At 39.0% G+C, this 72,089-nt stretch overlaps 1 protein-coding gene and 1 pseudogene across 8 annotated transcripts; both read left to right on the top strand.

Moving 5' to 3' along the window:
* Positions 1-16,666: 16,666 nt before the first annotated feature.
* LOC122006865 lies at positions 16,667-19,577 on the top strand (annotated as a pseudogene).
* Positions 19,578-22,891: 3,314 nt separating this feature from the next.
* LOC122006866 (nucleobase-ascorbate transporter 6-like) lies at positions 22,892-26,321 on the top strand. Of its 8 annotated transcripts, none has more exons than XM_042562535.1 (11): positions 22,892-23,465; positions 23,616-23,710; positions 24,402-24,808; positions 24,916-24,964; positions 25,055-25,130; positions 25,227-25,286; positions 25,365-25,549; positions 25,623-25,719; positions 25,779-25,865; positions 25,943-26,008; positions 26,084-26,321. In XM_042562535.1, exons 3-10 carry the CDS (start codon positions 24,802-24,804, stop codon positions 25,997-25,999), a joined length of 618 nt encoding a protein of 205 aa, XP_042418469.1. In that variant the 5' UTR covers positions 22,892-23,465; positions 23,616-23,710; positions 24,402-24,801; the 3' UTR covers positions 26,000-26,008; positions 26,084-26,321. The 8 variants fall into 8 exon arrangements, with proteins under 8 accessions (XP_042418469.1, XP_042418465.1, XP_042418462.1 ...); XM_042562531.1 differs by having other exon boundaries at positions 24,402-24,637; positions 24,714-24,808; positions 25,943-26,321; XM_042562528.1 differs by having other exon boundaries at positions 25,943-26,321.
* The last annotated feature ends 45,768 nt before the right edge of the window (positions 26,322-72,089 follow it).

The following is a 72,089-nucleotide window of genomic DNA, read 5'->3' on the forward strand; positions in this document are numbered from 1 at the left end:
TCTACATGAAGTGCATCAAGGTTCTTGTGGTAATCATGTGGAGGACGATCTCTTGCTAGAAAAATATTATTAGCTGGATATTTTTTGGGCACTTTGCAAGCGGATGCCGCTCATCTTGTAAGAACATGTTTGTCTTGTCAGAAACATCAGAATATTTCTCATCACCCCATCAAATTGTTGAAGACTTCCATTGTATTCTGTCCCTTCGATCAATGGGGGATGGATATAGTGGGACCATTTCCTATTGCACCTGCTAAGAGAAAATTTTTATTAGTGGCTATGGATTATTTTTAAAGTGGGTGGAAGCTGAGCCATTGGCCAAGATTACTGAACAGGTAGTTAGCAAGTTTCTATGACAACATATTATCTGTAAATTTGGTATTTCAGACAAATTAGTTTCTGATAATGGGAGACAATTTCAAAATAGGATAATTAAGGAGTGATGTTTAGAATATGGTATTACACAGGCTTTCACCTCTGTGGCATATCGACATAGCAATGGTCAAGCTGAAGTGACTAATAGAAAAATTTATCAGAGGGTTTAAAACTAAACTAGATCATGTTGGTGGTAGTTGGGTAGATAAGTTACCCAGTGTATTATGGGTGTACCGTACTATCCCTCGAGAATCAACAGGGATAATCCCTTTTTATTTAGTATATGGTGGTGAGGCAGTGGTCCCAATTGAAGTTGGAATTGAATCCGATCAGAGATGTCTGTATGATGAAGATAATGCTGATTGACATCTTATGGAACTAGACCTGATAGAAGAAGTGAGGGACAAGGCGGCGACTTGGCTCATATCATATCACTAGAGAATGAGACAAAATTATAACAAAATGGTCATACCAAGATTCTTCTAAGTGAACGATCTAGTATGGAAGCGCATCATGCTAGTTGGGGATGTTAACAAACTAGAACCACAATGGGAAGAACCTTACAAGGTGGTACGAAAGTTCACCTCAGGTTCTTATTATCTCCAGGATGCAAAGGGAAAGATCTCGAACGACCTTGAAGTGCTAATCATTTACAACCTTACCAAACTTAACAAATATATCTGTAACTCATTCATACATTGTGTACCACTTTTTTTTGTATAATTAATGAAAAGCGCAGGCGATATTATCTGAAAAAGTATACACATTTTCCCGATCAAGTGGATTGGTTCTCCCTCAACAGTCGATCGGCAACCTTAAGGGGTGACCAGGCAGACTCCCTTAAGGGGCGACCAATGACTTTAAACCTTCTCAGTTGATCGGTGACTTTAAGGGGTGACCAGGCAGGCTCCCTTAAGGGGTGACCAGAGACTTTAAACTTTCTAAGTCAATCGACAACATTGAGGGGTGACCAGGTAGACTCCCTTAAGGGGCGACCAAAGACTTTAAACTTTTTCAGTTGATCGAAGACCTTAAGGGGTGATCAGGCATGCTCCCTTAAGGGGTGACCAGAGACTTTAAATCTTCTCAGTCGATCGACAACCTTAAGGAGTGACCAGACTCCCTTAAGGGGCGACCGGAGACTTTAAACCTTCTTAGTCGATCGACAACCTTAGGAGGTGACCAGATAAACTCCTTTAAGGGGTGAACAGAGACTTTAAACCTTCAACAAGTTGATCAAAAGGTTTAGCATTGGCTCTACCTATATTATATTCATTCTATCTTATTTTGTTTGGGAATACATGCCCGATTGACTCATTATTCAAATCAGAGGTTCATTATGGGTTATGGATATTATATTCGGCTTGTTTATTTTGTTCAAGAGTATGGTCGATCGACTCATCATGCAATTTAGAAATTCATTATGAAAGACTTATGTATTATATTTGACTTATTTATTCTGCTCGGAAGCATATGGTCGCGCCATCTATCATACATGGCAAAAATTTCGTATAAAATAATTATATTATATCCAGCTTAATTATCTCGCCCGGGGATGTATGCTAGATCAGTTTATGGGATAAGTCGAGGGTCCATTACATAATCAAGGCGCTCAACCTATCATTAAGGTATACTGAAGAATTAAATTTATATCGATACGTGGGTGATTCTAAAGATATGTGATATCATAACACAAGACAATGAAAGACAAGTAATTAATAATTCTTATTAGTATTTGTTATGCAATAAGTAGTTCAAAGTAATGAGTAAATAATGTAAGGGTATAAATACAAGATTATAATTTTATTTAAATCTGCTTAGAAAATCTTTTGGAAGCTCCTTGTTGAGCCGCCGACAATTTATAAAGAGAGGAGACAGTTCTCTAGATAAATAACCTCCCTCCCTTAATTGTTGAACAACCCCTTCAACATAATGGGTGAGAGTTCCTATGATACGCCAGACATATTCCTCGCCAAATTCGGGGGAGTCCAAATAAGATCTGCATTTGCTTTGCCAGCGCTCATCCTTACCTGTCTTATATGTCTGAAGTTCATATTGCAGGTTGTCTCTCTCGCCCTTAAGGGTAGCATGTTCTGCCTTAAAATGTTCTAGTTCTTCTAATAGTCAGGCTATCAGTGAATCTTGGGCCTTTGTTTCCTCTTGTTGCTGTAGTAATGTAAAGTTTTTGGAGGTTAATTCCGGAATCAATTCGGGAGATCCAGAGTTGTGAGATAACTATAGTCTTTCTAAAAGAGTAGTTTTATTAGATAAATCTTTTAGAGCTTTCTCTACTTGAAGTTGGAACTCACTTTGTTATAATTGGAGTTCCAAGTTTTTCTTTTCTTCTTCTCGAGATTGCAACAATTGACGATAACCTTGTAAAGCCTTCTCTAGGATAACAATGAACTCAGCTTGTGAATTCACTTTTCATTGTAATTGAGTGAGTTCATCATTGGAAGGGTGGAGGTGGTCTGTAATTCTGCTACTTTATCTTTTAGAACTCTGTTGGCACTTTCTAGATCCGCAGCTAGTTGGCCTAAATGTAAGCTCGAGGCATAGAACTGGGCAAGATAATAATATAATTACACTTTGTAATCATAAACCAAGGAAATTTAATCAGAAACTTACTGCGGTAGCTTGACGATCGTGGTCATCGGTACGTTCAAAGATTGTATTCCTTTTCATGTGTGCTTGTAAGTGTGGCCATAACTCAGCTAAGGAACATTTTAGCTAGAGTAGCCCATATGAGGGAGGAGTAGATGTTTGTCTTAATTGGGATGGTAGCCCATGGGATTGTTTACAAAGGAGGGAGGAACTGGTAGAAGTTGGGGGCCTTGGGGAAGAAGTAAGAGGAAGTTCAGGCGTTGGCGGGAGAGCCTGAGAAGGTGGATCAGGGGGTGTATAACTGATCAACATGGGATTTTGCTCAATGGGTGTTTTGGTGGGTATAAGAATAGCTGATCTCTTGCAAGATGTTCTCTTAGCACGCAGCCTGGTTGGAGAAGAAGTCAAAGTCTGAAGAAGGGGTAGTGAAGTCATAGGGACATCTGGTGTCATCTCAAAAGTAGAAAAGATTGAAGGAACAACATGAAACATAGGGATAAGGAGGTCGGGTCTCATCATATTGAGTGCAGAACAAGAACGAACATGTGTAGAAAACGTAGGCTCCTTACCTCTAGCGTAGGAGATTTTGGAGGAAGTCATGGGAATCTGCTAAATAGTAGGTATGGTGGATATAAGTATACCCAATGTTTCAATACGAGGTTTTATACGCCGAACCACGAAGGGATTTTCTTGCTCAGGTGAGCTAGAGGGTTCTTTGGTTGATTCAGCTGGAGGGAGTAAACGAGAGAGGAGGAGGGATGGTTAAGACGATGATCTCTTAATAGGTCTTTCCCAGTTTAGTCAAAACTCTCCTTGGGGGAAAATTCTAGTGAACAGAATGGTTTTAGGGCATGATTGAAACTTATATAAACTATCCTCTATTTGATGGGAAAGGAAGAAATGGTAAAATAGGCGAGGATATAGAGGAAAGTCAAGTAAGCGAGAAATAACAACAAAGCCAACCATAATAAAGAAGGACTGGGGAATGAGTTGATGTAAGGGAAGGTTGAAATATCTACTAACATCAATGAAAAAGGGGTGAATGGGAGACCAAAAACTGGATAAGGCTTGTTCCCAGAAGATCACAACACTCTCCGAAGGAGGACGGTGAGAACGGTCCTCTAGAGTAGGGATGACGATGTACGAAGGGAAACTGTAGTTTCACTGAAATTTATAGGCCTCTTGGGCAGTAAAAGTGGAGGAGCATCGAGTGTACCACTCATTAGATGTTTACATTGTTAGAAGAAAGGATTAGTAAGGACAAAAAGAGAAGCAAGTAAAAGGCGGAGAATGATAGATAGGTAAACTAGAGGAAGAAGATGATGCGTTAACGTTTTTTCCTCTTTTTCTCTTTAAAAGTCTTAGCTAAGTACCGAAAAAGGCGTTTTAAGTGGAAACGTTAGATCAGGGTAATGGAAAAAGCGAGATCAATTGTAAGCTGTTGGATGGATAAGTAAGGTGGTGGGTATAGTGAGATAAATACCTTTAGGGGATAAGGTGCACATGTGTCACTAATAAGAAACCAGCATAAGCAATTGACGCAATGAGTTACTTCCCCAGAGTGGATGTTGTTGCCAAAATCAGGCTCAAAAGTTTTGGGATCCAAAGGAGAGAGTATTGGAACAGGGCAAGAATATTCTATAGTAAATTTGTATTATTTTTATATTGATTATTATTGAACCTGCATAGGCATATGCGAACTTAATTGGCCATCAAAGGTCGGGAGAGCAAAAATAGGCACAGGAACTAACAAACCCGATCGACCGATCAAGGTCAAGCAAGTGTTATGTACGAGTTAGAGTAAGTGTGACTATCCTCTAGAAGATGAGTAAGAAATAAACCCAAGAAGGACGAAACAAATCCAAATCCGGTTGGAAATTAAAAGCTAAATGAAAATCAATTTTGATTGAGGGTAAATAGGAGTTCGATCAGTTAATAAGAGAATCAAACTAGCTTTAGAAACAATCAACATAGCTTCACTTGATTATATAGATTTTCATTTATGAGTAGCTAAAACTAGTAATAAATTGTATAAGTACTTGAAGCATCATAGGAAAATGTTGGTACTTAGAATTATTAAAAGAATTCTTCAATACAATGATAAGTTGGAGGTTACATTAACTTAAGAAATAGATTGGAGGGCCTGCTCTTGAGCAGCCTCCTACGGTCAAGGAAGTTGGTAGGAGGGTCGAAGGTTAGATATCCTTTCTCTTTTCGTTGTTATATGGTCCCTCATCCCCATGATTAAAAGCTTTGACAATAGATGTCACAATAGGATCATTGAAAACTGGTGATTCAAGAAGTATCCTCTTTCTCTTGACAAACCGCTCATCTTCACCCGCTTGATAGTTTTTTAAGGCATCTTGATATTTTTTCAATTCAGCCTCTTTAGTGAAAGTATTTGCTTGGGCTTTGGCTAAGGACAAGCGTAAAGAGGTTATTTCGGCATCCCTAGAATTTAAATCGGAGGTTTTAGCAGCTAACTCAAGAGCATGGACATCTTTCAGCATCTGCACTTGGGAGGATAACTGAATATTCTCTGTAACGTGCTTATCCAATTTTGCTGTTAACTCAGCACGAAGGTTGATCTCTGATTGAATCTGAAATTCAAAGTTTCCTACAGTGGTCTTCCACTGGCTCAAGCTTTTTGTTGGAACCCCAAAGTTATTTTTTGTGTGATCAATAAAGTTAGATTAGGTCCTGCTATATTTTGATCTCTATATCTAAGTGTGCAGGAGATTAGGAGCACAGGAAGTCGAGCGGAAGATGCAGCTAGCAAGAATGACGACACGGGAGAGAGCGGACATGCTCGGTGTGTCTGAGGGATGAGATGTTGCGGAAGAGTACACCAGTGTACAAGAAGAACGTCTGCACCGGTCTGAGGGATGAGAAGCCGGGGAGGAAGGCTGCTCGAGGAGAACATTGAAATTGAATTTAGGTGTGCCTTATTTTGGTTGGCCGAAATCACCCAAGCGGAAGAGCGAGAGGAAGAGAAAAAGAAATTGAAGCCTTCTATTGGAAGGTGCCTTCACTGTGCATGGAAGGCACCTTCAAGCCTTCATGGAAGGTGCCTTCCTTACACATAGAAGGCGCCTTCAACTCATCATGGAAGGTATGGAAGGCGCCTTCTACCAGGCTGGTTCGACCCGTTGCAGTGGATAAAACTTTATCCACCAGCGCTTCACTAGAGGCGCCTTCGGCCTGCGGATAAATTTTTCTAGAGACTATAAAAAGACTCATAGACCTAGGAAAGATGTAACAACTTGAGTATCCATTTACTAGCAATAGTCTGAACTGTTAGTGTGTGTAAAAGGCTTCTCCGCCTTCATCGAAGGAGATTCCTAGTGAGCTTTCATCTGCCTTGGATTAACAACCACCTCAGTTATAACCAAGTAAATTCCGAGTCTCTTTCTTTTAGTTTCGTATTGTTTATTTTTGTGTTATTGCTGTTAATTTAAGTTGAAAGAGGAGAAAGGTCTTTTATTTTAGTGTTTCAGGAAACTCAACCCTCTCCAACCGGCCTACCCGGTCTAACACTTTCAAATTCAACCTTGAGTAGTCTGCGAGTCTCTTATAGCTGTGCAGATAACTCAGCTATTTGTTTAAAGGCTTGGGTGGAAGATGCTTCAGGAGCTGGTTGCTTCAGCGTCTCATTTTCTTGAGCTAAATCATATAGTTGGTGGGCCACGCTCATGTTGGTGACCCAGCGTTGTGGAATGAAAGTCGTTAGTAAGGTACCTAGAGGGGAATAATTGAATAAGAAATATCTTACCTTAGTTTCTTCAAGAGAAAATTTATCTGCTAACTCGGTAGAAGTGAGTTCTTCAATTTGTTTGGCTAGTTCCGCCGAAGCCATTGTTAAAGATGTTGGAGTGTATACTAAAAGCCTAGCTTTTGGTATAAACATTTATCTAGAAATAAGAATCACATTGGTCAAATGTCTACATTTATGATAAATGTAGTTGTTCAATTAATTTATATTGTAGATGACATGGTGTGTGGTGTCACACACAGAAGATCATGTTATCAGTACCTTATAAATTATAAACAGTAGCTCACGACCATGATGGAAAGGAACAAACCATTGGAAGGTCGTAGTGTAATTAGGTATTAGTTTATCTTGACTATATAATTACACTAGTACACTCAGAGTGTATTGAGTAGGACCATTTGAGGTCGTTTCTTTTATACTGACTTTATAAAGAAACAAAGACCTCGGTTATTATGGAAGTGTGTGCTCTTAATCCTAATGTAATAACAAGCACATATATTTGATATTTATTTCTTTAATTTATCAATGGGTGAGATTTAGTTCGTTGAATCAATAACCCGATAAGTTGGAAAATGGTATCACTTATAGTGTGTGTTGTTGATTATAGAAGGAAACTGTGTCCTAGAGATACTAGGTTGATAATGACCTCAAGAGGAGCTCATAAAGATTGTCATGTTAAGCCCTGCAGGTGGACTTAGTCCGACATGATAATAAGGTTGAGTGGTACTACTCTTGGACTTAGATATTAATTAAATGAGTTGTCAGTAACTCACTTAATTAGTGGACATTTGATATCTTAAACACAGAGAGACTAACACACTCATAATAAGAAGGAGCCAAAAAATGTAATTTGGGATTGGTGCGGTAGTTCAATGATAGTTCTTTAGTGGAATGAATTATCATTGATAAAATTAAGTTGTGTGTTCGGGGCGAACACGGGATGCTTAATTTTATCGGGAGACCAAAACCAATTCCTCCTCTCGGTCCCTATCGTAGCCTCTTATTTGTAGAAGTTTTATACCCACCTATACCCACCTTCTATACCCACTAATAAGGGGCCGGCCAAGCTAGCTTGGGAACCAAGCTAGGGCCGACCTAGGTATATTATTGGGTGGCCGGCCCTAGCTTGAACCCAAGCTAGTGGGGCCGGCCAAATTAAATTAAAAAGGGATTTTAATTTTAGTTTTTATTATGTGGAAGAAATAATTTTTAAAGAGAATTAAAATTAAAATATCTCTCTTGTAAAAGATCTATAAAGATTAAAGAAAGAGATTAGATCTCTTTCCTTATTTGTAGATTGATGAGTTATTTTATTTCTCTTTAAAATTATCCACATGTTGATAAAATTAAAATTATAGAAATTTCCTTTATCAACCATGAAGAGATTTTAAAGAGAAATTTTATTTTAAAATTTCCAGAAACAAATTAGGAAGTTTTAATTTGTTGATTAAAACTTGTCTAATTTATTTCCTCTAGAAGTGGCCGGCCATTAGAGATTAAATTGGGAAATTTTATTTAATTTTTCTCAATTAAATCATGTCAAGGAAATTAAGGAAATTTTATTGTAATTAAATTTCCTAATTTGCCTAGGCCAAGGAATATAAAAGAAGGGGTGAGGGTGCCTTCACAAGACACAACATCTATTATTCCTCTCCCTCTTTTGTTCCTTGGTGTGGCCGACCAACCTCTCCCTCTCTTTCTCTTGTGGTGGCCGAACCCTACCCTTCTATTGGAGCTCTTGTGGTGGCCGGATACTACTCGGAGAAGAAGAAGAAGAAGGAGAGAAAGCTAGCATCTCTTGGAGATTGGTTAGTATTTTGTTTTTCTTCCTTGGTGAAGCTTCCTCTTTGTTGGCCGAACCTAGCTAGGAGGAGAAGAAGGTGATTGGTGGTTTCTCGTCTCGGAAGATCGTTGCCCACACAACGTCCGAGGTTAGAAGAGGAATACGGTAGAAGATCAAGAGGTTTTTCTACAAGGTATAACTAGTAAATTTTATTTCCGCATCATGCTAGTTATTTATGGAAATAATACCAAATACAAGAGGCTTACGTTCTAGAATTTCGAATATATTTTTCAAGTTGTGTTCTTTGTTTCTTTCTTTTCCTTGTGATTTGATTGTTCTCTTTGGTTAACCTAAAGTTATTTTAGGAAATTAAATATTAGCTTTCTATTAAAGGTTTTGTCTAGTCGGTGGTGGTTGCTCCCATATCCAAGAAGGCCATGTGCCTCGCCACGTCAGTACTGGGAACCTTTTATGGAAATTAATATTTAATGGAATTAATAACTTAAGGAGACTTGGGTCGAACGTGTTAAGTTCCGCAGGAGATCCAAGTCAAAACCTAAAAGAACAAATAGATTAAGTTTTGGATCAAACGTGTTAAGTTCCGCAGGCGATCCAAAATTTAATTTAAAAGAACACATGGTAGCTAGGAAAAGGTTCAGACCTTTGTACAAAATTTTTGTACAGTGGAACCTATAGGTTTTCCGAGTAGCAACCAACAAAAGAACCTCCCAGTAGTATAGGGAGAGTGAAAGAAGGTGTGGATGAGGATGACAAAGAGGTTTGAATTGAAGGTGGAGAGAAAATAAGAAAAAGAGGATCCTGAGTTTCTTGGGGAGGTAAAGGGATCTGCTCTTGAAAAGTCATAACAAACCCAGGATATGAGCTGGTGTTTTGTGTCAGGTGGTCTTCCTGAAACTGGACAGGTGGTGAAGCAAGAATAGGATATAAGTAAGATAATATTTGTTCAGGGGAAATAGTAGGGATATCTCCTTGAACCATATCTTCAGGGGTAGAAAATGACCTATCTTTTGGGAGAGGGCGCTAGAGTCAATTTGTGCCCTGGACATTTTCCCTTAGAAGCAATCTCTTGCACACTCTCTTGCATCTCCGGGGGAGCAACTTCTGGCAATAAAGGTGAATTTACAGGTATTTCTTCTGGAATAACTTGCGAGCTAGATGCATCCACTTGATGAACGGAGGTCTCATTTGAGGGAATAGTAGGAGGCTGATTTCGCTTGGCTTGGAGTTCTTGCTCTTTGGCCAGAAGCGCCTCCTCTGCCAGAGTAATTTTCTTGTCGACCAAAGCTTCAAATATAGCGTCCACTACATCAAATAAAGAGTATTTTAGTCAGTAAAAAAGTAGTGATGAAGGTGTCATAATTTACCAAAGGAGTAGCAGAAAAGGTACAAAAGGTCACTGTATATCTATTTGTGAATGTAAAAATGATAACCAAGTAGTCTATTGGAATAAGCAGAGAAGGTTGGTTATTGGTGAAGTTCTTTTATGTCAGGTAGAGGGGGGAAAGAAGATTGCCATGAAGTAGGTCATGTGACGGGTCTAGAAAATTTTATGAAAAAGAAGCGTGACTTCCAACCCTTGATAGATGAAGGCATCTCCTCGAAGAAAACCATTTTGAGCAGGATTGGAAAAGAAACACTCCCGGTTCTGATTTTTTTGGGTAGGAGAACATGAAAAAGATTTGAGGCGTAAGAGGGATGTTAAAGAGATGAAACAACATGTATGACCCACATAGATATCAAAAAGCATTTGGGATGAATTGCTACAAAGGAATGCCAGAGTACTGGCTTATCTATATTAAGAAGGGAGGAATGGGAAAATGTAAACCCGCCACTAATTGATCCTTGAAGAAAGTAATATAGTTATCAGGAGAAAGATGAGGATAGGCATCGGAGTGGGGAACCTTAATATGATTCTCTTTAGTGATTTCATATTGAAGACGAATGGAAGTCCTATCGACGATACCAAAAGATGAATGAATCTGAGCATACTAAGGGATCAATGATTCCTTAGCTATGGCGGAACACGAAAACAACTAAGGGATAAGCGACTTACTAAGCCCTTACAGAGATGAGGTAGCAGAAGAAGGTCGAGAAAAATGAAGGGGCACCGGGTGTTGGAAAGGGTCAAGAAAAAGAATCATCGAGAAATAAGTTGAAGAAGACGAGGGGTAAAGAAATAAAAAAAGCTTAGGGTTTTAGTGTAACATAGCTAATAAGGATCGTCGTTGAATTGAAACGACTCATGCAGGGAAAGTCATTGATTTGTTGAGGAAAATATGAGGCATGTGAATGGTTGCTTCAAGCTTACCTATAAATGAGCATTTATGATGAATATGACAGATCAAATCATGTTTGGGCCAAGGCGCTATATCTTCACGTGCCTCCAACATTCTTTCTCCGTTAAAGGATCAATTACCGACAAAAGAATTTCAAAAAGTTGCTTAACTCTCTATGCTAGAAAAGAAAAATATAAAATAATAAGGTAGATGAGTAAATAAACAGAACTAAAACTGGTATCTAGTCAGTCGGCTACACCTCCTTCAACTAAATTTGAAGGGAAGGCTAGTGATATGGGTTATGATAAACCGACCCCTCGAAGTGGAAGTCAAGGATGAGAAGAAGAAGGAGATGCTCATAGCTGGTTGAGTGTATGATTAGTAGGGCACAGGTCGACCGAATAAAAGGTCGAGCAAGTACAAATGTGCTTGTATGCGCTTGGACGGGTAAAGACCGATCGAGTTTAGAGACACTCAGCCTTATAAAGCTTCTAGTATATGAGTGACCTAGCGAAGGCCAACAAGCATAAATGTGCTTGTATGTGCTCGGATGGGCAAAGCCCGACCGAGCTTATAGGTGCTCGGTCTTATAACATTTCTAGTATATGAGTCACCGAGCAAAGGCCGAACAAGCACAAATGTACTTGTATGCGCTCGGACGGGCAAAGCTCGACCGAGCTTATAGGCGCTCATCTTTATAAAGCTTCTAGTATATGAATGATCGAGTGAAGGCCGAACAAGCACAAACGTGCTTGTATGCACTCGGATAGGCAAAGCTCGACCCAGCTTAGAGGCGCTCGGCCTTATAAAGCTTCTAGTATATGAGTGACCGAGCAAAGGCCGAACAAGCACAAATGTGCTTGTATGTGCTCGGACGAGCAAAGCCCGACCGATCTTATAGGCGCTCGGCCTTATAAAGCTTCTAGTGTATGAATGACCGAGTGAAAGCCGAACAAACACAAACGTGCTTGTATGCGCTCGGACGGGTAAAAACCCGACCGAGCTTAGAGGCGCTCGACCTTATAAATAGGGCTGCAAACGAATCGAGCCGGCTCGCGAGCTTTTCGAGCCGGCTCGAAAAATATTCGATTCGTATTCGAATTTATCGAATTCGAGCCGAACTCGAACATGTTCGAACTTTTTTTCGAGCCGAACTCGAGCCCAAATTATATTGTTCGAGCTGCTCGCGAGCCGCTCACGAGCCTTAATATTTATTAATATAAGTTAAATATATATTAAATAAATAAATTTCGAGCCTTTCGAACCTATTTTCGAGTAATAATTCGAATAGTTCGCGAACATGTTCGAATATTTCGAGCCGAATTCGAACCCGAACCCTAATTCGAACCGAACTCGAACCAAACATTTTAAATTTTTCGAGCTTCGAATCGAGCTCGAACTCGAATATACCTATTTCGAGCCGAATTCGAGCCTTAAATTTTTCAGCATATTCGGCTCGATTCGATTCGTTTACACCCCTACTTATAAAGCTCTAGTATATGAATGATTGAGTGAAGGTCGAACAAGCACAAACGTGCTTGTATGCGCTCGGACAAGCAAAGTCCGACCAAACTTAGAGGCACTCGACCTTATAAAGCTTCCAGTATATGAATGACCGAGCGAAAGTTAAACAAGCACAAACATGCTTGTATGCACTTGGACAGGCAAACTCTGACCGAGCTTAAAGACACTTGGTCCTATAAAGCTTTTAGTATGTAAATGACCAGTCGAGATATGCTTCACAAAAGGTGTTCTTAATATGTCACCGGTTAAAATGACCAGTCAAAATACATGTAGTAGATTATTTTATGACAACCCAGTAAGTTTGGCGAGAAATATTTTCTCGAAGCTTCTTCAGTTGCAGGGGTACATTCTTCTACATATTTCATCAAAATGGGCTATCATAAACGACAAAGAGATACATCTGAGGTATGAAAAAGATTTCTTGAAGAATTATTGAGAGAGTTCCATGTTGTACTTTCTCCAGCTTCTAACAAACTTTAACAAACCGGGGATCATCTCATGATTCCGGAGGTTATATGAGGTAATATAAAAAGGGGAGTCCTATCCGCTGATAAGGTATGTTGACGCTCACAAACTCTGACATCTAAAACTCGACTTCTTCGTACTTTCATGACTATACTTTTGCTTCTTCCACTTTGAAGAAAGGGAACTTACTTGAGCGTTGGAGGGCCTAGCTAGAGATTCCCACCTCAGTCTTAGGTCGTTAATGCTTTAGTTGGCTCGTCTCGCTGTGTGCAGGATCATTGAGAAGTTTTTCCGGATCTCCAGAAATTCATCTTCCTTGGAGTCATCGTTCATCGGAGCCCGCATGTCTTCTTGCAAATTTTAGACAAGATCAGTACTCAATTATAGTTTGTTTATGGGAATGACTAATTTATATGGATAATAAAGTTAGGCACCTCAATTTTTTTTAATAATTTTTTTTCACTTTATGAAGAAATTTTTCTAGCCGCATTCTATGAGTTGACACCCTACTAGTTATAAGTAACTGTCCTCAGTTGGAAAAAAACAACAAATTCTCTTTTAGTATTTGAATAGCGGGAGACATCGAAGGAACGAGATAGATGGAAGTAGTGATGATGATAGGAATACACGTAGAATATATTCAAGAGAGCATACAGAGGAGAGGATTATCATCCTGATACGAGGCATGACCTTGACACACCAGCACGACCCATAGCTGACTGGCAAGGATTTTTGCGATGTGATGGGGGTGCACTCTGCTGCACTACACAGAGCCTGGACTGTGATACAGGCGTTGATCTATACGTCTTCGGTTACATGCAAACCATTTTAGCTCCAGATGGAGACAGTGACGACGATGGTAGATGGCCACTTGCAGACCAGGATAGGACATGACGACGCCTTGCTAGTTAAGATGTCATCTCATGGCTGACCTACAAGGCACATTACCTGGGACGGGGAGGCATCCGCTGCATAGTTCAGTGCATTCAAATCTATTACTGCATTGGCACCTAGAGGAGGAGAGGATGTGAAGGATAGAGGATGGGCATAGGAGTGTGGCGGCGTATATATGATGACACCTTGCTAGTCAGGCTATCATCTCATGGCTGACCAGCAAGGCACAGTATAAGAGGCATTTGTTGCGGAGGTTAGTGCATATAGATATATTACTACGTTGGTGCCTAGGTCCCTAGAGAAGGTGAGGATGGACATGGAGTGCCATCGATAGTGGACTGGATATTAGTCCGAAGGAGATAAGCTACATTGGATGCACCAATGTAGCTATGGACACAGGAGTTGATTGTATGATAAAGATGACAGAGGCCTGTTAATAGGGTTGTAAATGAATCATGCGTTCGTGAACAAATTTAGTGTTCGGCTTGATAAGAGCTTGTTTATATTCGTTCAATATACACAAGATTAATTAAATAAATAAATTTTAACAACTTGTTAGACTAAATAAACAAACTTGTACACATATGTGTTCAACTCGTTAATGTTCGTAAACAACGTTCATTAATAAAACTGTTTTCAATATGTTAAATAAATAAAATAAATAAAAAAAATTAGATTATTAAACTCAATAACTAATCAAATCATTAAAAATTTCAAACAATCAAACAAGTTTGAATTAAGAGTTTGATAACATCTAAACAAACCAAACTCAAATCAAAATTAAGCCAAACTCGAACAAAGCTCAAACCAAGCTTGAATTAAGAGCTCGATAACATCTAAACGAACTAAACTCAAACCAAGCTCAAGTCAAGCTTGAATTGAAAGCTTGATAACATCTAAACTAACCAAGCTCAAGTCAAGCTTCAAACAAACTCAAGCTCAAAAAAAAAATCAAGCAAAACTCACAAAAAAAAACCAAGCCAAGTATGAATAATCATTTCAAAAACTTGATTCAAATAAACTTAAACACCTTAAAACTCGGCTCGTTTACAGCTCTACCTATTGGCACCTGTTATACATGATCACTACAAAGGACAAGAAGGAAGTCGCAGTAGATCTGATAGTGTTTTAGTAGATAGAGCGTGTAATTAAAGGATATTGAACTCTTGGACTATCCATTGTGTAAACTTTCTAATTTATCCTGATAGTCAGTGAATAAATTTTATGGGATCAAATTAATCACCCATAACTAATTAATAAGACTAACTGAATTTATCTATTATTTTTTTTCCGTAAAAAAAACCTACTAAATCTAATACTTTCTCAAGTAGGGATACATTCCTAATTATGTTTTTCCTCCTTTTTTTTATGATATACAAATTTACCTTTTTCAGTAAAAACCATATTTCACAAATGTGGTGCACAATTTAAAATTATCCATGATAATAAAAAAATTATTGTTATTTAATATTTTAAAAGCTATAGTTATCGATTAAAGGGCACAATTAAAATTATAAAATTATAAGAAGGCACACTTAATTCTTAGATTTTTTAAATAACATATTTATTTTTTATTTTATCCTTCTATCCATTATTATAATATTAGACCATCCACATCAATTTCTTTATTACTATATTTAAAATTTAAAATAAATAACTCATTTTATTAAATTTAAATAATTATTTTTTACTACACACTATATCAACTACCATAAAATTTTTATTATTCTTAATTTTTTATTATTTTATTTTATTTTATTTATTTTTTATTATTATATTTATAAAATGAGTGAAAAGAGAAATTGAAAAAGTTTAAATAGAAGGAGAGATTAGAAAATATATTATTTTATTTTTAGGATAAAAATTTCATTCCCTAAATTTAGAGAATTACTATTCATCAAATCTAAATTTAGGGAATGGATAAGGTACTTGATGTAAAAAAAATTTAACTACTCTATCTAAAATTTAGAGTAAAATTTTTAGATAAGATAATTGATATGGATGTGCTTAAAATACTAATTTTAAAGAACGACACCACTGTAGTATTATATTTTAAAAATTAACATCATAATAATATTTATTTTAAAAATTAAAACCACTTTAATACTATATAAATTCTAAAATTAATACCATAGCACTACCATGTGTGTTATTTAACTACAGTAGCATAGTAAGTTAAGGGTGAAATAAAAAGTAAATATATTTTATAAAAAATGTGCTTTTGAGAATTTCATAATTGTAAGTTCATTTTGGTCAATTATAGAAAAAACTATCTTACCTTATTATATAAGGGTGTTAAAAATAAATCTAATCGATCTAATCAAGTCAATCTAAAAAAAATCAAATTTAGATTGTGTATTTTCGAATTCGGATCGTATTCAGATTGGAGGATTAAAAATTTTTTAATTGAGTCGGGTCGGGTTCGGATTGATCTAAATATAAGATTTAGTGGATTTTTTTAGATTAAATTGAATTTTATTTTAAAAATTAAGATATTTTTATATATAATAATGATCGAGTATTGAGATTAAAATAAAAAATTATAAAAAAAATAATTAAACAAAATAATTTTAAATCGTGTTTTCAAATTATCGGGATGATCAAATTAATTGGATTTGGATTTAGATTTTAGAATTTTGGGTTAAATTCGAATTCGAGTTGAATTTAAAAAAAAACTCAGTCCAATTTAATCCAATTCCATCTAAAATTGATATTATTATTATTATAACTCTTTTAATATAATAATCAAAACTCCATATCCTCCGAAGTCCGAACAAGTGCCAGGATTATCCGGAGTCAAATACGCCAAGAAGCCACTAGTTCTCACTAGAAACATATATTTTTTTTTATTTATTTTCCCCACAATTCGCCGAACTCTCCAGAGATACACTCCCGCTCTATTTAAGGCCCCCCACTGCCTCCTCCGGCATTGCGAACCAAAACTCTTTTGATCGTAGGATTCGATTTCTTCCTCTGCGGAGATGGATGAGGACTTCGATATTCCGGCCGGCGAGGACACGATGGACGAGGATCCCGTGGATCAGATGCCTGAGGAGGAGATCGGAGGAACAGTGATGAAGGTGGGCGAGGAGAAGGAGATCGGGAAGCAGGGACTCAAGAAGAAGCTCGTCAAGGAGGGGGAAGGGTGGGATCATCCCGAGACTGGCGACGAGGTCGTAGGTAAGTCGAGAAAAGTTTTGAGTCTGTGGTAGAATGAGAGTTCTATGGCGGCTTGATGGGTAAGGGCTGAGAGTTCGATCTATGTCGTAGTGCATTATACTGGAACGTTGCTTGACGGGACTAAGTTCGATTCTAGCCGTGATCGCGGAGATCCTTTCAAGTTCAACCTTGGCAAAGGTGTGTTCTCGATTTTACATATTATGGGATGTTGTTGGTCCCGATTTTGAAGTGCGAGTCAAGAGGAGATCAATTTGGGTATTTGTCTCACAGTTATGTGAGATTTGTTACAGGGGAAGTGATCAAGGGATGGGATCAAGGTATCAAGACAATGAAGAAGGGTGAGAATGCTATCTTCACCATCCCGTCGGAATTGGCTTATGGCACAACGGGATCCCCTCCCACCATTCCTCCCAATGCCACTCTTCAATTCGGTGTTGAATTGCTTTCCTGGACCAGCGTTAAAGATATCTGCAAAGATGGCGGACTTTTCAAGAAAATATTGGTTGGAGGGGAGAAATGGGAGAATCCCAAAGACCTAGATGAAGTTCTAGGTATAAATGCGTTTTCCTGAAGCTCCCCCATTTGTGTTGTATTTTCTCGGACGGGTCTCTGATCATAATACTCTTATTTTTGTGCAGTGAAATACGAGGCAAGGCTTGAAGATGGATCTGTAGTTTCAAAATCAGATGGTGTAGAGTTCACTGTGAAAGATGGTTAGTGTTAGTGCAAATTTGACGATAACATGATTTATCGGAACCATTATGTACTTTTTTCCTGAACTGTATTTTTTGGACCAGGATTCTTCTGTCCTGCGTTCTCAAAAGCCGTGAAGACGATGAAGAAAGGCGAAAAAAGTTCTACTAACAGTTAAACCACAATGTGAGAATCGAAACCACAAACAATTTAAATGTTTTGTTTTTTTTTTTATTGGAGATGTTAACTCTCTTCTGAATCTTACAAAACAGATGCATTCGGTGAAACGGGAAAGCAAGCATCTGGTGATGAAGCAGCTGTTCCACCAAATTCAACTCTTCACATTGACCTGGAATTTGTGTCTTGGAAAACTGTGACAGAAATTGGTGATGATAAGACGATCATTAAGAAGATTCTTAAAGAAGGGGAAAGCTATGAGCGTCCCAACGACGGTGCCGTCGTCAAAGGTATTGTTTTGATTATTATGCTATGTCTTGCTTGTATTCATATGTTTATAATTATGCTTAATATCCTATTTCGATCTGTTTCAGTAAAGCTGATTGGAAAGCTCGATGATGGAACTATTTTTGTGAAGAAGGGACATGAAGGTGAACCATTCGAGTTCAAGACTGATGAAGGTAATTTGCGTTTGCATCTAAAATATTGTCAGTCTTTGAATCGTGTTAATAGTTTTGATACTTTCCATGATATGCAGAACAAGTGATTGTAGGATTAGACGCGGCTGTGATGTCCATGAAGAAAGGAGAGGTTGCATTTGTCACAATTCCCGCCCAGCATGCATTCGATTCTGTGGAATCAAAGCAGGAACTTGCCGTAGTCCCTCCCAATTCAACTGTCTACTACGAAATTGAGTTAGTTTCCTTTGTGAAGGTCAGTTGTTGATCCTTGGCCTGTTAATCTTAACTTCAAAAAAAATTATATATATTTGGTGAATCTGGAACTTATCTACCTCCAGGAAAAAGAGTCTTGGGATCTCACAACCGCGGAGAAAATTGAAGCTGCTGCTAAGAAGAAAGAGGAGGGCAATGCATTGTTCAAGTTAGGCAAATATGCCAGGGCTTCCAAAAGATATGAAAAGGTTGCCTATTCATTACAACTGTTGATATCTTTTTAATCTCCAGAAGTTTATTGAGCATGTTGTGGCACTGTGCAGGCTGCCAAGTTCGTCGAGTACGATAGCTCATTCAGTGATGAAGAGAAAAAGCAGTCCAAGGCATTGAAACTAACTTGCAACCTGAACAACGCTGCCTGCAAGCTGAAGCTGAGGGACTACAAACAGGCAGTGAAGCTTTGCACAAAGGTAAAATAATAAAGTATTAAACTCTTGGAAACTATATCCTCCTACAAATTGTTACTTCGATCTGTAAACTGATGTCAACTGATTCGCCAAAAAATTAGGTGTTGGAGCTTGATAGCAGAAATGTAAAGGCCTTGTACAGGAGGGCGCAAGCACACATTAATCTTTGTGATCTGGATTTGGCAGAACAGGATATTAAAAAAGCCCTTGAAATTGATCCTGACAACAGGTTCTACATATATCTCTAGCTTTTCAATTACTTTGTATCAATGCACATTGGCATTATTTGTCATTGTTTGTGGCACTCAGGGATGTGAAGGTCGAGTACAAGCGTTTAAAGGAGAAGGTGAGAGAGTATAACAAGAAAGACGCAAAGTTCTATAGCAACATTTTTGCCAAGCTGAATAATGTAATGCTTCTATGCCTCTCAAACCAAATATATTCTGATGCATTGTGGCTGTAGGTGAACTGAATGCCTTTTGTAATTGCAGAAAACGAGTTCCATGGAACCTAAGCAAGAGGCACAACCAATGAGCATTGAGAGTGCTGCATGAGTGGTTCCAATAAATGTAGTGGGGGTGTGAGCCACGACCTACAGATAAAAGTCTTTCATTTATGTTGTAGTCTTTCATTGCATCCATGGAGTGAGTTGTATAAAGTGATGTATTTTCTGCTTACTCTACTATGGTTTTCCTAATTCTTCTAAGTCGACCATGTTTGGCTTTCCAAATAGAATTTTATAAAATTAACATTTGTATGTGAACAATAAAAGATACAACATATGTTTTACGTTGTGAAAATATGACTATAAAATCTGATAATTCTCATCATTATTTTTTAAAAAAAAATAAAATAACAAAATACCGATTATTTTGAAGGCTGATTTTCACACAGAAATTGTGTCATTTTAAAAAAAAAAATCAAACTGTTTTTCAGATCTTTTGAAAAGTTTTAAATAATGTTTTGTTTTAGCTTAAAATATGGCTCAATTCGAATTAAAAAGTTATAGCTTCTAAAATTTTGGTCTTTTTATTTTTTTATTCGGGGTCAAAAAGAATTCATTTTTGAATTAGAGTGGTGTCATTAGAATTCACAAAAGACGTGAAGTGTAATTGGTATGCATTATTATTTATAATCTTTCAATATATTTAGGGGTATAATTGAGTCGAGTTGAGTCGAACTTTTGAATGTTTGCTTGAGTTTTTTATTTAACGAATATATTCATGGTTTAAGAGTTTATTCGAATTTTTATCGAGCCTAAATGAGATTAATAAATATAAATCATAAATTTAAATATTTATTAAAAATTAAATTATATATTTAGGAGAAATTATAATAATATTATTAAAATTTATAATTTTATTTTTAATAAATAAATTTAATATATTTATCTATATTTTTTATAAGTAGAGTGTAAAATTTATAATTCAATATTAAAATTATTATTATTTTTATTTAAAAGTTACTTAATGAGCTTAACGAACGTGTTCACGAGCTAACGAACCTAATATTGTGAAGTTTGAGCTTGATTTATTTATTTTAACGAGTCTCATTAAATGAGCTCAAACGAATTTTTATCAAATCGAATTTCGAATAGTTCATGAACGACTTAGTTCATTTATACTCTTAGATATATTTATCAATAACAATAGAAAAATAATTACAGAGTTAATATCGTCTAAATAAAAAAAATGAGAATACTCTGAAGATATTTTATCATTTCATCTATTTTAAGAATAAATCATCTTGTACGTGGGATATAAGTCTAATAATCTGGATGTGCTTTGCCCATAGATAACTTTAAAAAAGACTTAAATCTAAAGGAAAAAATTCTCTTCCACCGTCTAGTTAATTTAACGGTCTGTTATAAACTGATATCATAATTTATCTTTCTTTATATAATTTGGAGATAAACTATAAAAATATATGGGGTGAACATAATCATCTTTTGTTATAATTAAAAAGAACTTAAACATGTGGTTAAGCAAATTCTATTTGGAGTAATGTCAAATCCAACTGTTTTAGCTTAGCTCCTACCAAACATTTCAAAAGATTGTCTAAATTCTGATTCACCGTCTCAGTCTAATCATTTGGGGACGTTGTAAAAAGTTTAATTGTATTTTTAATTTTCCCCATAAGCTCTATTTCTAATGAACTTGGTATAATGAGATCTAGGCAAACCATATAAGCGCACGATTTCAAGAGATGGGCAATTCAGATATTATCCATAGTCTTCCTGTAAGTTATAAAATGGTTCATCTTGGAAAACTTATCAACCACAACTAAGATTGTCACACCCCGAGAGTAAGGTTGTCAAACAAAAATCGGATAATACCTCCCTTGTAGGAGTGACAAATGAAATATGTATACAATGTTACAAGGCTACTTACAAGCTATCAACAGCCCGCACGGCTGGAACATATACAACCACTCAGTTATATACACAGTTCACATAGCTAAAACAAAAAGAACATAATCACGTAGTTGTATAATAAACAACCCACATCACTGTACTAAAGCCACAGTGGAAGACAAAAACAAAACATAAAAATAACACAACATAATAAACTGACTGCATGTCGGCATGACTTACACCACAATAAAACCCAAAAATGAATTAAAGTGACCACAAGACTCAAAATCATATGTTGGTGCAATATTCCCTGGGTCAAGGTTGACCAGATTGACTGAACTTGAGTTGGCTCAAGCTTGAGTCTTGATATTTAGGTTTCGATGTTTGACAATATATGGAGATTGCAAGAGCAATCGTCCGATTGGGGAGATTGTTGGAGCAATTCTCCTCTGGTCAAGGTTTGACTAGTTTGATGTGAAGAAGTGTCAAGTAAGTCAAGGTTGATTGAATACTTGATTGGACAAGTCCTGGTGAGTGAAGCCGTGCAGTGAGAAAATCCTAGTAAGTAAAGCCAGGTGAAAAACCTAGTGAGTGAAGCTAGGCAGGTGAAAGTCCTGGTGAGTGAAGCCGGTTAGTGGGAAAATCCTAGTGAGTGAAGTTAGGTGAAAGCCCTGGTGAGTGAAGCTAGGTAGATGGAAAGTCCTGGTGAGTGAAGCTAGGCAGATGAAAAGTCCTAGTGAGTGAAGTTAGGTAGATGGAAATACCTAGTGAGTGAAACCAAGCATGTGGAGATCCAGGTGGATCAAGGTTGACTAGACACCTGGTGTTGGGAAGCCCAAGTAGGTCAAAGGATTGACTGGATATTTAGCACGAGGAAATCCAGATGGGTCAAGGGTGACCGGACATCTGGTGGAAGTCCAAGTGGGTCATGGATGACCGCACACTTGGCGTGAGATGATAAGTCCAAGTGGGGCAATATTGACCAAACACTTGGCATGAGGAGAAAAGTCCAAGTGGGTCAAAGGATTTATCGGACACTTGGTGAAGAAGTCCCAGTAGGTCAAGGTTGACTGGATGTTAGGCATGAGGAGTTCTAACATGTCACGGTTGATCGAATATTGGAATTGGGGATCCTAGACTTGATTTAAACAAGTCAAAGGGAGGCCAATCGATCAACCAATCTATTGGACCTTAGTCCAATCGATCAGTCGATTGATTGGTTGTGTGTGCGAGTGAAGGCTGGCCTAATTGACACTACAAGAAAATTGGGATTCTACAACACTTAAACGACAACGCTTTTTATAAAAAGCGTTGTCTATTTTGTTTTAACAACGCTTTTAGTGAAAAGCGTTGTCTATTTCATTATTTTCTTATTAATAGACAATGCTTTTCTAAAAACCGTTGTCTATTAGTGATTTTTACGGGTCAAAGACAACGCTTTGTAAAAAGCGTTGTCTATTAGACTGATTTTTAGTGTCTACGACAACGCTTTTTAAAAAGTGTTGTCTATGTTTAAAATCTCATCTAAATTTTGATTAATACAAACCGTTGGATCTAAATCTTGAATAATACAAACCGTTAGATCTAGGTAAGGAGTAGAAAACCCAAACTCTTCTCCCAACTTCTATCTTCCGATCATTTTTTTATCGCGAACCCTTCTCCCAACTCCTCATCTCATGCGGCCTTCTCCATCCAACTCCTCTCCGGCCTCCAGATCCGGGGCGTCAACAAGGCTGTGTACTCCTGGAGAAATTGATCGTCGGGGTTTCCGCGGAAGCAATTTGGAGTCAACTAGAGTGAAATACGATTTTTTTTCTCATACCCGCACGAAGCCACTGCCTTGGGCGATCTCAGTAGCGGCCAGGGAGTTAGGTTTGGCAGCTCGAGGAGGGAGGGTAGAGATGGGAGAGGTGGCGGCGAGTGGGCGGCGGAGGATGGTCGGTGAGCTCGGGAGGGACGTGCAGTGGCTCAGGGAGGGAAGGTGGTGGGATTGAGAAGCAAGGCGAGCCTCAGGGTGGCACGGACGAGCTTCAGAGGGCAGTGTGCAGCAGAGGCCTTTTTCCTCCTTCCATTCTTTCCCTATTTTCATCCGAATACACAACTTTCTCCCTCTTTTTTCCTCTCCCTCCCTCTCCCTTCCCTCCTTTCTCTCCTCCCCTCATTTCTCTTCTTCCCCTTCTCTTCCTTTCTCCCTGAATGCACACTGTGTAAGCAACACTAAGTTCATCACGGTCCTGATATTTTGTTTGTTAAAATTAGAAAATTGAATAGACAAATTATCTCTCTGTTTTCAGCCTTTACAATTGTTTCTTTGATGAATCAATATAATTTGGCTTACTTCTTTTTCCATCTTCTAGATACTGAAAATGGAAAAGGATTCAAGTTTCTCACGAGGAAGTGAAATGTCTCTACTGGAGCAATTTGAAGGTATATTGGAAGGAGATAAACTCATGTGAGCCTGCTAAGTTCCATTTTCCTTTATGAAAATATATGCATTTTGTAGTTTCCTTTTTGTTTTTCCCATACCAAATTATGTTCCCAATTATATCAAGATTCATGAAGATTCTTCACATGGGCACATATTAAAGTTCTCTAACTGATGGAGGAGGTAGTTTGATTACATTAGAGCCAATAAGGGCTTCCTAAGACGAGAGAAAAATTCTGGAATAGCTCTCTGAATGTTTTACAGATCCAATTCTACAAGATATGCTTCATTGCCCACTGATTTAGTAAGTTGTTTAAGATACAGCAGCACCCATATGGCCATATGAAAGATTTAAAAAAAAGGCTACTAGAATGAGTAATTCTTTTATTGAAACTAGGTTCTGCAGGAGCAACTTTACCATGATAGAAAAGCTCACCTCAGCATCACCATTGAAATATTTGCTTTTCTTTGATCTTGCAGCCATCTTTTCATTTCTTTAAATATTTTTTCTTTTAATTTTAAAACAATATTTTTGTAAGAAAGGTTCATGGGATATTGGTTTGTGTATCATATAATGACTATTCAAGCTCTTTGGTTTCTCATATGCTTCTTAATTTGTGTCATTTAAAGCAATAATAAATAATTATTCTTCTATTCATTTAAGTTATGATCTGACTTTTTAAATGATCTCGCTTTTTGGATTTTCTGTTTATTGCAGTGATGAAATAGGTTTCTTGGGCCCATCTCAGTTTGCTTCACTAGATCAGGATTTAAGTGGTTCTTCTCTTGACCAGTGCACTCCTATTCAGTTGGTTGATGTTAGTCTAGAGACTAATATAGCAGAGTTGAATACAGTTCAATATGACAAAAAAAATTTCTGGAACAGAAATAATAAACTGGCAATCTCCACTGATGTGCTATCTCATTTGTACATTGCTGCTCGCATGCATATATGTACGCATCTAGAAGATATAAACCATCTATCAACTTAACACTGAACAAAGGTGCCTTTTGCAATGCATCTGCTCAGGAAAACTCTGATCACCTTCTTGAAGATGAAATTCTAAAACACACGAAGGCCTTACTGATTTTAAGCTGCAACTTCAGCAGTGCTTGGAATGACAGGTCAGTTCTAGTTTAAAGCTACCCTTTTGAATGAGGCTCTAACGATCACTATGTCTATAGCATTTTCTTCCATGAGTTTGTATTGATTTATGTCATTGCTGCCTCAGCTGCGCAGATCATACTAGGCTTTAGTGGCCTATGGCGCCTTGTAGTAAGGTTCAGTATCAACTACAACTTTCTCCTTTCTTTTTTCGCTATCTCGATATAATTAACTTTAAAGATCATATCGATGTAAATTTGATGTAGATTACTGAGTCCTCTTTCGGCTGCACCACTGGTTGCTCTGGTTGGCTTTGGCCTCTACCAACATGGATTTCCTGCAGTAAGATTTCCTCTGTTGAGAGTTCACGAACAATTGTATTTCTTTTTTTTTTTGGTTGTTGTAAAATTCTTAATGATACATGTTTCATGGTCACAGGTTGCAAAATGTATAGAAATTGGACTTCCGCAGCTAAGACTGCTCATAATACTTTCACAGGTAGTAGAAAACAAGGAAAAACAAATTTAGATCTTTGCTAACTAATGAATGATTCATTGTTCTTCAATATTTTTTCAGTATATTCCACATGCAATGCAATCAAGGAAGCATGTTGTCGAACTGTTTGCACTCATAATCTCGGTTGGAATTGTATGGCTTTTTGCCTTGATCCTCACTGTGGGAGGTGCATATAGACATGCACCTAGAAGAACTCAACTTCACTGTCGTACTGACCGGTCTGGGCTCATCGGAGCATCTCCATGGTAATGTACAATATATACATATTTAACGTCTTTATTTTCATGTAATCCACTCGATTGTTAATGATGCCGGCAGGATAAGAATCCCCTACCCTTTTCAATGGGGGACTCCAACTTTTGATGCTGGTGAAGCTTTTGCCATGATGGTTGCTTCATTTGTTGCTCTTGTAGAGGTACCTCGTCTCCATCTTCTCCTCCCTTTGTTAGATCATGATTTTATGAAACATTGCAGTCGACTGGAGGTTTTATAGCTGTTTCAAGGCTTGCAAGTGCCACACAAGTGCCACCATCAGTTTTAAGTCGAGGTGTTGGATGGCAGGTGTTAAATCTTTCTCTAATCATTTTTCTGAAAACTTTCTTTTATCTGCATCACTTGTATCTTTTGTTTACTACTAGGGAATTGGAGTTTTGCTGGATGGGATATTTGGAACAGTAAACGGATCAGTACACTAGGGAATTGGAGTTTGTATTTGTTTACTACTAGGGAATTGGAGTTTTGCTGGATGGACTTGAAACATATTATTGCTATTTTTGTAGGTGGATACAGGACAGTCGAGATCAGTACACTAAGGAGCGTCTGGATTCAGTAATTGATCAGTACACTAAGCGTCTGGATTCAGTAACTACTGTACTATTTTGAGTAAATAGATTGTTGGCTACTTTAGTATTCAGTATTCAGTAAACTGATTGTTGGCTAAACAGATTGTAGCTGTTTAAAACAAATTTGTTGTGCTCTTTTATTTTATATGTGAATATCACTATATACTTTGAAATAGAATTAGTGTTAATTTTAATATTTACTAGCTTTTCTTGTAATTAATTACTAATATTACTTCAACGTCAGATTTCTATTATTTTGATGAGTTTGAAATCATTAACTGAGTTGATTATATGTAAAATTTGAATCTAGACATGGTAAAAGAAAAATAATAGTTTCGTAAATATAAAAATAATGATTTTTAAATAATTTTTTTTCTTTAAAACGACAACGCTTTTAAAACGTTGCAAAAAGTGTTGTCTTTGTAAAAAAACAACAACGCTTTAAAAGCGTTGCAAAACATTGCCTTTGCATAAAACGACAACGCTTTTAAAGCGTTGCAAAAGCGTTGTCTTTGGTACAAACGACAACGCTTTAAAAGCGTTGTCGTTGAGCAGACTTTTAACAACAGTGCCTTTAACAACGCTTTTTCAGGCACAAAGACAACACTTTAAAAGCGTTGTCTATTAGCTTTTTTGTTGTAGTGTGATTAGCCGATCAATTGGGATCTTATATCGTGCAAACAGAATGCTTCTCAATCGATCAGTCGATCGATTGGGGAGCTAGAAATCGCACGAGTCGCGATAAAGGCTGAATCGATCAGCTGATAATTTAACCCTTCTCCAATAGAGCACAGAGGCACTCTGAATCGATCGATCGATCGATTCAAGCCTCCCCAATTGATTGGTCAATCGATTGGGATGTGACCATTACGAAGGAAGCGTCGAGTTTAAAGTCTTCTTCCTCACAGCGACTCGGTAGTTCTCCACTATTTTTCTTCTCATGATTCTCACATGTTCACGCCAGTTCTTGAAGCTTTTTTGGAGAAAAGTGTTGCTGCACTTCCAAGGTCAAGAGGCTTTCCATACAAGAAGGAGAAGCAAGTTAGGGTTTCACAGATCTTGTAAAATTTGATATTATATTAGCTTGTATTCTGTTCCTCTTGTATATCTGTGTGTGTGAGCTTGTACGAGGCTTCTCCGCCTCCGGTAGTTATCGAGAAGGAGTTATTTCATAGTGGATGAGTGAGTGAGGCCCGGATCCTTGGATTAGCCACCTCTTCTTGAGGTGGATATCAAGTAAATCCCTTATGTTAGCATTGTAAGAGTTGCTTGAGTGTATTCCGCTGCAACAACATCATCAAAGCAAGCAATCGAAGCGTGACAAGCTATTCACCCCCCTAGCATCAATCGACCCTAATAAGTGGTATCAGAGCAAGGTCACTCTTCACTAGAATCATCGCTGGAAAGGGCAACAAGCTAGAGGGATAAGAAGTTGAAGAAAATTTTAACAAGTCAAAGACTTCATCAAAAGCTCAACTTCAAGATGGAATTCTGAGATGGACTCGGATTCGACACGAGGGTGCCTCCACTATTCATATCAATGAACTTTGATTCTTGGAAATCAAGAATCGAAAACTTCTTTATGATGGAGATAGAGTGATGGTTTACTCTCATAGAAGGCTTTGAAGCTCCAAAAGATTCAAAGGGAAAAATTCTCAAGAAGAGTAAATGGAGCAAGGAGAAAATTCAAAGGTGCGAGGCGAATGACAAGGTAACCAAATTATTAGTTAGTCTATTACCAAGCACAATCATTTGTAAAATTAGAGAATACAAGGATGCAAATGAACTATGGAGCAAATTGGCTAAGCTTTATAAAGAACCCTCCACTGCACCAAACCAAGAGAAATCCAAAAAGGGTGACTCATTGGAGCAAGACCAAGAGGAAGAGGACTCCGAAGTTGAGAGATGCTCAACTTCCGAAGAAGAAGTCCAAGAAGCTTCATCCTTACTAGAGTGCAACCAAAAGGGTAAAGAGAGAGCATACTCTTTGTTCAATGTGAAAGAGGATGAAGATGAAGAAGCCTCCACCTTTACTATTAAGGGGGAGCGTCATTCGTTGACACTAGATCAAGAAGAAGAAGAAGCTTCTACCTCCGAGTCAAATGAAGAAGAAGACGGTGCCACCTCCACAAATCAAGAAAAATCAAATTGAGGATCATGTGTCACCCCTACAAGCAAAGGTATAACAATTTCAAGTTTAAATAATAAAAATCACATTATTTGCTTTGAGTGTAGGGAAAGAGAAACTATAAGAGCAAGTGTCTAAAATTGACCAAGAAAAAGGACCAAGTGGCACCAAAGGCTAAGGAGAAGCTCAAAGAGACCACCCCCGTGATAAAGAAGAGCAAAGAGCACATAGTGTGCTTCATGTGCAATCAAAAAGGGCATTATCAGAGCCAATGTCTAAAGGGGAAGAAATCGGTCAAGGTAAAGGGAGGAATCTCAAGTCAAGGGGGAGCTCTCAAAAGCAAACCCAAGGTATCATTTGTTGAGACTATCCCTTTAAGTCATGATAAAAAGCATGCTAGGTCTAGTTTATATCATTTTAATACTATTTATTATGGAAATAGAAAACATGATAGAATTAGGAAAAATTATGTGGCTTATTATGCTAAAACAACTTAACCTAGGGTTAGGAAGGTAGAAAACCAATTATGCAATAATACTAAGGGTTTTAAGTATATGCCTAAGAAAAGGAAAAATCAAGGTTTTAGTGAAAAATCTAAGGTTGAGAGTTGTGGAAAGAAAATCAAGTCTTGAGGTCAAGATTTGATAAAATGGAGAGGGCCCTTAGAAAAATCACACTTGAAAAATAAGCGTCTAAGAATAATAACCTAGGTTTAGAACAATAAGGGTCATCCAATGGTCATAGAGGTTTGAGATACAAGCTTAAAACCAAGAAGGATTTAGCCTCTTATCATAGGGTTTCATATAGTTATGGAACCAACCCTAGGTTTAGGGGTCAAGTCAAAAATATAAGGAAAGTTATCCCTAGGAGTATTTTTGGAAAGACTAATGTGACTAAGACTTCTAAGAAGTCTAAGAAAGTCACTAAGAAGGTCACAAGGAAAGCAATCCCTAGAGTTGACCTAGAGGAAGTGACCAAAGCTCCTAAGAAGCCTAAAAAGATCATTAGGAAAGTATCTAGAGAGGTTATCCCTAGTGAGTACAAAGAGCATCCAAGGAGCACCAATAGGTTTTGGGTTCCGAGGAGCATATTCTCTACACCCTAGATGGGTTTAGAGAGTGTCAACTCTAAATGGGTAGGGTGGTTAACCCAACCTTGATAAAGTTGACACTTGGAGGCATTTTCAAGGTTTTTGTTAACCTTTGAAAATGAAAAGGATTAATTGATTACTCTTTGTAAGAGTAAAACGTGCCAAAATTTGAAGAATTAGACTTAATTTTAAGTGGCACAAATGAGGAAAACTAAAAGAAATGTCAAGTTGGGTTTTGACATTTTCTTGAGAAAATGAGGACAAATCTAGAAGATTTTAATTTAGTAAGGATTAAGGATACTTAGATAGGTTATCTAGGTATATTTTATTTATGCTAAATTGCCATGATTATTTTCCCATCATATGCCATGACATCATATTTTGCATTCATGCTTATTATGAAAAATAAACAAAAATATCATGTCATGTCATACATACATCATGTAACAATAGTATTTTTTTTTTGAAAATTATTCTTTTTGATGTATGTCATAACTCATCACGCATTATTTTAATTTCCTTGTAATTAAGGACAATGTCATTTACTAACAAATGATATCCTAGGTGGATGCTCTTAATTCCTAAAATGTCTAGATAGATATGCATGGTCCCTAGTTTAGGGCAAAACCAAAGTCTACATCTCACAAAGACTGTAAAGTGACTTGTATGTGTTTTAGTGCACATTAGATACAAGTGAGATGTTAGGATGATGAACAAAACTCAAGATGTTGATTTAGTACATTTAGTTGAGTTTTAGTTTCATCAAAATACATAGTTATGTATACTCCAATCATTGGGAAAGCTAATGTACAAGCCATGTGCATTGAGCCCAAAGATCATGGTTGGAAATTGATTTTGAAAATCATTTTAAATATACTTTGGAAAACCTTGGTGAAGGCTATCTTTTGATAGCAATCATCATTGAAAAGTTAGACACAAACTTGGAAGAAACATTGAAGTTTTTACAAGTTTTCAAGTTTGTGTCAATCTTTGAAAATAAGGTATATTTCCTTAGAAAACTATTTTTTTCATGGTAGTATACACCCTAAATATTGTCTACAAGAAGTTCCATGATTTTTAAAATTTTATAGAATTTTTTGGGCATTTCTAAATTTTGCTGAAATTGAATTTAACGAAATTAGACCTCCAATCGATTAGTCGATCGATTGGAGTGTCTCAATCGATCGCCCGATCGATTGAGAAAGGTATTATCACAAGCAAAAGCTCGTTGAATTGATCAGCCGATCAATTTAACTCTGTTGGATCAATCAGTTAATCGGTTCAAGTAGGTTTTCTGTGAGTAGAAGTTTGCGGAATCGATTAGTGGATCGATTGAAATGAGTGCCAATCGATTGAGTTCCAACCCAATCGATTGAAAAGGCTGATTTTGGTTGGGAAAGTCTGATTTCAATATTTTATGTTCCTTTAGCCACTCCTAATCCCTTGGAATATATTTATATATATTTAAGGGTAGTTTTCATGATAAAAATAAGGAGAAATGATTAAGTACCACTAGATTGAAGTTAGGTTGAGGTTTGCATTCAAATATTGATACTTAAACCTCAAAACTTCAAGTTTTTGGGTTTCGTAAAGGTCTAAGGACTCCAAGTCATTGTTGATGAAATAACAGAAGTTTGGAGCATGTCTTTAGGGGGAGTTACTCTTTAAGGACGTGAAAATTAATTTTTTCAAACACCTTGGAAGGTGATTAACCTTCTTTAGAGTAAATGCTCAAGGTTGAGCATTGGAAAACAATGGAGAGTGGATATCTTCGTTGTTAAGTTGTGAATGCTCAAGGATGAGCATTATGAAGTGGATTAATTGTCACGCCCCAGAGGAGTCCCTGTCCGAGAAAATTTCGACAGCATCTCCCCTGTACGGTGGACAATCTGAAACTTTTCTACATCTCACAAATACCTCAGCCACAGGCGGCTGGAATAATAACAACAAAATAAAACATCACCACGCAGTTATATATAATCTATTCAGCCTCTGGCTGTCACAACCACGCAGTTAAGATAATTAAACAACATAGTAATACTCTGACTCGAAATCCACCCTACTCCACTACACTCGTAAAGCTCAAATCCGACGAACTCACCTCTTCTGCCGTCCAGGCAGGCATGTAGTAGAATAAAAACCAAATCCAAATCCATCGATATAATAAAATCTATACCATGTCTATAAGTAAATAAATCCAGAACATAACAAGTTCAAATAGTCTAGAACAGAAAAGGAAACCAAACGAAAAACCAATCACATCCTCGAGGTCTGTAGGGACCAGCAACTGGAACTCTCTCCTGACAGCATCAACCTGAAAATATCAACAATGGAGGCGGGGTGAGTCCAACACTCAGCAGGTACAATTGATATGCAAAGTAAAGAAACAACACCTAGCACTAATCATGCGTACAGTCTCCTGATAAGAAAGATAAAAATGCATCTGAAGTAAACAGGAGAATGTTGTACTAACCAGGTCCTGAGTATAAGGTCAAACAATCCGAGTGGTATAGGAATCCTGTATGCATGTCAAACATAGGTATCCAAACAATATGCAGCATATAAATGCAGCAACCACAAACACAAGCAATAAATGCATCATGCATATGATGCCAATGATGCGTCCTGGTCACCCCTGACGCCAGTCGATCATCTCATACAAAAGTGAGGCCGAGTGGGTAGGGCTGTGACAACCGTGCACTCTGACGTCACTACTCCTGATGAGTGACCGAGTTGACGGGATGCTGTCGGAGTACACCTATCCTCCTACCCCAAATCATAGATGGGGGAGCACAATGCTCTCAACTCCCGGTACGATGACGGGGAATCCTGCCGGATAACACGTTGTGTCACACTACCCATGAGCGGACCAACGGTGCCTAACAGAGTCCCTGCTGCAACACACTCTGCCTGAATCGACCACTAACCCATGAGTGGTGGTGTGTGCAGATCCATGTAACTGGCGATGTGCTCAGCAATAATGGAGCGGACTATCGCACAGCATGCAATCATGCAAATGATGCATGGCAATAACTATATAAACATCCTGACCTAATCCATATATATAGAAAAGTGCATCATAGGTCAACGAATCCAAAACAATCCAAAGGTATACAGAAGGTATAAAACCTAGGTCCTGAACATGGTCAAGCATGGCATATCACTACCCCCTATAAGCATGTATAGACAGGTAAAGTATACATGGGATGTAAAACAAATCAATCAATCAAACATGTACCAAGATTTGGGTAGTGATTAACCGGAATAGATAAGAAACATAATTAATGAAACATGTTAATTCCATTACTAAGCATATCAAAGACAACAAAAGTCAAAAGTACCCGCCTCCGACAAAATGGTCCAAATCCGACGTCGAGATACCGTCTCGAATAAGAGTCCTGTGTAAACAAAAATACCTTTACTTTTATTTAGCTAGAATACAAATAAACAGCTAAATAAATCCTAAATAGAAATTTAGGGATAAACCCTAAACCATTTCCTTCGACCTTCTAACGGTTAATTAGGGTTAATTACCTTAACCCCAAACAACCTTTTTGATAAAAATCCAAAAACCTAAATCCATATAACATAATTATTCTACACAACCTAATGATGAATAAATTATCAATAGGTATCAAGATTATACCTAAACATGGATTAATCCAATATTTTCCTAATCCAATACATGAATCCAACTCATTAACACGTAACAATTACTCTACTTCTTACCTTGATTCAAACCTCTGCTCTTGATCCAACCACTGGTGATGCTGGAACCAATCAATCCACAGAATAGCACCTTGCTGGAATTTGATCAGAATCGAAGGTAGAATCTTCAAGATCACCACAAATCAGTGAGGAGGAGCCAAGACTCGGTAAAGGGCAGAGATCAAACTCAGCAGGCAAGGTGGCGTGGGCACTGGGGTTCGGCAGAGAGGAAGGAAATACAGCCGTGAAAACGGCTAGAACTCGTAGTGGCCCGTGACTAATACCTAGGGCACAGCAACTGGGGCCGGCAGTGTGCAGCGGTGAAGAGGCTAAGGCAGAGGTGGTCGGCGGTGAATCTAGGGCGTGGCTGGCGCCTGCGGTAGACCGGCAGTGTCGGCAAAAGAAGGCGGCGGTGCTAGAGCTCGGCGACGGCGGCCGATGCTGAGAAACCGGTGCCGGCAGTGGCGTCGGGGCTGAGTCTAGGGCACAGGCCGGAGATGGGTGTCGCGGTGGCCGGTGCTTGGTTTCCCGTGGCCGGCGCTGCCTCGGAAAGGAGAGGGAAGGCCGACGCGAGGGCTGAAGAGCAACACCCGGCGGTGTTAAGTCACAGGCGACGGCGGTCGGCGCTCGGAAGGGTATGAGACCTTCATTGTTGGAATGATGAATGCTCTAGGATGAGTATTGTGAAGAGGTTTAATGCACAAGGGTGAACATTGGACACAGTAAAGGGTATGTGACCTTCATTGTAGTGTTGTGAACAACATGTGAGGTTATGAACAATGTTAAGTAACTCTTCACGGGGAAAGTTTTTGATGTGTGCCAATAGAGGGAGAATGTAGGGTTTAAGTTAGACCTTTGTCCCTCTAGAAAAGTTTAGAGGAGAATATAGGGTCTAAATTATGCCTTTATTATCCAACGAGGGAGATTACCCTCTTGGAAAGGAAAAGAATGAAGGAAACCCTCATTCATGCATTGGCATGAAGAAGAAGTTGAGGCTATAGGATTAACCTAACTTAAAAGTACTGTCAAACATCAAAAAGTGGGAGATTGTTGGTGCAATATCCCTGGGTCAAGGTTGACTAGGTTGACTGAGCTTGAGTTGGCTTAAGCTTGAGTCTTGATGTTTAGCTTTCAATGTTTGACAATATATGGAGATTGCAGGAGCAATCGTCTGATTGGGGAGATTGTTGGAGTAATTTTCTCTGGTCAAGGTTTAACTAGTTTGATGAGAAGAAGAGTCAAGTAGGTCAAGGTTGACTGGATACTTGACTGGACAAGTCCTGGTGAGTGAAGTCAGGTGATAGACCTAGTGAGTGAAGCTAAGCAGGTGAAAGTCCTGGTGAGTGAAGCCAGACAGTGGGAAAATCCTAGTGAGTGAAGCTAGGTGAAAGCCCTGGTGAGTGAAGCTAGGCAGATGGAAAGTCCTGGTGAGTGAAGCTAGGCAGATGAAAAGTCCTAGTGAGTGAAGCTAGACAAATGGAAAGACCTGGTGAGTGAGGCCAAGTATGTGGAGATCCAAGTAGGTCAAGGTTGATCGAACATAGGGATGTAAATGAACCAAATGGTTCGCGAGTTATTCGGAGCTCGATTCGGTAAAAAGCTCGTTCGAGTTCGTTTGTTTATCTTATCGAGCCAAGCTCGAGCTCGATTTTGAGCTCGACAGTTTTATTGAGCTGAGCTCGAGCTTAAGTGTTGGATCGAAAGCGCTAGAGGGGGAGGGGTGAATAGCGCTCGTGACTTTCACTCGTTTCGAAATTGCAAAACTCGAGTAATAAACGCAGCGGAAATAAAACAATCAACAAGTGAACACAAGTGATTTACTTGGTTCGGAGCCTGTGACGACTCCTACTCCAAGGCCCATGCTCGTTGAGCGTTTACGTTGGGCAACAACTATAATCTCGTAAAATTCAGTACAAGTATAGAATGAGTACACAAGAACTTTAAAGTAATACCGACAACTAAATTATAGAAAACGGAGCGCGGGGTTGTTGGGAACTTGTCGCAGCTTGATCAGAAGCTTTCGTTAGCAGCACGTTGGAGATGGATCGCTTTAGAATTATTGTACTTGGCTGTTGCTCAAATCCCTCTTTTATACAGTGCTGGAGGCGCCTCCAAGCCTGTCCAAGGCGCCTCTAGGCCGTCGAGTCGCACGCGTGGATCAGCACAGACCTAGTCGCACCTTATTTGGTTTAAGGTGCCTTCAAGCCTCTTCAAGGCGCCTTCAAGCCTTGGTCCAAGACACCTTCAGTCCCAATGAAGGCGTCTCTAGCTCCTCTGGACAGCTGGCTTCGGCTTGCACCCGAAGCGCCTCCAAGCTCCATGGAGGCACCTCAGACACTGTTCATCCGAGGCTTAACTTGTTCCTTTTATACCTGCAAGATATGTTAGTCCCAAAATAATACGGTACCCTGCAAGACAAAGTTAAAACTGATATAAACATGATAAATTAAGAGTTTGACAGTCACCGGACTGTTCGTGTCTGACTTTGGATTTCCGATCGGAAACTCTTGGTCGACCCGACGCCTACTGTTCCCTCTACGGGGAACGCGTCCTCACCTACTCCTCTCAGGAGATTTACCTGTTGCCAGTGCGATCCTCCAGATCGACTGGACTTTTGCTCAGCGTCCGATGCTTCCGGTCTTCATGCTGGATGTCCGGTCCTCGACTCATCCAGACTTCTACTCGGTTCACGACACCAGGATTTTAATCTAGGGTTACCACCCCCTAGGATTTTTGCCCGAAGCTCCGACCCACCAAGACTATCCGCATAGGGTTACCACCCCCTAGGGTTTTCCCCTTGCCTAACCACAGCTAGGACCTTCCTGAAACACTCAATCATACACATTAGATAACAATTAAACTTAACTTTGAACCCCTTTGCCATTATCAAAACTTGAGATCGATCGTCGGATGCTTCCCGCACCAACAATCTTCCCCTTTTTGATTATGACAACCGAAATTCAAAGTTAAGAAAAAAATACAATAAAGATAAGCATAAATTAGCACAAGCATAAATAAAACATAAGCACATTAAAGCTCCCCCTTAATAGAAGCTCCTCCTTAAAATAATTTCTTTTTATTTTAAATTTACTTTAATTTCTTTGAATTTCCTTATACTCTCCCCCTTTGTCATATATCAAAATAAATAAGAGAGTAAAATGAGTATTGACATAAACACTTAGCTCTTTTAAAATAAGTTTTCTTGTAAATGTTTAGCTAAGTTAGAAAATTTGTCATAAGTTTGGAACCACAATTTTTTCAAGGATTTTAAAATTTAAGTTTGAGAAGTAATTTTTAAAATGATTTTTAAAGATTTTAAAAATGATTTTTAAAGAATTTTAAAAAATTTTTAAAATGTTTTTTAAAGAATTTTTCAAATAATTTTTAAAATGATTTTTAAAAGATTTTTCAAATAGTTTTGAAATTAAGTTTTAAAAAAATTTTCAACTGATTTTTAAAATAATTTTTAAAGAATTTTTAAAATGATTTTAAAAAAATTTTCAAATAGTTTTGAAATTAAGTTTTAAAAGATTTTTCAACTGATTTTTAAAATATTTTTGAAATATTTTTTAAAAGAATTTTCAAATGATTTTTTAAAAAAAATTAAAATGATTTTTAAAGAATTTTTAAAATGATTTTTAAAAGATTTTTTAAATAGTTTTTTAAAGAATTTTAAAATGATTTTTAAAGAATTTTTAAAATGATTTTTAAAGAATTTTTAAAATGATTTTAAAAAGATTTTTCAAATGATTTTTAAAGATTTTTAAAATGATTTTTAAAGATTTTTCAAATGATTTTTAAAAGATTTTTCAAATGATTTTTAAAAGATTTTTCAAATGATTTTTAAAGATTTTTTAAATTGATTTTTAAAAGAATTTTCAAATGATTTTTAAAGAATTTTTAAAATTATTTTTAAAGATTTGTTGAAATGATTTTTACAAGATTTTTAAAATGATTTTTAAAGAAGTTAAGATAAAGGTTGATTGTGTTTAATTGATTTTAATTAAATTTGCTTAAATTTTGAACAATTTGAATTTATTTGAACCTAGATCCATCTCACCCGATTCTAAATTATCAATCAGGTAATCTTAAGTAGTTTTGTGAGATGATTATCTTTAATTAGGTTATTTCTAATGATTAATTTACATTTGAGTTAAACTTAGATTTTTCAATTAGTCAAGTAAATATGTCTTTCCATGATTGATTCTCAGGTCAGGGCGAGGCTCTAGGCCTTCTTGGGTATGAGATCATCTACTCCTTCCTAGACAGAATCGCTCAAAGAAATATATATTTAATTTTCTTTTTGAAACTCCTAGATTTAACTAGCAAGTGTAAATTACGCCTAGATCCTTAAGCTATCATAGTCTAAGCATGTATATTGCAAGGAAAATAAATAAACAAGAATTAATCAATCTTATCTATTTATTGAGATAGTTTTTCTATTAGCTCCCCCTGGATCATAGTCTCGATATGGTCTATCAAGGAAATGGATCTGATCCTTGGGGACCAAATAGTGACCAGGTCTAACTTGATTAACCAAGTTTGACTTGGGGACCCATGCTTGAATTATATTTATATTATTTCTATTTACTAGAGATAGATATGATTTATACGCACTTTTGGTTTTGAATCCAAGTCCGGACTTATTGTAAACGGCTCGCTGTTTTCCAAGAATCAGATCCAAATTCTTGGAACCCATGGTGAATTGTTCCAACGTGTCCTTGAGTTCTTTAATTTGAGTTTTCAAATTGTCTCAAGTTGTTGGACTTGAGTTGAACTTCCAATTTGAACTTGCTTAGTTAAAGAACTCGAGTCAGTCCCTTCCTTAAGGGTTGTTACCTCCTTTTGGAGCGACTTGACCCGGATGTTGGATTTTGTCAATTTTTTTAACAAGTAAGATACTAATTCTTGCAATTCATCTAAATCAGTTTTGGCGAGTAGGGCACTTATAGTGAGGTTCGGTCCTTCGGAAACGGATGCGTATCTGTGGCTTCGCTCGGACTCGGTGTCTGACTCACTCTCGGTTTCGTCAAGGTTTACTTGTACTAGCAACGCGAGGAAGCTTGTCGGTTCTTCTTCATCGCACCCGGATTCATCTGATGACTCGGACCAAGTTGCCTGCAACGCCTTCTTCCTTCGTTGCTTTCGATTTGGATAGTCCGGCTTGTAGTGCCCCTTCTGGTTACAGCAGTAGCATGTGACTCTAGTCTTGTCCTTTGTGTTCATTTGAGTCTCCTTTTTCGACTTGCATATCTTTCGTACGAACTTTATCAGTTCGGAAGTAACTTCGTCTTCGTCCTCTGTGTCTGATTCGTCTTTGGACTCTGGTTTGGTTTTGCACCTTGATGTCGGTTCGCGCGTTTTGCTAGTACTTGCAACAAAAGCTATACCCTTTTCGACCGGGCGTGCATTAATCTGCTCATGCAACTCGAATTCAGAAAATATTTCGTCTAATTTAATAGAAGAAAGATCCTTGGAAACCTTGTAAGCATCTACCATGGATGCCCACAAGGTATTCCTTGGAAAGATGTTTAAGGCATACCTTATGGCGTCCCTGTTCTCCACCTTTTGGCCTATCGTATGAAGCCCGTTGAGTAGGTCCTGGATGTGTGCATGGAGCTGGCTGGCCATCTCACCTTCCTGCATTTTAATATTGTATAATTTATTGAAAATTAAGTCGCGCTTACTTACTTTAGCATCGGAGGTGCCCTCGTGCAGCTCGATTAGTTTGTTCCACAACTCTTTTGCACTTGAGAATGGTCCAACTCTGTTGAGTTCTTCTTTTGAAAGGCCGCATTGTAGCATGCAGGTTGCTTTGGTATCAGCTTCCACCTTCTTATTTATGCTAGCATCCCAGTTGATGCATGAGACGAGTTCTCCGGTGCCGTCGCGTGGAAGCTCGAGACCGGTCTAGATAATGATCCACATCTCGACTTGCGTCTTGAGGTGGTATTCCATCCGGTTCTTCCAATAGGCAAAGTCCTCGTCGGAGAAGAGTGGCGGGCGGACTGTGCTAAAGCCTTCTTGGAGGGCCATTTGAAAATCCTGCAAAAAAAAAAAGAGAAAAACAACTGGTCCCAAGACTTGATCCTGGATTAGTAGTGCGAGAGAGGGATAAAGATAACAAGTCACTAATTTTGGGAAATAATAATAATAAAATATTAAATATATATATATATATATATATATATATATATATATATATATATATATATATATATATATATATATTTTAAATTTTTTTTGAAATTGTGATATTTTGCTAATATGGACCAATGATGAAAAGATGACAATGAAATTTTTGAAATTAATTTTGGAGGGAAAAAACGAAAGGCGTAAGGTTTTATTTTTACCCTATAAGAACGAGAAAGCGACGAAAAAAAATGCTCGAACGGTAGTTGTATCAATTCAGAACAACCCCGCTCTGATACCAATTGTTGGATCGAAAGCGCTAGAGGGGGAGGGTGAATAGCGCTCGTGGCTTTCACTCATTTCGGAATTGCAAAACTCGAGTAATAAACGCAGCGGAAATAAAACAATCAACAAGCGAACACAAGTGATTTACTTGGTTCGAAGCCTGTGGCGACTCCTACTCCAAGGCCCACGTTCGTTGAGCATTTACATTGGGCAACAACTATAATCTCGTAAAATTCAGTACAAGTATAGAATGAGTACACAAGAACTTTAAAATAATACCGACAACTAAATTATAGAAAACGGAGCGCCGGGTTGTCTGGAACTTGTCGCAGCTTGATCGGAAGCTTTCGTTAGCAGCACGTTGGAGATGGATTGCTTTGGAATTGTTGTACTTGGCTACTGCTCGAATCCCTCTTTTATACAATGCTAGAGGCGCCTCCAAGCCTGTCTAAGGCGCCTCCAGGCCGCCGAGTCGCACGTGTGGATTAGCACAGACCTGGTCGCACCTTATCTGGTTTAAGGCGCCTTCAAGCCTCTTCAAGACGCCTTCAAGCCTTGGTCCAAGGCACCTCCAGCTCCTCTGGACAGCTGGCTTCGGCTTGCACCCAAGGCGCCTCCAAGCTCCATGGAGGCGCCTCAGACACTGTTCATCCGAGGCTTAACTTGTTCCTTTTGTACCTGTAAGATATGTTAGTCCCAAAACAATACGGTACCCTGCAAGACAAAGTTAGAACTGATATAAATATGATAAATTAAGAGTTTGACAGTCACTGGACTGTCCGGGTCTGACTTCGGATTTCCGACCGGAAAGCCTAGGTTGACCCGACGCCTACTGTTCCCTCTGCAGAGAACGCGTCCTCATCTACTCCTCTTAGGAGATTTATCTGTTGCCAGTGCGATCCTCCAGATTGACTGGACTTTTGCTCAGCGTCCGATGCTTCCGGTCTTCATGCTGGATGTCCGGTCCTTGACTCATCCAGACTTCTACCCGGTTCGCGACACCAGGATTTTAACCTAGGGTTACCACCCCCTAGGATTTTTGCCCGAAGCTCCGACCCGCCAAGACTTTCCGCATAGGGTTACCACCCCCTATGACCTAGGGTTATCACCGCCTAGGGTTTTCCCCTTGCCTAACCACAACTAGGACTTTCCTGAAACATTCAATCATACACATTAGATAACAATTAAACTTAACTTTGAATCCCTTTGCTATTATTAAAACTTGAGTTCCATCGTCGAATGCTTCCCGCACCAACATTAAGGATATTCGGCTCATGAGCTCGCGAACATGTTCATTTATAGGCTCGCGAGCCAAAAAAATGAGCAAAAAAATGAGCTCTAAAATGAGCCAAAAAAATGAGCTCTTAAACAAGCCTTAAAATGAGCTTTAAAATGAGCCAAAAAGCGAACTCTAAACGAGCCCAAAAATGAGTCCGAGCTCGCTTAACGAGTTAGGCTCGTTAACTTTGATAATCGAGCTAATAACGAGCTGAGCTCGAACTGTTCGCGAGCTTGATAATTCTAAAATGAGCCGAGCTCGAGCCTTGTGATAAAAGCTCGATTCGAGCTCGAGCCGAGCTCGAGCCCGAATATAACTTAAATGAGTCGAGCTCGAGCCTAATATTGTTCAGCTCGGTTCGGCTCGTTTACATCCCTAACTCGACACCTGGTGTTGGAAAGCCTAAGTAGGTCAAAGGATTGATCGGATACTTGACACGAGGAAATCTAGATGGGTCAAGGGTGACCAGACATCTAGTGGAAGTCCAAGTGGGTCATGGAGGGCCGGACACTTGACACGAGATGATAAGTCCAAGTGGGTCAAAGGATTGTCCGGATACTTGGTGAAGAAGTCCCAGCAGGTCAAGGTTGACCGGATGCTAGGCATGAGGAGTTCTAACAGGTCACGGTTGACCGGATGTTGGAATTGGAGATCCTAGACTTGTTTAAGAAAGTCAAAAGGAGGCCAATCGATTAGTCGATCGATTGGTTGTGTGCGCGAGTGAAGGCTGACCCAATCGATTAACTGATCGATTGAGAGCTTATATCACGCAAACAGAATGCTTCTTAATCGATCAACCGATTGATTGGGCACTGGAAATCATGCGAGTCGTGATAAAGGCTAAATCGATTAACTGATCGATTCAGGTCTTCTCCAGTAGAGCACAGAGGCGCTCTGAATCGATCGATTCAAGCCTCCTCAATCGATTGTTTAATCTATTAGGATGTGACCATTGCAAAGGAAGCGTCGAGTTTAAAGCTTTCTTTCTCGCAGCGACTCGGTAGTTCTCCATTGTTTTTTTCTCACGATTCTCACAGGTTCACATAAGTTCTTGAAGCTTTTTTGGATCAAAGTGTTGCTGCACTTCCAAAGTCAAGAGGCATTCCATATAAGAAGGAGAAACAAGCTAGGGTTTCGTAGATCTTGTAAGATTTGATATTGTATTAGCTTGTATTTCGTTCCTCTTGTATATCTATGTGTATGAGCTTGTACGAGGCTTCTCCGCCTCCGGTAGTTATTGAGAAGGAGTTATTTCATAGTGGATGAGTGAGTGAGGGTTGAATCCTTAGATTAGTCACCTCTTCTTGAGGTGGATACCAAGTAAATCTCTTGTGTTAGCGTTGAAAGAGTTGCTTGAGTGTATTCCGCTGCAACAATATCATCAAAGCAAGCAACCGAAGTGCGACGAGCTATTCACCCCCCTAGCATCAATCGACCCTAACACCATAAACAAGACAACATCATTCGAAACCAAGTCCAAATACAATATATAAATAACGCAGAATGAAATAATAGTGGAAAGTTGATCTCAGATGTGACATGGGACTAGCAGCAGGATTCTCCAAGCAACTCCTTCATCATCTACCTGTTACATAGCGAAAGAAAAAACAGTACAAGTTATGGTGAGTGCAGATTACTCAGTAGGTAATAAGAACATGGTAGTGCATGGACAAAAGTATAAGGCGATCAAAGATCACTACAACAAAAGTAACTTTTCGCAGCGCGTCATCAACGACGTGCATTAAAAGTACGCTGCGAATACTACTTTCTACAGTGTACACCCATATATGCATTGTTAATATTGTTGCACCTGACAGAAACAATAGCGTGCATTAAAAGCACCTTGCGGATACTACTAGCTATGGCATGCACTTATAAGCGCGCGGTTAATAATTTACCACAAAATAAATATATATCATAATATTTAATAACCCAATATAAATATATACACATACTTACACCCTATTTCCTAAATGAGAAAAGAATGGAAAAAAGAGAAAGCCCTAATCCTTCTCCCATGCAGCTCATCGCCCTTCTCACCTCCCGTCGTAAACTGCCACGCCGGCTAGAATCGGAGCTTCGACAATAATAACATAGCCAAAAAGGGCATGAGTGCTCCCTTCTCTCGCTCTAATTTGAGGAATCACTGAGAACCCTTCTGCGTCGATCGCCCGTCATGTTCTCACGTCTGGTGGCCAAGTGCCTCTTGGAGATTTGTCGGGTGTTGTGTCCGTCGTTGCCGGTAGGGTTTGCCTTCTTCGATTTTATCTCACGAACTCTTTGTGGATCTCTAATGTCCACAACCCTGAACTATGTGAGTCTTTAGAAATCACGGGATCTATTACATAGATATGCGATTTTTTTTTTGCTAGGTTCTCGAATTAGGCTTGGAGCTGCTAAAGATTCGATTTTGCATTTTGTTTTCAGCACATTGATTTGCCGGATAACAAGCCAAACGCACCATGGGAATTTACTGCCGTGAATATAAAGAGGGTATGACAATTGAATCCAATTGTTGTGCGTCATGTGAAATGTTGTGAATGATGCCGAATGTGAACTCAAGTTTTGATAATGATAAAGAGATTCAAAGTTAAGTTTAATTGCTATTTAATGTGTATGATTGAGTGTTTCAGGAAAGTCCTAGCTGCGGTTAGGCAAGGGGAAAATCCTAGAGGGTGGTAACCCTATGCAGAAAGTCTTGGCGGGTCGAAGCTTCGGGCAAAAATCCTAGGGGGCGGTAACCCTAGGTTGAAATCCTGGTGTCGCGAACCGGGTAGAAGTCTGAACGGGTCATGGACCGGACGTCCAGCATGAAGACCGGAAGCATCGGACCGGACGCTGAGCAAAGGTAAAGTCTCCTGAGTGGAGTAGGTGAGGACGCATTCCACGGAAAAGGGAACAGTAGGCGTCAGTTCGACCTAGGGTTTCCGGGAGGAAATCCGAAGTTAGAACCGGACAGTCTAGAGACTGTCAAATTTGTTTCTATATATTATCGTTTGTGTTCTAACTCTGTTTTGCAGGAAACTAATAGTTTTATGCAGGGTTAGGATTGATCGAGATCGGTCGACCGAACCTTGGGATCGGTCGACCGAACCCCCAAGCCAGCAGATCAGTTTTCCAGAGATTGGACCAGCTCGATAAGGGGATTGATCGATCGAACCTTGGGATCGGTCGACCGAACCAAGGTTGGGCGTCGACTAGATCAGGGCGGCTGGACTGAGTCAGAGGAGCTGATCAGTCGGCCGAACCTGTTTATTGGTCGATCGAACATGGGATAAAATTTGACTGGATCGAGGCGGAGCGAGCGGATCATTTGAGGTGGAGGTCATCTGATTGGTCGACCGAACCGGTGATCAGTCGACCGATCCGCCTCGGGTCAAACTTGATCCCGAGCCTTGGGGATCTGGATCAATTTTTGCAGAGCTATAAAAAGGAGCCTCGGGGTGCAACTTCAAGATCTTGAACAGAACAACCTGTGCTCTTCCGTGTGCTGCCCCAAACACTTCTGCGACGCTCTGCTACTCCGACAGTCAACGACTACATCTACATCTCTTGTACTGTCGGTATATTTTCATTAGTGCACTTATTGTAATAATCAATTGTAAACTTTGCGATATTATAGTCGTTGCCCACCGAAAGTGATCTACGATCGCGGACCTTGGAGTAGGAGTCACTCAAGGCTCCGAACCAAGTAAACCTCTGGTGTCTTCTGTGTTTGCTTCTTTTCTTTTATTATTTTCGCTATGTTACGTTTGAACGATTTCCGAATGCAAAAATTGTGAAAGTCACGAGCGTTATTCACCCCACCCCCCTCTAGCGCTTTCGATCCAACAGTCGATGTCAATTCCTTAAACTATCACTTGTCAGCTGGTTTAGTAAAAAACAACACTGTATTGCTTTATCTACTACTGAAGCAGAATATATAGCAATAGGTGAATGTGTAGCATAGTTATTATGGATGATGCACACTTTAAAAGACATTAACTTGGAATACAAAAATGTAAAAAATCTTTGTTGATAACATTAGCTCAATCACCTTAACTAAAAAATCCAGTGCATCATTCAAAAATAAAACATATTGAAATCAAATACCTTTTTATAAGAGACCATGTAGCCAAAGGAGACATTGAACTTAATTATGTTGAGTTCAAATTAAATTTTATTGACATCTTGACTAAACCACTTTCAGAATTTGAATTTAGTAATTTACAAAGACGATTAGGAATGCACACCATAGACTATGACTTGTTCTATTTTTTTCTCTAAAAAACTCACATTTTTTTTTCAAAACCTAAAAATTATGTTTTACAAAACCTATTTTTGATTAACTTATGTTTTCAAACTTAAACTTTTATGGACTTAGCCTAGGTTTTCCTTCTAGAAAGTATGCACCTATAGTTTTAGGCAACTAACATCTCACAAGTATATTAGGATTACCTTACTTATTATTCAAACACTTAGAATTGTGTGAGATGCATAGGGTCTTACCTGGACTTCATATACTTATATCAATGTATCAATATAGGTCTAGGTGAAAAATAACATAGTGCATAGATCAAGTAATCCTTCTTAGTAAACAACTAGTTGAATAATTTTTTTTTTTAACTTAACTAATGAAGTGAACACTACTATCTTTTAGTAGCTAGTTAATAACTAAAGGTTGGACATGTACGTAAGAATGTTGTTTTTAGATGACTATTTTTAAACTAAGTTTTTTCTTTACTTTAAATTAAAATTTAAACTCAAACTTAACCTAAACTTCAACCAGACTAAACCTTACTCAAATTTAATTAATTAAAATTTAAAACTTATTTAAAATTTAATTTAAACTTAGTCAAAATTTAAAACTTAGTTAAAATTTAGAGACTTAATTAAAATCTAAAGACAAAATTTAAAACTTAGTTAAAATTTTAAATATTTAATTTTTAAAAAAATATCCTACCCAAGCTAAATCGAGGCGTCTCGAATCACTCGAGGCACCCCAGTTACAACCACTCGAGGCACCTCGAATAGTCCGAGGTGCCTCCCATTAAGGCGACAATTTTCCCACTGAAACACAACTGAGGCGCCTCTAAACCAAACGGAGGCGCGCTTAATAACTTATTGAAGGCACCTTTAACTAGGTTGAAGACGCTCCCAATCGAAATTTTAACACCGAATAGAGGGCTTAAATACCTGTTCTGTGTTCTTCGATGAAGGCGCCTTCCAGCCACCCTCCAACAACTATTTCCCACCATTTTCTTCTCTTTTACGAACTAATTCTTCGATATGCCTCCTAGGAAACCCCTAAATCGAATCTATCAATCAAGTTTTTCTATATTTATTATATTTCGTGATTTTTTTTGTACATATCTATTATTTTAGGAAAAAGTGGACCCTTAATCTACTCATTACTAGTGCTAGCACTACCCCCTCTACTTATGTTAGGTTCACACTGAGCAATTTAGGCTACATTTTCTAGATCATATATACATGCCTCTTAAGACTAGTTATTTGAATATGTCCTTTTTTGCATGCCATTGCCCAACTATAGTTGAAATTATTGAATATTATAACTTATATAGCCTAGTTTACTGTAACCAGACGGTTAACCTAGATCGATGTGCCCAATTTTATAATAATTTAGTTAAGATAAATGACTTGACATTCTCTACCAGAATAGCTAATATAAATTTTAGATTTTTCCCTACTCCCTTAGTTGACTGTTTAGGACTGCAACAGTTTACATGTTCATTCTTGTGTTACTCTAATAGGGAGCTATCATTTAGGGCATCATATCCCCATATTATCTTAGATACCATCCACTTATATTTTTTTTCTGACTTTAGGTTCCTCTCCCTAAGAGTGCAGGATTATGTTTTATATCGAGTCCTAACCACCTGCATCCTACTAGTTACATCTCGTGATGTTGCTATGATGTGTTCATCCCACTCCTTTCTTTACGCATTGTGTTAGCAGTTGGACATAGATATTTCCTTGCATATATTTCATAATGTTATTCATGCATCTAGCATAATCACTAGGGGGCGCATCCATATGCCCTATTGTCATGTGTTGACCTATATATTTTCGTTCATAGGACTTGATATTACTCAGGGCACACTCACTCCCCTTAGTGAATATGATGTGTTTGGTCAGTGACAATTAGCATTAGTCCATATAAAGGTTACTATTCAGGAGGGTCTGACTTGGAGAGGAGGTATCCCGCTAGCCGTACCTGCCGAGGTCGTCGAGGCGGCTATGGTTGCGAAGGAGGAGATGTCGGAGTTCACCTTTCCGGACATTTTTGCATCTCCAACCCCGTCATCCACTTCCCAGCCATTAGAGGAGCACATTTCTAGACTAGAGGAGTCTTCTTCTCATCTCGAGCAGTCTGCTGCTAGTGTTCGTGAGGAGATGACTACTCTCCGTGAGGAGATAACCATTAACTTTTGGCAGATGGATCAGCGGTTGGAGGATATTCTGAGTAGCTTACATTTGATTCACCCTCCTCCTCCATCGGCTGATAGCTGATGAGCCTTAAACATTTCTTACTTTGGTTTATATCACTTTTTTGGATGTCCTTATATTTGTTATCTGTTTGATTTATTTACTGTATATATTCCTTTGGATATCAATTGATTGCTTCCTTTTGTTTACTTATACTGCTTAGTTTATATTTTGATGAATGCCAAAGAGGGAGGATAAGAGTTTAAGATAAGAAAAATATAAAAACTCTTAAAATTATAACCCAACAATGATTAAGAGGATGAACAAAATGTTAAATTATTATTTTTCTCTTAAACATATTCGTTATGTTATTTTCTTTGCATATTTTTCAAACTTTAACTTAGGTTATCATTATATCAAAAAAAGGGAGATTGTTAGTGCAGTCAGCACTAATAAGTTAAACTCAGATTTTGATGAATGATAAATGAATTAAAGTTAGATATTATGTGTTCTAATCCTTTTACCAAGTGTACATGATTGAAAGACTTTGTAACGACCACCCTTCCTTACTACTCTCTAAGGTGACCGTTACTTAACTACTAACTCTACTTAACCGGTATAATTGAAACCACGAGGAGTCTCTACCAAATAATTTTGGCAACATCTCCCATGTACCGGTAACCATAAATTGAGATACATATATAGTATACATCAGCCACAGGTGGCTGGAACATATATCAAATACCCACGTAATTAAATAAGTGTCAAACACCAAAATATACCTACTTACTAAACAGAACTCATCTTAACATGCAATCTAAAATAAGAATAAACTCGAATGACATGGAGTATAAAATACAATCTCAAATGTTTACAATCTCAATAAATCTTATCCACTAAAACACGGAAACTCAATATCATCCCAAGTCTCTCCCATAGTCCTGACATCACATACCATCCGCACCTCCTTGTCGCCTCCCTTTATCTGTAGTAAGAGGAAATGCAAACTATAAGCAAAATTGCTTAGTAAGCGCTATCTATCTCACAAAAACTCGAATATGCATGTGAATATACTGAAATCTAAAAACTGAATGCTCAAAAGGAAAACTACTCATGCTCATCTACTAGTAAAAGAAACATACTGAAATACTAAACATGTAAAGCAAATCTATACAATCATGCTAGCATAAAGAACTAAACTTGATGATTTTAAAGCAAAGTGAAACTTATTTTATTTGTTCTAAACTTATTCTTTTATTTCACTTGTTTAAACTTATACTTTAATACTTCAAAATAATAAGTTTAACTGAACTGATACATAAGCTGAGCTAAACTAATGCTAGGCTAATACTGAATCTGAACTGTATTCACGTAACTGATTTGTGAAGTTTTGAAAACTATTTTCATAATAGATAAAAATAATAATCAAGCTGCTGATGGGCCCGGCAACTGTACTTGCTATGCGCGCATCCCTAACTAGACCCGAGGTAGCTAGTCCCGAATCTAGTAGGGTTTACTAGGTTATCTGAACCTAGCGACGACTATGGGAGCCCAACCCAAGGACAACTAAGAGTCCAGCACAGTGCCACTGATAAAAGTAAAATACTGATTCATAAGCTGATTTATCTTAATTACTTCTTCTTTAAATGCCTTGGCATTTTAACGAGCACCTTGTGTGCCAAAATCCCTAAAATTTTGACTTTGGGATCTACTTCAAGCCTTGACCTTTTTCTTTCTTATACTTTATCTTTCTTATACTTGTTAATACCTCTATTAAAAGGATGTCTCATACAAAACTGCACTAAAATGCTTATTAACATTGCACTGAAATGCTTAACAGAATTGCATGGAAATACTTAATAAAACTGTACTGAAATACTTATTAAAACTGCACTAAAACTAAATCTGCATACAAGCTTAATCAAATCTGCCTACAAACTTAATCAAAATTCTGCACTATAAGCGTAATCAAAATTCTGCACTATAAGTTTAATCAAAATTCTGCACTATAAGCTTAATCAAAATTCTGCACTGCTCTACTTAATAAAAATTTGCACTGCTCTACTTAATAAAAATCTGCACTGCACTTCTTAATAAAAATCTGCGCTGCTCTTCTTAATAAAAATATGCACTGCTCTTCTTAATAAAAATCTGCACTAACAAGGATTCTATTCATCATCTAGCAAAAGGATTCTAATTGGAATGCTTAAGGAAAAGAGAAATGTTCTGTTCGTGTACATCAGAATCTGAAGTGCAGATAGGCCAGCTGATCGTGGCCATTTCATGGCACAAAATTAATTAAAACTTCGCTGGAAATTACATTCCTCTAACGTTCACTTTATGTTCCAAACACATATAATCAACCTCATAGGGAAACCCACTAGAATATTTTCCATAGTTTTCGAAAACCTAAACATCCTTGATCAAATCCGAGAACCCCAACTCTATCATCAAAGCATGTACCATTACTAATGCAACAATTCAACTCCATTATCCGGATGTACATCAAGAATAAAAGTAGAAAACTTACATTTATACAAGAACCCAAAAAACTTCACCAAACTAGTAAACCAAAACTGAATCCATCCAACCGAAACAAAATCATTATGGGCAACTAGACATCTGGTAAGAGGAATCACAATCGGACCAATTCTATTCAACATTTTTCATGAACAACAAAAGAATGAGGCATCTTTTATCACAGCTTAAAACCCATCGTTCTGTTCAAACCTTCAAAAACAAGAGGAAGAAGCAAAACTCCGTCAAAACTAGCCGTATCTACTAAGAACTTAGGTCTAAAATCCTGAAGTTCATTAAGCAAAAGAAGAACATTACCATCAAGAAATCCCGTCCAGAAAACTTGCCACCTAAAGCCGAACAGTGCAACAATTCGATCAAACACAAATACCCAAATCTGTCACCAGTGTCCGATTCGAATCACAAGAAGACGCTATCTAGCAAAGGAATCCCGATTCATCAAGAGGAAACAAAGCAACATCGAGTTCATACACTATCCCTACCCACACTTGAACCATAAAGATGCATCCGAGCAAAGGAATTTCAAAGATTCCTCCTTACAAACAGGCTCCGAAAATCAAGAAGAAGAACTAACAAGAACCGAAACTACTCTACTGCAGGTGAGGAAGCGCTTACCGAGATGTTCTTGGACTTACAACTGAAAAGGAAGGACTTCTAATGCTTCTAGGGTTTCGGTTGGCTTGCGATTTTCGCTTCCTCTTCGTGCTCACGGCTTCCTTCTTGACGAGAGGAGCTCGGATCTGAGAAGAGCTCACGGAGTTAGCCCCTCGTCGACCACCGGAGTTGATAACCCTAGCTCGGCTTCATTTTCGCCCAAGCACAGAACGACGCACGCAGAAGGGGAGAAGGAAAGGAATTAGGTTTAGGTCATGGCCAAAATCAATCCCTAAGTTCTCTTCTTATAACTTCAATATTCTATTATCAACTATCCTTTAAATATATATCGTCCCTTATTTGATCAACATCGCCCGCTCGCACACTTGGTCAGCCGGATTCGCTTAGGGTTCTGCTTAATCCGAGGTCTCCGGTTCGAATCTCGGCTTGGATATTATTTTTGTCGAAACTTCTATCGTTTAGTAAAAATACCAAACGACCTCTAAAAATTACATAAAAATACTCTAAAAATTTCTAAAAATCTCTAGAATATTTCTAAGGCATTTTTAAATATTTTTAAATTAATTTTAGGACTCAAAATGAGGAAATTTGGGTCGTTACAGACTTGATAGAGACTAAACACCAAGTTGAAGTCTAGTCAAGTCAAGGAGAACCAGACAATTGACAGGAAGTCTAGCTGAGTCAGAGAGGACTAGATAGTTGGCAGAAAGTCTAGTCGGGTTAGGGAGGACTAGACAATTGACTGAAGTCCAGATGGACATCTGATAGGAAGACCTGGTGGGTCAAGAGATCAAGGTCAAGTGAGTCTGTAATGGTAAGTTGTTACGTTTCCGTAAGTGCACGGATACATTGCCAGTAAAAAAAGATATTGAATCATAGGGACTGGTTATAAGCACTAGCGATCACTCACGTAGAATTAGATAGACTATCGATTGTTGGAAGTCAACTATTTAGAAAGAAGGGAGAAACTTAGATGAAGGAGAAGATAACTAGAGTAAGTGTTGAATATATCGGTTTGGAGAGTGTTCTAGGAGTTCGGTTTCATTGTGGTGTTTACTAATGTATCATGGTCTACCAGTTTCCTACTTTCAATTAGGATGTACTTGTAGAAAGTTAGATCTATTATCCCTAAGTATTTAATAGAGATGATTCCTATAAAATTCGAAAATGGTTACCCCTATCACTAGGGCACCTCAATCATAGATCACAGGAATATATATCTAGTAAATAACAGTAAAGATAAAGATAGAAATTATGTGTGATTTCCTACTTCCTTATGGAGGAATTGCTTCTCTTTTAAAGGGAATGTCCTAAACATCCGTAAACGGGTTACCCCTATCACTAGGGTCCCTCGGGTATACGATCTAGGACACTATTTCTACGAGACCAGCAATCCCTACACAAACATTCGATCTAACATGGTAATAAAGCACAAACACATCTCATTCACATTAGAACGAATAGATACAAAGCAAGTTAATATTATGTAGATAGATAAAGGCATAATCATGAGTTTTTAGATCGTAACACAATCACAGCTACTCCCTTATCCTAGAACAATGAATCTACTCCATAGAGAAAAGAAAAGAATCCAAAGATATCGAGAAATAAAGCAATCAAAATCCAACGAAGAGAAGGAGGGAGAAGAAAGCTTATCCAATGACGTCGAATAATCCTTGAATCCAATACTTCGCTTTCAGAGTTGATGGAATGGTGGAATCTATCTCGTATCGTCGAGCGACAATCGAGGATGGAGTGGAATAATACCAGGATAATTCTCCCAAGGCCGGCGACTCCCCTCCCCTCTTGAGAAGGGGTAAAAAACCCCTTTTATAGGGTAGGGCACAGGCCTGGCACAACTCATTCCATGGCCGTGTGAAATCCACACTGGCAACGTCGCCTTGGCTTCGGGTCAAGTGATACAGCCGTGTGGGATCACACGGTCGTGTTCCTCTCTGGCTCTGGAAATGTTGCACAACCGTGTAGGATCACACGGTCGTGCGCTTCTTCTGCTCTGGATGTGTTGTATGGTTGTGTGGGTTCACACGACCGTGCGCTTGCTCCTCTTATGAACCGACCACACGACCATGTAAGGTCACACGGCCGGTGCCAATAGCCTTCCGCTTTGCTCTCCGATTTGTCAACGATCACTATTTTTTTCTCCGAAAGTGATTCCTGTCAACATAAATGTACGTAAAGAGCAAATCTCTGACAAAGAAGAATAATATTGCTGAAAATACGACAAGGATTGTAAGAATGCATAAATTAATCATGAGTAAAGTACGTGATTGTGCGTCAAAATATGTATAAAATAGTATAAGATCTACTCACATCATAAGCGAGGTGAGCATTGGAGGAGAGTGATCAATGAGGACGAGTTCCAGTGGGACTGTAGGTGCTAGTCTAGTTTAGATCTATTAAAAGTCTAAACGGATACCATAACTAGATCCTGGTCTTAGTAAGATAAAATCTAATTAATAATGTTGTCTTATTTCTATTATGCTAACTCTATTTTGCATGGTATATTTATTATTTAGACTAACGGATTTTGTAAGAGTTAAAATGCATAACTCAGCCTTGGATGAACAGTGCTCGAGGCACCTCAGAGTTGCAGAGAGGTGCATCAGAGCTTAGTGGAGATGCCCTCACGCAGATAACTTTCGAGGATAGAAGTTTGCTGAGCGAAGACACCCTGGAGTGCATTAGAGGCGCCTTGAAGTGCATTAGAGGTGCCCTCATATGGATAAAAACCAAACTCTACAGATTAGATAAGCGTTATTGGAGGCACCATGAAACCTTGGAGGCGTCTCCAACACTGTTTAAAAAGAGGTTAGCGGTAGCACTCAATGTATGCATCTTCTACACAATTTTTCGATTATTCTGTGTTGGATCGAGACGCGCTAGAGGGGGGGTGAATAGCGCTCGTGGCTATTTCGTTCGATTATCGGAATCGTAAGAATTATCGGAGTAATTAAGCAGCGGAATAAAACAAAACAAACACACACAGACAGGAGGATTTTTACTTCGTTCGGAGCCTTGATCGACTCCTACTCGAAGGCCCGCGATCCTTGATCGCTTCCGGTGGGCAACAACTATAAGCTCGATAAAAGGATTACAAGATGAAGTACAAGTAAATGGAAAAACTAGTTATACCGACGACAAGAGTAGAATTTTAAAGCTTCGGGTCGTCGGAGACTTGTAGCAGCACTTTCGGGCATCTTTCGGAGCAGCACGTTGAAGAGAGAAGACTTGGAATGCGTTGTTTTGAAGTGCTGGTCGAATCCCCCTTATAAAGGGTGTTCAAGGCGCCTTGAGGGCTGTTCAAGGCGCCTCCATGCTGCCTGGTCTTCCGCGTGGATCAAACCTGACCTGGTCGAATTTCATCCATTCAAGGCGCCTTATATCCCTCTCAAGGCGCCTTCTGCCTGCTTCAAGGCGCCTCCAGTGGTGCTTCGAAGCCAGCTCAGCTTTTGCACCCGAGGCGCCTCCAAGCTCCATGGAGGCGCCTCGGACACTGTTCATCCGAGGGTTTAGGTTGCTCCTTTGCACCTGCAAGATACGTTAGTCCCAAACACTATCCTGCAACACAAAGTTAGCACAATACACATGATAAATGAAGTATAGACAGTCTCCAGACTGTCCGAGTCTGACTTCGGATTTCCCCGACCCGGCGCCTACTGTTCCCTCTACGGGGAACGCGTCCTCACCTACTCCACTCAGGAGATTTACCTGTTGCCAGTGCGATCCTCCAGATCGACTGGACTTTTGCTCAGCACTCGACGCTTCCGGACTTTCTGCTGGACATCCGCTTCCCGGCTAGTCCAGTCTTTCACCTGGTTCGCGACACCAGGACTTTCCACCTAGGGTTACCACCCCCTAGGACTTTTGCCTGAAGCCATCGACCTGCCAAGACTTTCCGCATAGGGTTACCACCCCCTATGACCTAGGGTTACCACCCCCTAGGGTTTTCCCTTTGCCTAACCGCAGCTAGGACTTTTCTCCACCTAGGGTTACCACCCCCTAGGACCTAGGGTTACCACCCCCTAGGGTTTTCACCTGCCTAACCGCAGTTAGGACTTTCCTGAAACACTCATTCAACATGTTAGATGACAGAGAATCTTAACTTTGAATCCCTTTGCCATTATCAAAACTTAGGTTCGATCGTCGGATGCTTCCTGCACCAACATTCTGCTGCTATGTTCTCCGTCCCTGCTATTCTACTACTCGTCGATGTCCGAACACTGCTAATAGACTAACGCCAACACCTAAGCTTCCACACCTCAACATCATTGTGTTGGGTAATGTTTTAATTTCATGTCATTTACATCACTATTTAAAGGAAGTGTAGGGTGTTACACATTCCTCTTAATATTCTTTGTACTCGATTACTCTATTGGGAGTTTACCGATAAAGGATTTTAGTGGATTTTCCATCGATAAGTTCAAAGGGTCTGGGTCTTGGAGTAGGAGTCGCCAAAGACTCTTAACCAAGTAAATTGACTGTGTCATTGTTTTCGATTTTCCATTTCTATTTTTTTTTGCTTTAATGTTCTTAATTCCGCTACACACTCAATTTTAAAAAGCTGGAAAAATGAGTTTTTACAGTTTCTAGTAAGGCGATAACAAAATCTTATACGAGTTGTAGATAAGTAGAACACCTAGTTTTAGATATCTACATGTCCGGGGTTGTCCAATTGAGGCTAGACCTTATATGCCCAATGAAAGAAAATTAGACTTAGAACTGTTAGTTGTCATTTTGTTGGATAGTTTGAAAACTCAAGAGACTTCAAATTTATAACCCCTTGAGTAGATCATTTTTTAAGATGGAAAATGTCAAATTTATTGAGGATGGTGAGAGTGATAAAATTGGAAAAATATCATTTGAGTAGAACATCGATGATCCTAATATGGTAACTACTGATGCAGTTGATAGTGAAATAGTTATCATTCCATATACAGTTGAAGCTGTACAACTGGAAGGGGTAGTTGACCATGATATTTCCATGTCCCCTCCAATTTAATTGGAAGGTACATCAGCTCAAATAGAGGAATTCCCTCCTACGGTTGAGCACGACTCCCAATCCCCTCAACATCAAGTGTCACTAAGGATATTTATTAGAGAAAGGAGATCGACAATGTCTTGTGATTATATATATCTCCAAGAGTATAAGTTTAACATAAGATTAGAATATGATCTTACATCCTTTCAAGAGGTCAAACAATGCCCTCATCAAGAAAAATGAATCGATGCCATAATGAAAGAGATAAAGTCTATAGCAGACAATGACGTTTGAGAACTTATCGAATTTTCTGAATGTGCAAAACCTATTGGTTGTAAATGAATATTTAAAACTAAACGAGATTCATATGGCAATGCCAAAAGTATAAGGTATGCCTAGTCATCAAGGGATTCATTCAGAGGGAGGACATTGATTAAAAGGAAGTTTTTTTTTGCTTATTTCTATAAAAGACTCTCTTAGGCTAATTATGACATTTATAGTTTATTATGACCTAGAGCTACACTAAATAGACATTAAAACTATGTTTCTCAATGGAAATATTTAGAAAATAATATATATGATGTAACCAGAGAACTTTGAGTCTAAATGGTTTACAGCGAGTATCTCATTAATAATACTGAAAGTTTAATCAAGTAGTTTCTTCATACATTTTTAAAAAGAATCCAGTTGATCAATATTTGTATATCAAATTTAGTAAAAATAAATTTGTTATACTTATTCTGAATGTGTGGATGATATATTACTTACAAGTAATGATAAAGGTCTGCACCTAGAGACCAAATCATTTCTATCTAGTGAATTTGAAATAAAGGATCTTGGTGATGCAACTTTTGTCTTAGACATACAGATTATTCATGATCATTCAAGGTGAGCACTTGGATTATCACAAAAGGCTTATAAAGAAAAGGTGCTCATTCGATATAGCATGCAGAATTGTGCTCCTTGCAACACTCTTGTGTAAGGCTGATAGACTTAGCTTATAACAATACCTACGTCATGAACTTGACATTATGGTGTAGTATCAATGCGCATGTGAGAGAGGAGGGGAGGGATGAATCACATGTATTTTAAAAAACTATCTTTTTTATTTTAAAAATAAAGTGCGTAGCAGAAGAAAATAAAACACAATAAAAGACTAGACTCGATCGGTTACTTGGTTCGGAACCTTCGATGACTCCTACCCCAAGACCCATGATTCCTTGGACAGTATTGATGGCTAATTCACTAAAAATCTTTTCTGAAACCGTTGAAAAAGAGAATCGAGTACAAATGATCGAAGGAAGTGTAATAATCCTACACTTCCTCTATTCAATAAAAATAATAAACAATTATAACTTTAAATTAAAATGTACCGACTCAAAGTAGAGAAGCGTTGAAGCTTGGAGTTGGTGTCGCACTATCATAGTAGAGCAGTTTGCACGTGATCCAAGCAGCCGAATGATGAAGCGATCAAGTTGAGATATTGTATTTGATGCATTGTTCGACTACTTTTATAGGGCATTGGAGACTCCTCTTTCCCTTGGAGGCGCCTCCAGTTGATCTGATCCTCATCGAAGACAGCAACTCTTATCTGCACAGAGGCACCTCCTTCCCACTAGAGGCGCCTTGATTCATCGAGGCTTTATCCTTTGTGGTCGCAACCCTTATCCGCGCAAGGAGGCGCTTCCTTCCACCTGATGTGCCTACGCGCCTTCTACATTGAGGTGTCTCCTTACCACTGAGGCGTCCCCATGCCTCTAGTTTAGAGGCTTCGGCTAACTACTCCGAGGCACCTCGAGTGAACAGTATCCGAAGCTTCTTTTGCTTCTAACTCCTGTAGAGACATATTAGTGCAAAAAAAAAAATAAAACATGCAAAATAGAGTAAGCATAATTTTTAAGCATTATTAATTAGATCATGTCCTCTAGACTAGAATATAGTCTTGATCTCAACTTAGACTTCCAAAATGGATCTAAGTTGGATCAGAGCCTAAAGTCCCTAACTAGGACTCGCCCTCATTGGATCACTCTCCCCTAGTGACTTATCTTGCTTACCATGCAGAATCACTCAATTCTCCTTTGACCCACTAGGTATTCCTGGCAGTTGTTAGGTCCACAGATCCAATTGGACTTCGGTCAATTGTCAGGTCTCACAGACTCAACTAGACTTTCTGTCAGATATCGAGTCACACCATGACCTATCAGGACTCCCCACCAACTATCGAGTCCAACAGACCTAGCTAAATTTCAGCTTGGTGTCAAATACTCTAGACCCATCAAGTCCTGTATACTTGATAAGAGCATTAGATAACACAACGTCTAACTTTAAGTTATTCGTCATTCATCAAAATCTAAGTTTGACCATTGGTGCTAACTACACCAACATAAGAAAATGTAACAATTCTCCTATTTATCGATAGTAGGGAGTTTAATATATGCTCAAGTATGAATGTGTCCGGATCTTACGTATATTGTGGGGATGTTGGACAGATATTTGAGTAACTTTGGACCAGAGCATTAGAAAACTGTAAAGAGGGTTATGTAGTATTTGTAAAGAACAAAAGATTATATGGTCGCATATAAGAGATTAGGTCATCTAAATATCATTGGATATTCAAATTTCAATTTTGTTAGATCCTTATACAACAAGAGGTCCACCTCATGTTATGTCTTCATGCTGGCAGTATGGGTTATATCATATGGAAAAGCATTAAACAAATGCTAATAGGCACATCCACTATCAAGACAAAGTTTATAGCCTACTATAAAACTTCCAACTATGGGACATGGATGTGAAACTTTATCACAGATTTACAGATCATTAGAGATATTGATAGATCATTGAGGATTAACTATGATAACAAAGCTATAGAATTATATTATAAGAATAACAACAGTTTGTCAAAGTCTAAATACATCGGCATAGAGCTTCTGACGATTAAAGAAAGAATTCAGAGTGGTCAAATTATGATAGAGCATATAAGGATAGATTTCATGTTAGCATATTCGCTCACCAAGGGCTTGTCACCCAAGGTGTTTCGTCAGCAATATGAGGGTTATTTCTTTTGATAAAGTACCCATTTTATAAACATTTGTATTTTTAATGTAATGCTCTACATTGATTAATACATATATTTTTTTCTTATTGTACAACTGAAGTTTTACATGTGTATATGGTTTTGACTTTCTGAGCATATAGACATCATAATTTACTATTGTGGTTTTACATATGGTTTTGTAATACAATGTGAGACTCTATTTACTATTGTAGTTTAGCATGTGATTTTATAAATATGAGTTATAAAAATGATCATGATTTATCATTGTGGTTTAGCATAAGATTTTGGTAAATATGATTTAAATCTGTTTGGATCATAATGAAGACTTATTGAGAATGAGTACTTATAGATCATATTCCGTGTCATTCTTATACTACACATTCACATTTAATTTATGTGGGTGATCATATTAATATTGTGATTACTGTTGGGTATGTTATAGTTATAGTAACTCTGACTTCTTTATGCATGTATTAATTGATTTAATGGACCATATTATTTAAAGGAGTATTTAACTCTTAAAGTTTTAAAATGTTGAACTCAAATAAGGGTTGTGTGGTGTATAAGGGATCAAGTATATCCTAAGTGGGTTTAAGATATTAGATGTGGATTTAATATGTAAATCTGTTAACCTAATTCATTAACATTAATGAGATGTCAATGATGTATGGACTTTATGTAGATAATCTTTATAGGATGTGCGTGGTATATAAAGGAGGAAGCTATTGGAACTCCAAAGTTATTTTTGGTGTGATCAACCAAGTTAGATTAGATTCTGTTATATTTTGATCCTTATGTCTAAGTATGCAGGAGCTTAGGAGCATAGGAAGTCGAGCAAAAGATGCGGCTAGCGAGAAGGACGACACGGGAGAGAGCCGACGGGCTCGGTGAGTCTGAGGGACGAGGTGTCGCGGAAGAGTACATCGGTGGACGAGAAGAACATACTCGACATTCGAGGGACGAGAAGCCGAGGAGGAAGGCTGCTCGAGGAGAAGGCCGAAAATTAGGTTCGGGTGAGCCCTATTTCGGTTGGCCGCAATCACAAGTGATCGAAGCAATGGAAGAGCGAAAGAAGCTGATAAAGACTGCCAGAGGCGCCCTCAATAAGGGTTGAAGGCGCCTCTGAGATGTGCCGGTATCTTCGTCACCTTCAGGCGAAAGGCACCCTCTATAAGCATGGAAGGTGCCCTCCATAAGTATGGAAGGCGACCTCCATGAGTATGGAAGGCGCCTTCGGCCAGTCAAAATAGTCGTTCGCAGTGGATAAAGTCTTATCCACTGCGCCTCGCTGGAGGTACCCTCCAAGCCCTTTGGAGGCACCCTCAAGCTATAGATAAGATTTTCAAAGGGGTATAAAAAGACCCCTGGACCTAGGAAATAAGCAACAACTTGTATATTCACTTTCCTAGTCTTTTCTTACCTTTCATTGTGTGTAAAAGGCTTCTCCACCTTCAATGAAGGAGATTCTTAGTGAGATTTCTACCGCCTTGGATTAACAACCATCTAGGTTGTAACCAAGTAATTCTTGGCTTTTTACTGATTTTATTTATGCTGTTATTTCTGTTTAATTTTATTTGCTATTGCTGCTAACCTGAGTTGAAAGATCGAGAAATGTTTATTTTAGTGTTTCATGCAACTCAACCCTCTTCAACCGGCCGACCTGATCCAACAAGTGGTATCAGAGCCAGGACGCTTCAGGAGGACTATGTTGGGACCGAAATGTAGCTAGAGGGGGGTGAATAGCTCGTCGCGTGCTCGTGGTCGGCGTTGCTTGTTTCTTCAAAGATGTGCAGCGGAAATACAAAGAAACAAATGCATACAACGCTAACAAATGGATTTTACTTGGTATCCACCTCACAAGAGGTGACTAGTCCAAGGATCCACACACGCGCGCACCCTCCACTATGAATAACACTCCTTTATGGTAACTACCAAAGGCGGAGAAACCCTACAAGTTCACACTACAAGAAGAAAGGGAAAGGATACACAAATACAAGCAAAAGCTTACAATGAGTATAGAAAACCCTAACCCTAGCTTTCTTCCTCAGCTGTAGATCCGCCTCTTGACTTGGAAAACCTCCAAGAACCTTCAAGAACTAGCGATCTGAATTTTGTGGAGAAGCTCTGGGAGCACACTGAAGATCTGTGTTGTCTCTTGAGTTATATCTGAAGGAATCGAGCGCCTGCAGCTTAATACGACGCCAACGGTCGGATCCCGATCGATTGGATTGCTCCCAATCGATCGGGGAGGCTTTGGATCGATCCAGAGCGCCTCTATGCTCTCTGGAATAGCCTGGATCGATCGGTGGATCGATCCAGGGCTTATCACGACAAATTGCGTCACCCCAATCGATCCACTGATTGATCTAGAGACGTTTCGTGCGCTCTGCGACTTGCCCACTCGAGGCTTGTCGCGGGGACCTTCCCAATCGATCGGTCGATCGATTGGGCATCAGCCAATCGATCGGCTGATCGATCCAGACTTGGTTTTTACCCAAAACCAAGTCCCAAGCCCCCAAACCAACATCCGGTCAATCCATGACCTGTTGTTCATCATGCCTAGCATCCGGTCACCCTTGACTTGCTAGGACTCTCTCACCAAGTGTCCGGTCAATCCCTTTGACCCACTTGGACTTTTCTTCATCGTGTCAAGTATCCGGTCACTCCCTTGACCTACTTGGACTTTTCCCTTCTTACCAAATATCCGGTCAATCCCTTTGACCTACTTGGAGTTTTCTTCCTCGTGCCAAGTATCCGGTCAATCCCTTTGACCTACTTGGACTTTCACCAGATGTCTGGTCAACCTTGACCCATCTGGATTTCCCCGTGCCTGGCTTCACTCACTAGGACTTCCCTTCTGCCTAGCTTCACTCACTAGGACTTCTCTTCTGCCTGGCTTCACTCACCAGGTCTTTCACCTAGCTTCACTCACTAGGATTTTCACCTGGCTTCACTCACCAGGATTTTCTTCTGCCTGGCTTCACTCACCAGGACTTTCACCTAGCTTCACTCACTAGGATTTTCCTTCTGCCTAGCTTCACTCACTAGGTCTTTCACCTGGCTTCACTCACCAGGATTTCCTTATGCCTAGCTTCACTCACTAGGTCTTTCACCTGACTTCACTCACCAGGATTTTCCTTCTGCCTAGCTTCACTCACTAGGTCTTTCACTTGGCTTCACTCACCAGGAATTCCTTCTGCCTAACATCCCAGTTAGGACTTCCCAGTCAAGTATCTGGTCAACCTTGACCTACTTGACTCTTCTTCAACCAACCTGATCATACCCTGATCAGAGGAGAATTGCACCAAACAATCTCCCCAAATGAACAACTGCACCTGCACTTGTCCATATCATCGAAGTCTTGTATTGTCAAACATTGAAACTCAAACCAAGACCCAAGCTTGGTCAACCAGGTCAACCTTGACCTGAGGGATATTGCACCAATAATCTCCCCCTTTTTGATGTTTGACAATACCTCATTTAAGTTAGGCTAATCCCATAGCCTAAGCTTCCTTCATGTCACTAGGTAATGAAGGCGTAAGTTAAACCCTACATTCTCCCACTAAGAAGGCAAACTCCCTCTTAGATAATGAAGGCCTAACTTAAACTCTACATTCTTCCCCTATTGGCACACATCAACAAATTCACTTGTTGAAAACTCTCCTCTTTAAGACTCTCCCCCTGAAGAGTTGCTCATCGTTGTTCACAACTTCACTCGTTGTGATCAACACAATAATGAAGGTCTCATACCCTTCATTATCATTAACCCTACATTCTCCCCCAATGTAGTCAAATGCCCAACCTTGAGCATTTACAACTTAAATAAAGAAGATATCCACTCTCCATTGTAATCCAATGCTCAATCTTGAGTATTTTTACTTAAAACAAGGTTAACCACCTTCCAAGGTTCATGAAAAATAGTTTTCATGTTGATCCTGTCCGAATCGCTGAATCAACGGACGCTGGGCACGTGGTGCTCTCCTTGTCACTGACGTAGATCTTCGGCCGGTCGGACGATGCTCCGGCGAACCTGCAAAGAAGTCAGGCCGGGAAGGGGTTCCCAGCGACGACCCTCCGACGCTCAAGTCAGGCAAGTGGGCAACAAAGAGGTGGCTTCGAATATCTAAGAACGCACACCTCCGGCGAAGTATGAAGGCTCTTATATAGAGCTGTGGGGAGGCTCGGGAACACCTACCGAGGCGTACACGTGTCCTGGTATCATACCTTAGCATGGGCTTGTCAGAGGAACATGTCTGACACCATACTATACAGTCTGATCACCTCTTTGATGGGACAGCAGGTCCTTCCGTCGTACGATTCTATGTATGGCCTGGTCGTCGAACATGCCTGCTGTCAGAAAATGATGTTCCCTAATGTCCCCTTGCCTTTGTCTCCTTTTTCCTGACGCCAAGCATTCATCCGCTCGGCAGGCATAGGTCCGACCGGGCGTAAGTATCGGTCTGACCGGGTGCTCAGCTGAGAGTATTCCACAACAACGATGTTTTATGCTTCGGCTGAGCGGGCTATCCGCTCGGCCCGGTGACCCTTTTCTCTATGAGCGTCGGAAACCCGCCCATGGTCGGGTTGCCTTCTGTCCGGCCCGGGAAGCTCCTGGCCGAATGTCAGGTCGGCCTGACATCCTTCCGTTCGGCCCGACATGCTTCCGTTCGGCTCGGCATGCTTCCGTTCGGCCCGGCATGCTTCCGTTCGGCGCGGCATCCTTCCGTTCGGCCGAGAACCCTTCCGTTCGGCCCGACATGCTTCCGTTCAGCCCGACATGCTTCCGTTCGGCGCGGCATCCTTCCGTTCGGCCCAGAACCCTTCCGTTCGACCCGGCATGTTTCCGTTCGGCGAGAACTTGGGGTTGACCTCCACGTGTCTTTGACCCTCCGCCCATGAGGGTCCCCCGTCCTTACCACCGGATCACATGTCTTTAAAGAGTACCTCCCCCTAAAGACATGGTCGTACCTTTTGTCATTGCACCAACAATGATTTGGAATCCCTAAACCTTTAGGAAACCCAAATTTAGAAGTTTTGAGGTTTAAAAATTTAAAATTTGAATCAAACCTCAACCTAAACTTCAATTTAGTCTTCCTTAACCAATCCTTCCTTGTTTTCAACATGAAACCACACTTTTTATGTATAGAAATGTATTTTGAGGGGTTAGGAATGGTTACCTAGACTAAAATAGGTTCAAAATGCTGAAAATAAGCTTTCCCAGCCAAAATCAGCATCTTCAATCGATTGGAGTTGGGTTCTAATCATTGAACCAGCTTGAATCGATCCACTGATAGATTCAGGTAGTGTGGATCGATCGGTGGATCGATCCAATGAGCTTCTGCTCATGGAATTTGCCTTCTCAATCGATCGCCCGATCGATTGAGGCATTCCAATCGATCGGGTGATCGATTGGAGTTCTGATAGTTGCTGAAATTCCATTTCAGTCAACTTCAGAAACCCCTAAAAAATTCTACAAAAATTTAAAAATCGTGAAAATTTGTGTAGACATTATTTAGGGTATACTTTATCATGGAAAAATAGTTTTCTATGAAAATACATCATATTTTCAAAGATTGACACAAACTTGAGAACTTACAAAAACTTTAGTGTTTTCTTCAAGTTTGTGTTTAACTATTCAATGGTGATTACTATCAAAAGATAGCCTTCACCAAGGTTTTCCAAAATCATTTTAAAAACATTTTCAAAACCAATATCCCACCATGTTCCTTGGGCTTAATGCACATGACTTGTACATTAGCTTTCCCAATGATGGGAAAACACATAACTATGTGTTTTGATGAACTTAAAACTCAAGGAAATGCACTAAATCAGCATGTTGAGTTTTGTTCATCATCCTAACATCTCACTTGTATCTACTGTGCACAAAACACATACAAGTCATCTTATAGGTCTTTGTGAGATGTCAAATTTGGTTTTGCCCTAATCTAGGGATCATGCATATCTATCTAGGAATTTTGTGGATATTGAACATCCACCTAGGATGTCACTTTTTGAAACCACCTGTTGATAAATGCCATTTGTCCTTAATTTTAAGGAAATAAACATAATGCATGATAATGTTATGGCATACAACAAAAAGAAATAATTTTCAAAAGAAAATTTTCTTATAACTACATGATGTATGTATGTCATGACATGATATTTTTGTATTTTTCTTCATAAGGTATGAGTGCAAAAATAAAACATGATGTCATGGCATATAATGGGCAAACAATCATGGCAAAGTTTAGCATAAATAAAATACCTAGATTACCTATCTAAGTATCCTTAAGCACATAGCTAATCCTAAAAGTTAAACCCTAGATTGCCCAATTTCCTCAAGAAAATACCAAAACCCAACTTGACATTTCTTTAATCTCTTGAATTAATTATGCCAATTAAAAATTTAAAACATTCCTTAAATGTTGGCATATTTCATTTTTCCACAAGAGTGATCATAAGAAAATACCAAAATCTCACCTAGGTATTTCTTATGTTTTCCTAAATTGTGCCAATTAAGATTAAAATCAATATCTTCAATTTTGGCACATTTTACTCTTCCAAAGAGTAAATGATAAATCTATTTCATTTTTAAAGGTTAATAATAACCTTGAAAATGCTCATTGAGTGTCAATTTCTTCAAAGTTGGGTTAACTACCCTTCTTCTTAGAGTTGACACTCTCTAACTCATCTATGGGGTAGAGAAAATGCTCCTAGGAACCCAACACCTATTGGTGCTCCTTGGATGCTCTAGGTATTCACTAGGGATAACTTCCCTAGATACCTTCCTAGTGACTTTGTTTGGCTTCTTAGAAGCCTTGGTCACTTTTTCTAAGTCAACCCTAGGGATTGCTTCCCTTGTGACTTTCTTAGACTTCTTAGAAGTCTTAGTCACACTTGTTGCAAAAATACTCTTAGGGATAACCTCCTTAGTATTTTTGGCTTGCCCACTAGGCTTAGGGTTGGTTCCATAGCTATATGGAACCCTATGGTAAGAAATTACATCCTTCTTGGTTTTAGGTTTGTATCCCAAACCCTTATGACCATTGGATGACTTTGATACTTCTAGACCTAGGTTTTGACTCTTTGACCCTTGTGTCATATTTGTGATTTTTCTAAGAGTCCTCTCTAATTTGTCAAGTCTTGACCTCAAGACTTGATTTTCCTTTCATAATTCTTCAACCTTAGGTTTTTCACTAAAACCTTGATTTTTCTTCTTCTTAGGCAAATACCTAGAATCCTTAGGGTTCATTCCTATCTACCTTTCTAAACCTAGGTTGAGAGGTTTTAGCATGATAAGCTACATGATTTTCATTTATTTTATCATGCTTCTTATTTTTATGGTAAATAGCATTAAAATGATAAAAGTTAGAACTAGCATGCTTTTTACCATTGTTCAAGGGAGTAGGCTCAATAAAAGTTACCTTCTTTTTTACCTTGGAGGCTCCCCCTTGAATTGAGCTTCCTCCTTGAGCCTTGACCACCTTCTTCCCCTTAGGGCATTGACTTCGGTAATACCCTTTTTGTTGGCACAAGAAACACACAATGTGCTCCTTGCTCTTCTTTGTTGTGGGGATGGTCTCCTTGGGCTTCTTCTTGCCCTTGGGTGCCACTTGGCCTTTCTTCTTGGCCAAGTTGGGACACTTGCTCTTGTAGTGCCCATTCTCCCTACACTCAAAACATATAATATGATTTTTATTATTAATTGAGATATTTTTACCTTCACATGTAGGGATGACACTTGATCCTCCATGTGATGTGGATGTAGAGGCTTCCTCTTGATCCGATAGTGATGCTTCTCCATTAGATTTGACTTGACTTGTGGAGGTGGAAGCTTCTTCATCCTCTTCTTCTTTTGACCTGGATGTGGAGGCTTCTTCTTGCTCCGGGGTCAATGATCTACACTCCCCCTCAATCTGAGAGGTGGAGGCTTGATCTTCTTCTTCATCCTCTTGTACATGAAACAAGGAATATGCTCTTTCCTTGCTCTTTTGGTTGCATTCCTTTGAGGATGAAACTTCTTGGACTTCTTCTTCGAAAGTTGAGCATCTCTCAACTTCGGAGTCCTCCTCTTGGTCCTGCTCCAATGAGTCGCCCTCTTTGGATTCCTCTTGATTCGGTACATTGGAGGGGATCTCATGAACTTTAGCCAACTTGCTCCAAAGCTCTTTGGCATCTTCATATTGTCCAATTTTGCATAGAATTGTGCTAGGCAATAAATTAACCAATAATTTGGTTACCTTGTCATTTGCTTCGCACCTTTGGACTTGCTCCGAGCTCCATTTGCTCCTCTTGAGAACTTTGCCCTTTGAATTCGTTGGAGCTTCGAAGCCTTCCATAAGAGCAAACCATTACTCTATCTCCACCATTAATAAGTTTTCGATCCTTGATTTCCAAAGATCGAAGCTTGTAGATGTGTACGGTGGAGCCACCCTTGTGTCAAATCTAAGTCCATCTTGGAATTGCATCTTGATGTTGAGCTTCTTGAATTCTTTGACTTTGATGATTTTGCTCCAACTTCTTCACCCTCTATCTCTTCTTGTTATGTTTGCCCCTTCCGGCGATGATTCCGGTGAAGAGAGACCTCGCTCTGATACCACTTGTTGGGACCGAAATGTAGCTAGAGGGGGGTGAATAGCTCGTCGCGTGCTCGTGGTCGGCGTTGCTTGTTTCTTCAAAGATGTGCAGCGGAAATACAAAGAAACAAATGCATACAAAGCTAACAAATAGATTTTACTTGGTATCCACCTCACAAGAGGTGACTAGTCCAAGGATCCACACATGCACGCACCCTCCACTATAAATAACACTCCTTTATGGTAACTACCAAAGGTGGAGAAGCCCTATAAGTTCACACTACAAGAAGAAAGGGAAAGGATACACAAATACAAGCAAAAGCTTACAATGAGTATAGAAAACCCTAACCCTAGCTTTCTTCCTCAGCTGTAGATCCGCCTCTTGACTTGGAAAACCTCCAAGAACCTTCAAGAACTGGCGATCTGAACTTTGTGGAGAAGCTCTGGGAGCACACTGAAGATCTGCGTTGTCTCTTGAGTTATATCCAAAGGAATCGAGCGCCTGCAGCTTAATACGACGCCAACGGTCAGATCCCGATCGATTGGATTGCTCCCAATCGATCGGGGAGGCTTTGGATCGATCAATGGATCGATCCAGAGCGCCTCTGTGCTCTCTGGAATAGCCTGGATCGATCGGTGGATCGATTTAGGGCTTATCGCGACAAATCGCGCCACCCCAATCGATCCACTGATCGATTGGGGTCTCTGGATCGATCCACTGATCGATCCAGAGGCGTTCCGTGCGTTTTGCGACTTGCCCACTCGAGGCTTGTCGCGGGGACCTTCCCAATCGATCGGCTGATCGATTGGGCATCAGCCAATCGATCGGTTGATCGATCCAGACTTGGTTTTTGCCCAAAACCAAGTCCCAAGCCCTCAAACCAACATCCGGTCAATCCATGAATTGTTGGTTCATCATGCCTAGCATCCGGTCACCCTTGACTTGCTAGGACTCTCTCACTAAGTGTCCGGTCAATCCCTTTGACCCACTTGGACTTTTCTTCATCGTGTCAAGTATCCGGTCACTCCCTTGACCTACTTGGACTTTTCCCTTCTTACCAAATATCCGGTCAATCCCTTTGACCTACTTGGAGTTTTCTTCCTCGTGCCAAGTATCCGGTCAATCCCTTTGACCTACTTGGACTTTCACCAGATGTCTGGTCAACCTTGACCCATCTGGATTTCCCCGTGCCTGGCTTCACTCACCAGGTCTTTCACCTAGCTTCACTCACTAGGATTTTCACCTGACTTCGCTCACCAGGATTTTCTTCTGCCTGGCTTTACTCACCAGGACTTTCACCTAGCTTTACTCACTAGGATTTTCCTTCTGCCTAGTTTCACTCACTAGGTCTTTCACCTGGCTTCACTCACCAAGATTTCCTTCTGCCTAGCTTCACTCACTAGGTCTTTCACCTGGCTTCACTCACCAGGATTTTTCTTCTGCCTAGCTTCACTCACTAGGTCTTTCACCTAGCTTCACTCACCAGGAATTCCTTCTGCCTAACATCCCAGTTAGGACTTCCCAGTCAAGTATCTGGTCGACCTTAACCTACTTGACTCTTCTTCAACCAACCTGATCAGACCCTGATCAGAGGGGAATTGCACCAAACAATCTCCCCAAATGAACAACTGCACCTGCACTTGTCCATATCATCGAAGTCTTGTATTGTCAAACATTGAAACTCAAACCAAGACTCAAGCTTGGTCAACCAGGTCAAGCTTGACCTGAGGGATATTGCACCAACAGACTAACCGTCGAACGAAGCACACGAGATGGCTGTACGAAGCATCTACCCACCAAAGTTTGAGGGGGAGTTCACAAGCTAGAAAAAGAGAATGGAGGTATTTTTCAAGATAGACTTCGATTTATTATTAATAAAGGAATTTGGTTTTGAAGCACCCAAGGGCAAGGAAAAGTTTCAATGGATGAAGAAGAAACAAGCCGACTTCATGGCAAATGGCAAAGTAGAGTTTCATCTGCTGAGCGTTTTACCGTCACAAGAAGTCAACCGGATCGGAGCCTATGAGTCCGTAAAAGAAATCTGGGGGAAATTCCTGGAACTACACGAAGGAACCTCGGAGGCGAAACTTACGAGACGGGACCTACTTCGCAACTAGCTCACCAACCTTCGATTTGAAGAAGATGAAACCATTGCACACCTTCACTCAAGGATTAAGGAGCTCATCACCGGACTTTCGAATCTCGGAGAAAAGGTAAGCAACCGAGATTCGCTAAGGTACGCTTTGAATGCATTCCCTAGAAATACGAAATGAGCATCATTAGTAGATGTCTATTATATCTCTAAGGATTTAGAATCTGTTATCTTAGAAGAGTTATTTTCAACTTTTGAAGTCTATGAATCGATATGTGCAGATACAAAGAAGGAGCAGAAGCACGACATTGCCCTTAAGGCAAAGATGGACGAACAAGATTCAGAGTCCTCTCTCGACGATAACAAAATGGTAATGATGGTAAGACGTTTTAAAAAATTACTTAAATCTAGAAAATCTAATCATCCGCAAGATAGAAAGAGAAGAACAATCAGATGCTACCACTGCAATGAAGAAGGGCACGTTAAAGACAACTACCCTAAGTTAAAGATCAACGAGAAGGACAAAGGCAAGAACAAGAAGCCCATCCAAAAGAACAAATACAAGACCCTAAAGGCGACGTGGGATGAAACGTCATCCGAATAAGAGGTTGAAGCCTTTTCTGGACTTGCGTTGATGGCAAGTCATCAAGAAGATGAACACGAAGAAAGCTCGTCCGAAATGAGCATCGAGAGCATCAATGAAGGGGGAGCGTCAACAGGAGAAAGCAACAGTTCAGGGGGAGGTATGGACAACGAGATCGACAAGGTAAGTCAGGTTCGATCTCTTCCATATTATAAGTATTTAAATGTGTTAAATTATTAACTAAAGACTATTGCAAACTTGAAAAAGAAAATAAAGAATTTAAAATAATTTTATCCAAATCTTATCTATTAGAAGATTTTGAAAATTTTAAAATTGAAAATAATAAATTGAGGACACAAGTAGAAAACTTAGAAAATCATACATGTTTAACTGTTCAAGCTCAAAATTTTAAAAGACTAAGATGGTATCTTAGGTTTCACAGGGGTCAAAGTAGAAAAGTTCTAAAAAGTTATGTACCCTGTAAAGTTCTAATTAACCTAATAGGAAGGAACCTATATTAGGTTCTTAAAGAATATTTGAATTGAAATTTCCATTAGGCTTTCAGAAAGTAAATTAAATGTTTAAATTCTTTAAGAGACTTTATCTAGAAGTGGTTGATGATCCAATAACCACGAAGGCCTAATGTCTCGCCACAACCTGGAAGCCAATTACTGAATTGAATATTTAATTGACAAACTGATAAACATGTAATAGTTAATTAAAATAATACTTTCAATCTGTGTCAATTGTTTGAAAACTTTATAACTTATTTTTTTTCAAAACTTAAAATATTGACATTGTATTTTTTTAATAATAAAATTATTTTTAAAGTTTGTTAAAATTATTTTCAAAACTTGATAAGTTTTTCTTTTTTTAAAAAAAACCTAAATTTTTTTCTTTACCCTTAGATTTGTTTACCTCAATTTTTTATGTGATCAAAGGGGGAGAAGGAAAGGTTAAGTCTAAGGGGAGGTAATAATTAAATTTAAATTTAAATTTTTTTTGCACTTTATTGCTTATTTACAATTTTATTATCTTTACTTGGTATTGCAATTTTATTATCTCTACTTGATGGTTGATTTACCTTAACTTAACTTGAATTGCTCACTTCAAAAATGAGGGAGATTGTTGGAATTCCAATGGACTTTATCCACAGCGCCTCACTGGAGGCGCCCTCAAGTTACAGATAAGATTTTCCAGAAGCTATAAAGAGACCTCTGGACCTATGAAATAAGCAACAACTTATGTATTCACTTTCCTAGTCTTTTTCTGAGCTTTCATTGTGTGTAAAAGGCTTCTCCGCCTTCAGTGAAGGAAATTCTTAGTGAGATTTCTACTGTCTTTGATTAACAACCATCTAGAGTGTAACCAAGTAATTCTTGACCTTTTACTAATTTTATTTAAGTTGTTATTTCTGTTTAATTTTATTTGCTATTGCTGCTAACCTGAGTTGAAAGATCGAGAAAGGTTTATTTTAGTGTTTCAAGCAACTCAATCCTCTCCAGTCGGCCGACTCGGTCTAATAGAAACTCATTGATTATGGCATCTTCTTGAACCTTAGTTTCAAGAGAGCTTTTTCTATTTACTCTCTTCCCCATTAAGAAGGACTATGGATTGCCATCCACTCCTGTAGAAGATCATTCCGCTCTTGTAGAAACTCCAACGACAAGTAAGATCGTATTAGTCGACTCGGTCCAACAGAAACTCATTGATTATGACATCTTCTTGAACCTTAGTTTCAAGAGAGCTTTTTCTATTCACTCTCTTCCCCATTAAGAAGGACTATGGATTGTCATCCACTCCTGTAGAAGATCATTCCACTCTTGTAGAAACTCCAACGACAAGTAAGATTAATGACTAATACGATGGAATCAAGTTAGATCATTTATCATGCAATTGTATTCAGTTTTCATTTTTACTTTAGAAGTTTGATAATAGTTAGATTCTGGTATTGATGCATGATTGATTAAGTTCCATACATCTATTAATGCTTTTAGCACAGAGCAGGTCAAGAGTGATTAAATGCTTAAGGGGAGGTCCAAAGCAAGTTAAGAGTGATCAGATACTTGTGAAGAGGCCTAGAGCAGGTCAAGAGTGACCGGATGCTTGCGGGAGGTCCGGAGCAGGTTAAAAGTGAAATGATACTTTGAACGGATACTTGCATAGAAGCCCGGAATAGGTCAAGAGTGACCAATGCTTGAGAGGAGACCCAAAGTATGAGAATAATTGTGGTCTTTCGTTTGAGGGGAGGATTGTTAGGAATACAATCAAAGTTCGAAAATACATGAAAAAAAATTATGGGTTTAAAAAATGAAAAATATCTCTGATACGACGATTAATGTGGGGCCCCCAAGTCAGGTCAAAGTCCAAGAAGCCGGTTGACATAGCGATCAAAGTTAGGAAAGAGTCAACCCTTGAAGCTAGCACAAT

This window comes from Zingiber officinale, chromosome 7B (genome assembly GCF_018446385.1).
Source record: "Zingiber officinale cultivar Zhangliang chromosome 7B, Zo_v1.1, whole genome shotgun sequence".
Classification (NCBI taxonomy): domain Eukaryota; kingdom Viridiplantae; phylum Streptophyta; class Magnoliopsida; order Zingiberales; family Zingiberaceae; genus Zingiber; species Zingiber officinale.

Bases quoted from the DNA above. Each gene is read 5' to 3' on its own strand.
- LOC122006866 (XM_042562529.1), top strand. The intron at 25,287-25,364 runs GTAGTAGAAAAC...ATATTTTTTCAG, and splicing joins TGCTCATAATACTTTCACAG to TATATTCCACATGCAATGCA. The intron at 25,550-25,622 runs GTAATGTACAAT...TGATGCCGGCAG, and splicing joins CTCATCGGAGCATCTCCATG to GATAAGAATCCCCTACCCTT.